Genomic DNA, 72,089 nt, shown 5'->3' on the forward strand with positions numbered 1-72,089 from the left:
TTCGTAAGTGCATTTTGTTAAAGAAATTATTGCAAAATGACTTTACAGTTTTTACGATACTCAATGGTGCTGCTACAAAATTTGAATTGGCAAAGTAAACGTGAGCATGAATATTGGATAAAATGACTTTGTGTGACCAATAAAATGGTATATTGCAATCATGATAGATGAATTTGATGCAAGGAAAAGATAGAAGGCATATTTTGTCAAAGGGTTTTATGAGATGGTTGATTTTCCAACAATTATTTCCTATTGAGAAAGGTTGTTCCTGTGGAAATAAAGGGGCACTTGGAAAGACATGGAATTAGTTGTTTGTAAAGTCAAGATGTACGAATTCTCTTGGGTAAATTTAGAAGTTTTAATCCTTATAATTGATGAAAGTGTTAAGGAAAACCATTGAGTTAGGGACTTTTAATAAAATGATGCCATTGTAGTATCTATAACAATGAGAAAAAATCTTAGTAGATCTCATCTATGATTTCTAACTAGTTTTTGGCAAAATTAAAACTCAAAGTAAAATAGATTAAAGGTTATACCACACTAGAAAGCATGAGAATCCCATCTCAAGATACCCCAATCTTGTCTAAATACTTTATAGTCGAGTTGGATAAATGTGTTTGCACTAAAGATTCTATTAATTGCAAGGAGAAAAGAAAGAAAAGAGACCACAAATTTCATAACATCTTATGCTACTATTTTTATGAGAGCCAAGCTCCTACCCATGCAAGTTGTGGTAAATTACTGATACTTTGAAATTGTCAAGTGTATTAGTCAATTTTTGTCATAGAATGAGGTCTACAAGCATATAAAAAGAGCAATGACTAGCTAGAAATACCACAAAAGGGGTAGGATGCACAAGGGAAATGGGAAAAACCTAACCCTAAATTTTGTGTATTTAAAGGATGAGAAAGAATACACCAATCTATTCATGTGTATATGCAAACTTTGTGTACTTGCTTTCTTGCTTCCACACACACACACACACACACACACACACACACACAGAGTGTGTGTGTGTGTGAGTGAGTGAGGGACAAAGTAAGTGCAACTCTTCCATCTTCTCTTCAAGCTCTCTCTTGCCATATTCATGCTCTCTCATGCATGTGGAGGCCATAGAGGGTTGATAATCAAAGTGCACTCATTTGGATTGTGGATTTTGCCATGTACTTTTATTATACTTGATGGAATGCCTACTAGGAGTGCACTAGAAGTGAACTGTTGAGTTCATAGGTGAGTGCTAGTCTAAGTACTTTGTAGGTTAAAACTCCTAAAATAATAAGAGTGTGTCTATCAATCCAAATGTTGAGCTTGTATAGTGCAACATTTTGATTCCATTGCTAGGATAATGGATTCTTCGACCACAAAGTTGTTTCACTACAAGGAATTGGGCAATTAGCAACACCGATTAGCGACGGTGGATATCGACGTCACTATAGGCGTCGCTATTGGCGTCGCAACTGGCGTCGCTATTTGCATCGCTATTTGCGTCGCAAAGCAGGGAAAAAAAGCACGGCCGAAACCAGAGCGCTGTTTTCATTTTCTTTTCTTTGCCTTTTGAGAGCGAGAGCTAGGGAGAGAGTGAGGGAGAGAGCCAAGGCTTTGTGAGAGAAGAAGAGGAAGAGACTTGCTGCCGCCGCCGCCGCCGCCACCGCCACCGCCATTGTTCGCGAAGGAGAGGAGGAGCCCTCGTTGCAAAGAGAAGCCGCCCACGCTCGCCATATCTCATTGGTGAGTCTCCCTCTCTCTTTCTTTTACTTGTTGAAGGTTTAAATCGTTCTCTTTTGTTTGTTTAGGAGAGGAAATGAAAGAGAAGGAGAGGGAGAGGGAGAGAAAGAGAGGGAGAGGGAGAGGGAGAGAAAGAGAGGGAGAGTGCATTCTCTCTCTCTCTCTCCCTTTTGCTTGTTTAATGTTTAAATTACTTTCTTTTTTGCTTGTTTAGGAGAGGAAATGAGAGAGTAAGAGAGAAAGAGAGGGAGAGGGAGAGGGAGAGGGAAAGAAAGAGAAAGAGAAAGAAAGAGAAAGAGAAATAGAGGGAGAGGGAGAGGGAGGGGGAGGAAATAGGAGAGGGAGAGAAAGAGAAAGAGAGGGAGAAGGAGGGAGAGTGCATTCTCTCTCTCCCTCCCTCTCCCTTTTGCTTGTTTAATGTTTGAATCACTTTTTTTTTTTTTGCTTGTTTAGGAGAGGAAATGAGAGAGAAAGAGAGTGAGAGGGAGAGGAAGGGGAAGGAAATGAGAGAGGGATAGAAAGAGAAAGAGAGGGAGAGTGCATTGTATCTCTCCCTCTCCCTTTTGCTTGGAGGATGTTTAAATCACTTTATTTTTTGCTTGTTTAGGAAATGAGAGAGAAAGAGAGATAGAGAGGGAGAGGGAGAAAAAGAGAAAGAGAGGGAGAGGGAGAGGGAGGAGGAGGGGAAGGAAATGAGAGAGGGAGAGAAAGAGGGAGGGGGAGGGAGAGGGAGGGAGGGAGAGGGAGAGGGAGAAAGAGGGAGGGAGAGGGAGAGGGAGGGGGAGGGAGGAAATGAGAGAGGGAGAGAAAGAGAACGAGAGGGAGAGGGAGAGGGTGAGAGAAAGAGAGGAAGAGAGGGAGAGGGAGAGAAAGAGAGGGAGAGGGAGGGGAAGGAAATTTAAGATAATATACGTATTGATAATGGTATGCAATGTGCTTTGCATACGGCCACGTACTTCATCAAAATGAACCCAAAATTATTGTTATAGAAGAAGAAACCCTTAAATTGAGTATAGGATAATTTCTCTCAGGTCTTATGACTATGAGTAGAATTGATTGAAATAAATTTTATTACTATAGTTATAAAATTTCATAGATGGTGCACATTAATTTTAAAATGGATTACTTATACTCAAAGCCGAGATATAACAAAAAATTATCTACCGGGACAAACAAATCGTTGAGCATGATACAAGGCCGAGATATAACATCGGAAAATCTCTCGACTACTATATACAATGCAAGGTTTATGGTCAACTTGCAACTTGATGTACATCTCCATAAAGCTATCCATTTAAGCCTCATTTGCTGTAATGTAGATAAGATGGCAAACGAAGAAGGTCTTATTGTTCAAGACCGTGAGTCGTATCTTAATCAGCGTGTCCCATGTCCTTGCTCTCAATGCAAGTTGGCAATTAGACGAAAACGCCGATTGTCTATAGAACACGTACGACGATTTGGCGAGTTTCAATTTGAGATCATTGATCAGGCGATTGCAGATTTTCAGCAAATGGTAATTTGAAGTTAGCATTTTTCATGCATTGTACTCTCAAGCTAATTGAAAACCATACACAATAAGATTGGGTCTTGTTGGTAAATTTTGTATCCAGGGGGGTGATGTCTCGACCCAAGGGGGAGTGCACCCTTTGCGGCCAATTAGAAGAGTTTGTGGACGTGCGATGGATGGATTGCAGGAGCCAATCGACCACTCGCAAGGCCCATCTATACCGTCAATGCTAGAGGAGACAGACAACCTTCCCGACTTGCCTACAATCTTGGAGCCTGAGATGGAGGCAATGATCGAGGCATTGATTCCCATGGATGTTGAGACATCTGACCCACTTAGAGAGGAAGCATCCATACCATTATATGATGGGTGCCGAGTATCTCGGTTGAAGACATTGCTTGCACTCTTAAGTGTGCAAGCAAAATACGGTTGGAGCAATACGAGTGTGACTGAGTTATTCACGTACCTTGCACACAGACTTCATTGTTTAAAAAAAAAAACAGTATTATTGCAAACATGGATAGATTTTTCAAGGTGTTTTATGATTTTTTCAGGTTATTAAAATATCATATATTGCCACCTGCAAACACATGCCTGAGTCTCGTGATGATGCACGACATGTTTTACGGAAGCTTGGCATGGACTACAATAACATCCATGCATGTATCAATGACTGCATATTGTTTCGAGATGAATACGAGACTATGGAGACATGTCCAAAGTGTGGTGCTCACATGTATCGACAGGACTTGCAAGGGCAGACCATCCCTCAAAAAGTCCTCAGACACTTTTCGCTCATTCCCCACATAAACTACATGTTTCGCATGTCTGCCATGGCAAGCTTGACAACGTGGCATGTGCAGAATAGGTCCACGGATGGAGTGCAATGAATGTCAGCAGATTCGCGCCCATGGAGCCACATTGACTCTACCTTCCCAGGCTTTGCGCGAGAGCCAAGGAATCTTCGGCTCAGTCTCGCCATGGATGGTGTGAACCCATTCGGTCTGCGCTCGACTTCTTACACTGTGTGGCCTATAGTGCTTGTCAACTACAACATTCCTCCATGGCTTTCTACGAAGAAAGGACATCTCATCCTTAGCTTGCTTGTCCCGGGCCACTACAAAGTAAAAAATATGGACGTGTATCTTCGTCCATTAGTCAATGAGCTTAAGATTTTGTGGGAGGAGGGGGTCATGGTGCAAGATATGAGCAGGCGCGATGGTCGGCGGTCAGCCAACATTCGAGCCATTCTCATGTGGACGATGCATGACTTTCCGGGATTGAGAGAGTGCTCAGGTGAGCAGACCTTTGTTCTCGCCGGTAATATCTATATTTTATTTCATTCAATCAAGTAATCACTAGGTCGTGGATCGCCTTGCAGGTCTCGTTACCTCAAGTTATCATGCATGTCCATTGTGTGGGCCACAGTTAGACTCCCGAAGGTCACGAACCATGAAGAAGATGGTATATCAAGGACACACCGCTTTCTTGCCGGAGGATCATGAACTCAGGGAAGGTTTTCTTGGACGACCTCCAGCACGTATGAACGCTGCAAGCTGGTACGAGCTGAAAATGGTAAATCCGGAATCACATCCAAATGGAATGCGAGGGTTCTCAGTTTTCTATGAGTTGCCATATTGGACCCACTTACAGGTCAACCACTTGTTGGATCCCATGCATATTTTCAGAAATGTGGGCAGCTTGCTATGGGACCACATCACAGGAAAGAGAGACATTATAGGGTCACGAATGGATTTAAAGGAGGTAGATAAGATGGAGGCGCTTTGGCCGTAGTCGAGTGCTGAAGGGGGAGTGCAGCTTCCCTGGGTTTTGTCTACCAAAGAAGACCGCATTGTGAAGCAAGTAATCAAGTCTATCCGCACTCCGACAGGTATGATGCATTCTCTCAGGTCCGCATTTTCTAAAGATGACCAAATGTCTGGGCTAAAATCCCATGATTGGCATAAGATATGTTAGGTTTGTGAACAGAATGGATTTTAATTAGCGTGGACATTTTGAAATTTGAAAAGTGACCATTATTCTTAATGCTTTCTCATTTGTGGCAGTTTATCCTACCGATCACGATCGCGGGATGCCTAACTCCAGAAATTCGCGGGGCCATTTACAAGTTGTTGACTTTGGTGCAATGGATCTCACAGAAAGAGATTAAGACGTCCTCTATTGAATCCGCAAGGTGGGGAGCAGTTGAGACGGTCTGTCTCTTTGAGGAATATCTGCCCACTAGCATGCTCACGATACAAGTTCACCTTCTTGTGCATCTTGTGGACGAAGTGGAGATTGCTGGACCTGTCCATACGCGATGGATGTTCTTCTTGGAGCGCTTCATGAAAACCCTGAAAGGATTTGTGCGACAACGAGCTCGTCCAGAAGGTAGCATGGCGGAAGGTTGGTTGGTGTTAGAGGCGTTAGTGCATATCTCACAATGGCAACCAATGGTGGAACCAGACAATGAAATGCTATGGACGCTGAAGGACGATGACAGGCTGACTGGAGATGTGGTGGTTGGAAATGGGGTAGAAAAAAGAATGGATGCCTCAATGGAAGAGAAGGTGAATCGCTTTTGTATGTTGCACCATGCCTCCATGGAGACGTGGCTCGCCAAGTACCAGATTGCAAGGCAAGATCGAGAGGAAGCGGGAGTTGAATTTTGACGCAGTACGCGTCACCGGCCGATTCGATATCCCGAAGGCATGGAGGAGATGCCACTGTTTATGTCAACACGATGGTTGCATGGAGCCTTGACCGCAGCATCTAGCGAAGGGACAGAGGTCTCAATGGAGGAGTGGGAGTTCTCGAGGGGATGTAGTCCAAAGGTAATGAGGGGTTTAGAATGTGTCGTATCTAAATTTGCTTGCTACATCTAATTTGAGTGTTTCAATGTGCAGTACAAAATATATAGTGCAGTGTGGTCGCGCGGACGGCATTTTCGGGTGGAGCGTATTGACCAAATGCACTCCACAATGGGCTGTGGTGTCATGGCAAGGTTTGAGCAAGAGAGCCGGCGACGAGCAACGGATCCGAACACGGTTGTGGATGAGATGGAGTATTTTGGGAACTTGCAAAGTATTATTACGGTGGATTACCGTAGCTTCTCCATGATAATATTCGATGTGCAGTGGTTCAAAGTGGTACTTGGAGGAGCTGGCGCAACAGTTCGACGAGGTCCATCTAGATTTCTCGAAATAGATTCCGAAAAAAAATGGATGGATTTGCGCGACACCTTTGTGTTGCCGACCCATTGAGAACAGGTACAACTAGTCATTTGCTTGCTAATTGTAATACGACATGGTTTATGTCACAATGGTTTGAAGCCGCTTTGTAAGTGTTTGTGAACAGGTAATCTTCTATCCAAATCCCCGACAACCTCGATGGTGGTATGTTATACCTTCAACTTCTCGAGGTGTGAGAGTATACGATCAAAGCGATGTTCCAGGCATAGATGAAGAAAATATGCAAATAGAGGGATCGAAATTACAAGGGGTGGAGGCCACCGCAAGCTTGGAGCCCGCATCGGCTAACAATGATGGAAATACAGAAGTCGTAGAATTTTTTGAGAACGAGGCAGACTCGTTCTTTTGTGGTGACATGTCTATCGACCTTCCAGTGTATGCAGAGTTGTGTCAGGAGATTAACATGGGACCATAGAATACTTCATTCTTGGAGAATTGTATTACTCAATTCGTTGTTTAGATCTTCTATAAAGGTAGATAAGATATGCATTTTAAGAGGGATTTTTCAAAAATGATTTATATTAATGTGCTTTGTATAGTTTAAATTGATTATTCTAACATCATTTTTTATCTGTGCAGGTATCGACATATTCAGGATGAGTCGAGGATGAGCGATGAGGAGTTTCAGGAGATGATGACACGCATATCTCCAGATCAGCTCGCGAGATTTAGAGAGATGGCAGATCAGGAGCTGTCTCGTTCTTTGTCAGGGCACTCTGCTAGATCAGCTTCAGCGCAATCAGATGCTTCAGCTTCGAGCAGACGATCTCGACGCTCGCGACTTGGGCCAGAGGGAGGGACTGCGACTGCAGGAGGATCAGGGGGATGCTGTTGTGGAGACACGGACGCGGTGTCTCCGTCTCATTGTTCAGCTGGAGCTCGGTCACCTCCAGGATTTGTCACACCTGTGGGGACATCCACTCCACTTACTTTGGCTTTTGCGCAGCCGTCGGCAGATGGCACGCGTTTTGGTGGCACTCCTTTTGGTGGCACCCCTTTGAGTGGCACTCCGGGAGAGGGTACCCCCGTCGGTACACCGGATGTACAGGGGTCTCCTGGATATGCCCAGGAGCGTGGACGGAGATGGGGAGAGGGCCCATACAAGGCACACTCCTAGGGATTATGGATACCTAGTGGATGGCAGGTCAGGAGCCATCATCATGAATGATGAAGGGAGGAGGGTGATGGCTCGCATGAGGGAGTTGTGCCAACAAGTTTTTCGGCACAACGTCCTGGATCATTGGAGGAACATACCGGAGGGGAGCAAGGAGTACATAGTAGCATCCTTGCACGAGGAGTTCCCGGTGCCAGCCGCAGTGGATAGATTCTCTACGGGCTGGATGATGGATTGCATGCGTGCATACATGTCACATAGACGATCCGACGCACACAAGGCAATCAAGAGTGGGGCTCCAAAACCCGAGTGGTTAGATGCAGACGACTGGCGCCGACTGAGGGAGGAGGCTACAAATTCGCCAGGACGTTGGAGTCAGCAGCGGGAGGCGGCGAGGGCACGAATCGAGGCCGGATCAGTACATCATCTTGGGAGTGGCGGCCACAGGACATATTTGGAGGACTTTGTAAGTTTCTCTTTTGTTTTGCTTATTTGTTTTTTTGAGATATTCTTTGTACTGACAATCATGTTTCTAACAGTTAGCATTTTGTTTTCTTTGCAGCACTCCATTACAAATCGCGATCCGCAAGGCCTTGAGACTCGATATGCAGAGAGGCACGGTCTCAGATCATTGATCGATCGATTGTATAGACGCGGCGGCCCCGTAAGTCACTCATCTTTCTTGTCCGTAGTTACCATGAGATATTTGAATGCATTATTGTATGGTGGATTAATATGTTGTTTCTTTTTCTGCAGAATCCGTTTGATGCTCCTTTGCAGCGGGAAGAGCTTTCGGGGGACGAGGATTTGTAGCTCGCCCTTGGATCCTTAGAGCTCACATACCTTTAGTTTTTAGTCGCCCGATCTATGTAGACATTTTCTATGTATTAGTGATATTGTTTTATGATTGTACCAATCGCATTTTATGCGATATCATGTATTTATTTCATCTATCAGTTTTATGATTTCAGTATACATTCTTTTTGTTTGCAAACGCTTTGTATGCAGCAATGCAGAAACTATTTTGTATGGATCTCATACAGCACACAGTGCTATATGTGGCAGGGCAGCTTGCTGCCTTGCCACAATTTTTTTTTCTCTGTTACCGTCGCTATTTGCTTCGCAAATTTACTGCACGCGTCGCTATTGTCGTTGCTATAAGCATTGCAAATTTACTGTAACCGTCGCTATATACGTCGCTATATGCGTCGCATTTGCGACGTATATAGCGACGCATATAGCGATGATTCTATGGCGTCGTCAATAACGACGTTTTTTGCGACGACGGGGGAAAATTTTGTTGTTTGTATTTTCGTCGCTTTAAACGTCGCTATAAGGTCTATATCTTGTAGTGTTTGTGTATCTTACATAGTAGAATAGGAGAGATGTATGAGTGCCAACTCCAAAATTCATGCAAGTTAGATAGGATTAGCAGTTAGGATTCAAAACAAGATTAAGGGGTGAATCTTTCTTGCATGAGAACAAATGTTTGACTTGTAAGTTATTTTGTAAGAAAATTATCTTCCAAAATATTGTATAAAGCAAAAACATTGTCATGCTTAGGTACACTTTTGATACTTTTTTAATCTTAATGTAAGTATAGAAGTTGATTGAAGCATAGTATGAGACATCTTCATAAGATAAGTAGAAAGAAAGTAGTAGATCCATTATACTCACACGTTTGAGTAATTTTGCATGTAATATGTGTTGTGTATGGAGGGCCATAAGAGAATATGTTTGGGGAATGAAATAGAGACTTTCGTGGGAGGGGGAACACTCTGTCCCCATGTGTGAAACCTTGCAAGGGGATAATCATGTTAGAATGAGGTAAAAAGAATAGGAAAATGAGAAAATAAAACACTACCAAAAGTAGCATGGATGCATGGTGACATGCTAAACTAGGCAACCCAACCTTAAAGAGGCAACACACATTGTCCTCTTCACCTTTATCACAATAATCATCAATGTGACCTCTATTATCATTGGCTCTTACATCTCGATCACTTGCTTCACAATTAATAGCTACTCCATCATCTCCTTCATGATCATCATCATCACTAGGATCAATGTCATCATTTGTTGTAGCAATTTTGTGATCAAAACCTCTTGCCCAAAACCATGAAGAATAAAAATGTTTGATGTGTCAACATAAAAAATGTTAGAAGATAGGCATAGGATAAGCAAGGGTGTATGAGGGCAGATAGGTGTGAATAGCCTGAAGGAAAAGGGAAACCCTAACCCTAACTAGGTAGAGGCTATATAAACAACCTATGGGTCACTATCAAAGTTGAGATAGAGTGTACCCAACTTGTACCTTGAGCAACTTAGTAAACAAGATTTTGTTCTTGTACTTTGAGCTTCTATCTCTCTCTTGTACACACTTTTTCTTGTTGCAACTCTACTCTTTCACATGGTATTAGAGCCATTTTTGATCTACTCAGCTTCCCTCAACTCTATCTCAATTAAGTTCACAAGGAGAACTCCATTTTTCATCCTATCTTCTTCACCTCCATAGCCTGTTCTTGACCCCTTGACCTTGGTGGATTTGATGCATGCATAGTAGGGATTTTCAGCTCCTGCTGTCTTTTACAAACCTTCTCTCCACCTCAGGGTGTAGCTATGTGATAGGTCAAAGCTTGACATTGGGCAGCTAGAAGCATGGCATTGAGGGTTCTCTAAAAAAGGTGCAGTTTTGGATAGGCGGGCAGTTCGTACGGCAGTGCGGTCTGTAGCAAGCACAATAATAGCGGCGACCATGGGGCTTTGATAGCCCCCCTAGTGGGCTATCTCCACCCAAGACGGTTCCCAAAAATTCTTCCTCTGCTGCTTCCACAGAGTCAAACCCTAACTATGAGTTTCATGGCAGCCATAGCCACAAGCTTGAAAGCTTGACCTTCTTGGTTCTTTCATCTTCTACTATCACTAACAATGATTTTAATTATTGAATTATCTCTTCTAGAGTCATTTACTAATCTGGAACTCCATTTCAAAGGTTCTTTCACTCAGTAGAGCATCACCAAGCTCATCAACATTGACATCTATCATCTCTAGCAGCATGAACTAGAGATGAGTGCTTGTGAGCACTAAAGCACATTGATCAATCATTTTGCTGCTAGTATTTACTCAATCTGAGTTTTTTCATTAGAAAATTAAAACCATTAAGTGCTCTACTTCATTTTGTAAGGCTATGTGTATAACTATAAACACATAGACCATCCTATCCTAAACTTGTGTTGCTTGCTGCATATCATGTGTGGTTTCTTTCAAATACTTTGGTCAATGAGATTAGAAAGATGAGTGTCATTGTACTCTCCTCGGAGTCATCAACAACAAGCATTGAAATCATAGACCATCCTTTTCCAACACAAAGTTCATCTACTAAACCATACCACAAGGAGGAGCCAGAAGTCCAGTCTAGGTTCACATCATTGAAACCTAAAAAGACCATTAAACCTTGGAAGAAGATTGCACATAAGAAAGGACCACCAAAGTCATATTTTGCAGTACTACATATGTATGATTTTCAGCCCTTCTCTTCATTGCAATTTTGAATATCAATTGTTTGTAAGAGTTTCCTTGATTTGCTTCCGCATTCATTGGCAAGTTTGTAAGGGGATAGACACTGTCCTTGTCTTAGCAAGTGGTAAGACCTTCCCAATGGCCACAACCTATGCTAATGTCCACCCTCAAATTTATAAAATTGATGGCAAAGATTTCCACCCATGACAGGTACTTATAAAGTACAAGATGATGGAGAGAGGGTATTGGCCTCTCATTCAAGGCACTAAAGCTGTAAACTCTGCAAATCTGGTTGATGTAGAGGATGACCAACCTACCCAAGCAATCATCATGTTACACTTAGATGAGTCCTTAATTCATCATGTTGATCAACTAAAATGGGATAAGTTTGAAAAGCTCTATGGAGCCATTTGAAAAAATAATAAAATCTTCCTTAAAAGCGAATTCTTTAGCTTGGAATATAAGTCATGAGAAGACTTGGGGAATTTCATTTCTCACATGAAGGGTTTCATGGCCCAGCTTGCCTCAGTACAAGCTCCAATCCATGAAGAAGATGCTATTGCTATTCTCCTAAAAGCTGTGAAAAAGGTGTTTCCTACCCTTGTAACCACTCTTACCAACATTCCAGATCCTACCTTGGCAAGTACCATCCAATCTTGTTTGGACGAGAGGAACCACAAAGAAGGTAGCATCAGTCGGGCATCTTCAACTTCTCGTGATAAAGTATTTGTACATACAGTTCTTATTAGATGTTCTTTTTGTAAGAAAAAAGGGCATATTATAAACAACTGTTGGAAGAAGTATCCCAAAAAAATGAAATATAACAAATGCAAGAAGACAGGGCATATCACTAGTAAATGCCCCAACATTTCTGAAGTAACCAAAGAGCAGGTGGCCAACAATGCCTCCAATCCAGACTTTTTTGAGTCCTTAAACCATCTACCTATAAACACTCTTGTAGTTGGATCTATAAAGGTATCTCATTTGTTTGAGGGGGGGAGGGGGGACATCTTACATGCTTTGTAATCCAATGCCACCTTGGCATTGAGGGGGCGGGTGTTAGAAGATAGGCATAAGAACCCACAGTAAGCAAGGGTGTATGAGGGCAGATAGGTGTGAATAGCCAGAAGGGAAAGGGAAACCCTAACCCTAACTAGGAAGAGGCTATATAAACAACTTGTGGGTCACTATCAAAGTTGAGATAGAGTGTACCCAAGTTGTACCTTGAGTAGCTTAGTAAACAAGATTTTGTTCTTGTACTTTGAGCTTCTATCTCCCTCTTGTGCACACTTTTTCTTACTGCAACTTTGCTCTTTCACAAACAATGTGAATAAGAATATTATCACCTATAGTAGTAGTAACATTACCTTCATCTCCTACTCCAAATATGACTTGCTAGTGTCACCTTGATCCAATGTGACCTATTATCAGTAGTTATACAACACAAAATTTGTAACCCACAACTTTTTTGCAAAACCAAGGGAAGCATCTATACCAATCATGTAGATCACCATCATCTATGCCTTTGCACAATTTAAATAGGTAGCAAGCAAGTTATCTTGTGCCATTGTAATAATTTCTTCATCTCCTCAAAGGCCCAAACATGGAAGCATGGAATCTTTCATCTTCTAAAAGTGCCTCATTGTAAACACAGTCTCCATTATACACACCACCATTTCTTCTAGACCCCATTATCTAAACTCTATTGTATCTTTACCATAACCCTTGCCATAAAATCCTCCACCTACTCACCATCATCTCCTTCATTAAATCCCTCTCTCCACCTCTATGCACCTTTTCCTTTTCCTTTTCTTCGTCACCACAAACCCTTCACCCACTCTCTTTTCACAACCCCCCCTCTCAAGCCCATCACCATCAACACACCATCAAAAGGATAAAGTCCACTGGAAGAAGAAAGAAGCGCATGGGAAGATGCAAAACATCTACTGAGGCAAAGGAGAAGAGCCACCACCACAAGGAAGAGGAGACACCATAGAAATGAAAAGGCCACTAAGAGAGAAGAGCGTCACAAATTGTGTGGTGGGGGGACTTGCTTGAGCTATTGCACCTAACACACACAATACACACAAGAGGAAGCTCACTCAAGAACACAAGAATAGAGATAGAGTGGTTTTTCTTCTTTCTTCCTCACAAAATACAATGTACACAAATGTGGTATTCAAGGAGTAGCCATATACAGTGGAGAAGGAGAATATAAGTTCTTCCACTTTATTATCCAGCAAAGAAGTAGTCCACTATGAACATGTCCCAAAAGCTGTCCCTATCCTCAAGGAAGAGGAAGCATCCTCTTCGAATGATGAAGAGCACCCTGCCACAGCACCATGAGAACCACGAACTGGCTAGGTAGAGGCTGCAAATACATTTGCTGGCCATGAAAACCTGCAAGAAAACTCTCCTTCTTCTCACCAAGAACCATGCTCTCCAAACACACAAGAGGAAGGCACACAAGAAATTGGATAATTCTTCCATCCTCACCCTCTTCCTCTTCCTCACTCTCCATTAGATCTTGCAATGAAAGCACAAGAGAGGGAAACAAGAACAAGAAAGATGAGAGTTGTGCCAAAATGAGAGAGGGAGAAATGAACCGTGAGAGAAGAAGATAAAGGAAGAGAGAGGGTGTAACCACCTCAACCTCCCACCTCCCCAAATCCCATGATTGCAACCACCCTTTTCCTTTTCTTGCATTATAAAATCAAGTTGCATACATTGGCTAACGTCTAAGGACCTTTCAATTTTTGGAATGAGACAAAAGGGTTTGACCTTTCCTTTTCCTTTGAACACTTTTTAATGTGAGCCTTTTGGACTACACATTTTACATTGCTTCATATTTGATTTTTGAAAAAGGAGTATATTTGCAATGAGTCATTTTACAAAAAGTTGTTTCCATGTTAGCACATTTTTATGCCTATATTTGCATTGATTTCCCGGTTATCATTTCCTCCCACACTTAAGTGTGAAGCGTCCCCGCGAACAAACTTGAAGAAAAACCACGATCAGCTCTTGCAAAAGTTTTTGTCTTCATTTTCAATCTTTGATCTTCATTTTCTTCTTAGATCTCTGAATTGCCATGGGACATAGAAGGAAATAGCACAGAAAAGCAAAACACACAACTAGGACGTAATTGCCTAGGTCACAAACACATAAAATAAAACCACAAGCAAAACCCAAATGATAGGGCTTTTCAACAATTTTGCTTACAAGGATAATTTCACACTTAGGATAGAAAGAAAAAACAACCACATCATAAAGCTCATAAGGAAAACCCAAAAAATATATAACTGTAATGCATACCCTCACAAAAGATATAACCATGTTGTATTCCACCCAGTTGTTTTAGAAAATAAAAGAAAAGGATGTAATATTAAGAATAAAACAAAAGCTAGAAGGAAATTTATGAAAATACTTTGTGTATACTAGAGAATAGGCTTGGTAAAAGAAGGTGTGACTTAAGGCTTAGGAAAGCATGCATATGAACCACCATCAAGAAGGTATTTGTTCAAAAGATAATTGATTAAAGCATGAATTGTGGATGGATAAGACGATGGAGTTGTAGCTGACGCACAGACGAGAAGAGAATAACATGAGGTGCAGATCTAACGCTCGCTTGTTCGTTTGATAAGGATGAAGAGGACAAGGAGGTGTCGCTAGTGAGGCATAAGGCATGGATCCGTCTGTTTGGGAACAGACCCAACACCACTGGCCTCTACCAACAAAGTTGTAGGGGCGGAAAGTCTGGCCGTAAGGCCCCCAAACACAGTCGTTGTCCATCCTCCCTGTCACTGTTGCTGTCGTGGTTGTGTTCTTGGGAAGTCCCTGCCTCTAATAAAGTCATCTTTTGCCTTTCTTCCAGCTGCAATTTCCCTGGAAAACTGATGCGTCGATCTTCGCCATGTTGCCCTCTTGGAAGTCGATGAAGCTGACGTCGCTGTCCATGGTGCCAGAGGCTCCACGTCCATTAGCACAGCGTGGGGCACAGCCCGCCGTTGGCCTCGTTGAAGTAGACTTTGATGCGCTCCATCTGCAGGTCCGAGTCACTGTGGTATGCGCCCGTGGGGTTGATCCTGTGCTCATCGCAGACCACCTCCCAGAACACAGCAAAGCACGCTGATTCACCATGTTTCTCGATCCTTCTTGAAATCTCTTCAAATTGAAACTACATTGTAGGCTCCTGAAGCAAACCTTGGTGGCCTATGAACCTCTCCGTGTTCATTTCTTCTATTTGACCATCTTTGGCTTCAGATTTGCAATGGTAGAAGCCCATTTATCCTTGCAAGCTCCATAGCCACCCCAATTCCCGGCCAGTGCACCAAATGAAGAGCACCGTGCCACGGCACCATGAGAACCACAAACAGGCTAGGTAGAGGCTGCAAATACATTTGCTGGCCATGAAAACCTGCAAGAAAAAGGCACACAAGAAATTGGATAATTCTTCCATTCTCACCCTCTTCCTCTTCCTCACTCTCCATTAGTTCTTGCAATGAAAGCACAAGAGAGGGAAACAAGAACAAGAAAGATGAGAGTTGTGCCAAAATGAGAGAGGGAGAAATGAACCGTGAGAGAAGAAGATAAAGGAAGAGAGATGGTGTAACCACCTCAACCTCCCACCTCCCCAAATCCCACGATTGCAACCACCCTTTTCCTTTTCTTGCATTATAAAATCAAGTTGCATACATTGGCTAACGTCTAAGGACCTTTCGATTTTTGGAATGAGACAAAAGGGTTTGACCTTTCCTTTTCCTTTGAACATTTTTTAATGTGAGCCTTTTGAACTACACATTTTACATTGCTTCATATTTGATTTTTGACAAAGGAGTATATTTGCAATGAGTCATTTTACAAAAAATTGTTTCCATGTTAGCACATTTTTATGCCTATATTTGCATTGATTTCCCGGTTATCACAAAAGCTGTCCCTATCCTCAAGGAAGAGGAAGCATCCTCTTCGAATGATGAGGAGAAAGAAATCCTATCCATAACTAACTTGCAATTACGCCATTGAAAAAGCCATTGCCATGATGGGTAAAGAAGCTCTATGATCATTGTAATCCTATGCTTGCCACTGTTGAGGAAAGTGCAAATGGACCAAGGAGGTCTCAAAGAATAGGGAAGCAAAGAAATGCTTATCCTCACATTGTCAATATGGCCTTGATGGCTAATATTATGAGATAAACATCTATTGCTACATCCCAATAAACACGACCAATGGTCTCAAAGCATAGACATGGCAAATATAGCAAAGGTCCAAACAAATTAGGTTGGTTTTGTCAATGTTGTAACTTTTGCAAATATGAAACATTTAGAAAATGTTTGTTGATAATTTCATTAGTTAACTAATAACCAATAAATGGTTACACATAAATGTCTCAAGTCTTCAATAAAAAGATAAATTAACCTTTAACATTCCTTTGCATGACTATGTGGGAATGCCATGGTGAAAATTGTAGTGTGTGGTATGCAGGTTAGGACAAGAGGCCATGGAAATCTCCTCTTACTATAGCTCTTCTAACATTCTTCCATACCCCATTTATTTTCTAACAAAATGTTGACCAAGTTTCATCTTTTTTCTCTTTAGGTAAGCCTAAACCCCACTCTTCCCTATGAAAAAACATTTGGAATGCACTTTTCTTTTGTAGGCCAAAAACAAAAAATAAAAAGGCATTTCCTTTGGGCCCAAAAAGGAAACTAAATCAATTTCTCATAGATAGGTATCACACATAAACCTAATGTAGCCATTAGAAATCATGTCACTATGTAGTGTATTTCATTTTGTTCACATCATCACCTTCTAACCTTGAGTTATAAGGAGAAAAAATGTGAAATTTACCTAAGATATAATAGTTCCATAATCAAACAAGTATATGTGTAGGCTGAATAATATAACAAAATGGAAGCCTAGATGTGCTCAAGAGACCCATGAGTGAAAGCATGGTTAGGTGATATCAAAAAGTGGTATCATTGACACCACTTTTCAAGTTGTTTATGGAGGTGAGTTTCAAGACTGTGGAAGAGGGAAACATTTTAGAAAAGTGGAACATTGAATATCCACATTCTTTTTCTTGTGCTAATTGCCAGTGGACTAGATCACCATCACTCCTCTCACTCCAGATAGCATAATTGAAAGCTCTCTCTCTCTCTCTCTCTCTCTCTCTCTCTCTCTCTCTCTCTCCCCTAGTGGCTTTTTTCTCACTACTTCTATATGTCTCCCTCTCGCCCTATTTGTGGCATCATTCTTTTTGTGGTATCATTGTTTGTGTGTGTGTGTGTGTGTGTGTGGAACCTTCTATGCATATGTTGCAAGTGTTTAGCCTCTAGCACAATGGATGTTCAACTACTCTCACATCTTTCACCCAGCTACATGCTACTATCCTAAAGGTGAAGCTCAGTGTGATGACACAATACATGGATAGAGTCTTGCATCAAAATGCAAAAGTAAGTGGTTCAAGTGGCAACAACAAAGAAGAATGGGAGTCACACAAAATTTTTGGCTTGCAAGGTAGCAGATAGGATGACTCAATGATGGTGTGTTTATGACATGATAGAAGAGGATATGTACAATAGTGGTGTAGTGGTGATCAACAGCCGAGACCCAGGGACCACTTATTGCTTCAAGCATTCCAAGCCGAGCACTAATGGCTACCTCTCACATAGTCCACATGCCATCCATCTCTACAGGTGTAGTGAGCTTACTTCCATGCCCAATCGAGTTACCTCCTCTCCCGAGCACTTTGGTGTCAAGATTGTGGGAGAGAAGGAAGAAGTCTCACTTGTAGCTTTCTCACTTACACAATGGGGGAATACACACAAAGGTGGAGGCTGAAAATAGTTTTCCTCTTATTAGTTGTGTAAGCCAAAAAAGAACTCTCATACAAAGAAATAGAAGAACCCTATATATGGGTCTCAAACCAAACTCAACTAACTAAGGTGGCATACTAACTGAACCACAAGCTAGAGTAGATAAGGATAGCTATCATCTAGCTATTATTCATGAGCGGTGTACCAACTGCATCTGCAACTAACAAGTTGGTGACCTAAATGCACAACGGTCACCCTGGCATATCACGAGTGAAGCTCGATATCTCAACACTCCCTCTCGAGCTCAATCCCAATTCCTGCACACCAAGCAGGTCTTTGAACTTGCGCAGCTTCTCTGTGCCCAATGCCTTCGTGAAGATGTCAGCTACCTGATCCTCTGTGTTGACATAAACTAGATTAATAAGACCTAGTAAAACCCTCTCCCACGCATAGTGATAATGCACCTCAATGTGCTTTGTTCTAGCATGATAGACTGGGTTATTTGCCAAGTGTATACTACTTATGTTGTCACAATAAATGACAACTGGCCCATCTGTAGGCTGATGCATATCATAAAGTAGCTTATGTAACCAAGCTACCTTACATGCAGCCATTGCTGCACCCCTGTACTCAGCCTCTATGCTTGACAAGGCAACTGTAGGCTGTTTCTTGTTGCTCCAAGTGACTGCAGCACTCCCAAAAGAGAACACATATCCACTGGTAGATCGTCTATCAAAAATACTACCAGCCCAATCAGCATCAGTGTATCCATGCAACTGTATCTGAACCCCATTCTCATAAAATAGTCCATACTGCAATGTAGACTTCACATACTTGAGTATGCGTCTAGCCGCATCCAAATGCGGTTTCCTTGGAGCCTGCATAAACTGACTTACCAATCCAACAACATAGCTCAAATCTAGCCTGGTAATAGTCATATAAATTAAACTTCCTACTATGCGTCTGTACATAGTAGGGTCTTCCAGAAGCCCACCTGCATCTGCGCTCAGCTTCACATTCTGCTCCAAAGGAACTGAAATAGGCTTACAGCTTGTCATTCCATATTTGGACAGCATGTCCAATCCATACTCCCTCTGCAAGAGCCATATCCCACTTGGTGATCTTATCACCTCAATGCCCAAGAAATAACGCAGCTCTCCCAAATCCTTCATCTCAAACTTCTGCTTCAATAGCATTTGCACATGAAGGATATCTTCATCACTATCACCTGTGATAATCAAATCATCAACATGAATGACAAGCAGAATAATACCTTTCTCTATTTTTCTCACATAAAGTGAGAAATCTTCCTTTGGAAATTTGAAAGCCAATAGTGACAAGATACTGTCCTATCTTGTCAGACCATGCTCTAGGTGCTTCCTTCAAGCCATACAATGCTTTCTTCAATCTGCAAACAAACTCAGGATGAATAGCATGCACATAACCTGGTGGCTGCTCCATATAGACCTCTTCTTGCAAATCACCATGCAAGAAGGCATTCTTTACATCCATATGATGTAAAGACCATCCCTTTGATGCAGCCATAGCAATGACTGCTCTTACGGTTGCCATCCTTGCAACCAGACTAAATGTTTCTTCATAATCAATGCCATATGTTAGTCCATACCCCTTGACTACTAATCTTGCCTTGTATCTATTCACAGAACCGTCTGCATTATGCTTCACCTTATAAACCCACTTACATCCAATTTCATTCTTATCTTTAGGCAAAGGTGCCAATTCCCATGTAGCATTTGCTTCCAAGGCCTCAATTTCTTCATCCATGGCTTTCTCCCATTTTTCTTTTCCCATGGCTTGCTCAAAAGAAGTGGGTTCTGGTTCATGTATCACTTTGACCATATAGGCATAGTGAATGGCTGTAAATCCATCATATTTCAGCCTATTCACAAGATACCTAGCTCTAGTAGACCTACGCAAAGTAGGTTCACTCCCAGGTGCTCTCAAAACATCCCTAGTCTTCCTTACTCTAGGTGTAACAATAGAAGGAATACCCAACTCATCATCAATGCTCTGTTCTGAGCCACTAAATTCACCATCCACATAAGAGTGACCTGTATTCACATCAAACATGGGCGGATCTACCTTCTCTTTTCCTTTTCGTGAAACTTGCATACCACTATCTGCATTGTTTTGAGGAGATTCTCTTGATCTCAATCTGCCTGTCCATGGCGAAGAATGTGAACTACTGCTAGAGAACACTCCAGGTCCACTAATATTTTGTGAGTGCTACTGTGAATTCTGTGTAGCATTACCATTTTGTGCATCTACATCATCAATCACATTTACTGGTTTATACCAGCTACTCATCTCATCAAAAACAACATCTCTGCTCACTATAAACTTATGAGTAGAAGGGTTATAGCATCTATACCCTTTTTGCTGCAGAGAGTAACCAATAAGGATGCACTTCTCAGTTTTTGGATCCAACTTGGATCTCAACTCATCTGGCACATGAACATAGGCAATGCAACCAAAAATCTTCAAATGAGAAATATCAGGTTTCCTACCAGTATACATGTCCTCTAGAGTCATCTCATGTATTACTGCAGTGGGAGTCCTGTTCATTATGTAGACTGCTGTAGCAACTGCTTCAGCCTAGTAAAAATCTGGCAAGTCTTTTTCGTTGAGCATGGCACACGATACCTCTCCAATTGCTGCTTTATGCCATGCTCCTACAAGAACCTTGCAAACTCATTTGAGAGGTACTCTCCCCCTCCATCTAACCTTAGGCATTTTATTTGCAGGTCTGTTTCTTTTTCAACCATAGCTTTAAGAGTTTTGAAGTGCCCAAACACTTCACTTTTCTTTTCTATAAAATACACCCAAACTTTTTTGCTATAGTTATCAATAAAAGTGACAAAATAATGATAGCCTGCAATAGATGCAGCTTTAGTAGTCCACACATCAGAGTGGATTAATTCCAATGGCTTGTTACTCTCTTGAACATGTCTAGGAAATGGTTTCCTTGCCTGTTTTCCAAATTGACAGGCTTCACATACCTTATGCATTTCTACAACCTTGAATTTAGGCAATCTTGCAAGAATATTTTGGGCTTGCATTGATTTAAGTCGTTGTACATTAACATGACCAATGCATTTATGCCAGATATCAATATCTGCAACTACACCGATCCCATGTGCAAACATTGCTGCACTCAATTCAGGCATGTCTGCATCCAACGTAAACATTCTGCCCTTCTTCTTTCCTTTTGCTATCAAGCGACCTTTATTTTTCATATCCTCAACAAAGCATCTATGAGAATTAAATCTGACCTGCAAGCCCTACTCAACCATTTGACCAACAGAAACCAGATTCTTGGTGATATTCGGGACATAAAATACATATGACATGTACTTCTTTTTTCCATCCTGCATAGACAAAGGAAATTTTCCAATCTGCACAATAGGATGCGCAGTATCATCACCAGTCTCCACAAATCCTAGTTTTTCCATTTTCCTTGCATCCTACATCCATTTTGCATGACCTGTCATGTGGTTTGATGCACCTGAGTCAACATACCACACATTGTTGTTTTCTTATGCACTTGTCATAGAATTGGTCATGTGCTGCACCATAAAAAAATGCTCATTTCTGTCACATCACCATGTCTACTAGAAGATGCATAATTCCCTTGTTACAATTTTTCATTCATGATGTCATTCTGCTTTTTATAGCAGTCTTTGGCCATATGACCCATTTTACCACAATAGTAGCATTCAACATTACTGTTTGCATTTTGGCCTCTTTGCCATCCACCACGACCTCTTTGGCTCCCCCTGCCTCTAGAGTTACCACGTCCTCCTCCATAGGACTGGTTTTCTTGAGTTTGCTGCATATTCTGATTTCTACCACGGCCTCCATATCGGCCTCCTCTACCTCTGCCTCTACCTCTTCCACCATTTGAGTAGAAGACAACTTCTTTTGAAGTTCCTCCTGAAGAAAATGCACCACCATTTCTTTGCTCCTCAGAAATTAGAAGAGCAATCAGCTCCTCAAAATCAGGAAATCTTTCACGAACTGAAATGGATGCCCGAAACTGTGCATAATCCTTTCCTAGACCATTCAAGGTCACAGAAACTAAATCATCATCTTCCACTGGTGACCCAATGGAAGAAAGTGTATCTGCAATCTTCTTCACCTTCATGTGGTAGTCGTTGATGCTCATATTTTCTCTTTGCACATTGTGCAACTCTTGCTTGAGCTGTATTTTCTTGGCTTGCGTATTTGTGCTATACATTTTTGATAAAGTATCCCATGCCTCCTTTGGCGTACTTGCATCCTGAATATGCACAATCATAGAGTCTGAAATGTTGATAGACAGCCAATACATAACTTTCCTGGCTCTCTCATGCCATGCTTTAAATGCCTGCATTTGCTGTTGATTGGGAACATCAGGAAGAACTGGTTCTTCTTCATTTCCTGCAACAAATTCCCAATATCCTTTTCCCATAAGGAAATTCGTCATTCTAAACTTCCATGCTTGGAAGTTGTTCTTGTCAAGCTTTTCAGTGACAATCTGTGAAAGAGAATCAGATGCCATTACAGAAGATTGCAAAAAATTCTGTCACTGCAAAAACCACAGCTTCACCCTCACAAGGGAAAATCTGCAAAACTGGCGAAAGTGGTATTTGACCACACAGTCACTTCCTAGTGACGATTTTACATCAACAGGCAACAGGGATGATTCTGTAACTCCCAATGTCTCTGCGCACAAGCATACAATGCAATTTTTACAGTAACTATTCACCGACCTGTAGAACAGTGGCTGCACAGCATAAAACTGGGCCTTTTCCCGAGTGCGTGCAGAAAACTTCCGCCTCCAAAACAGGCCCCGAAATGGCCTCAAATAAAAAAAACAAGGTCGCCAAGGGCTAAAGCCCATCCCCGCAGCATATACTGCCCTCTTGCTTCACCGCGAAGGGCGTCTCAACCTGAGACAATGCACTCCTGCACTTTCCGGTTGTGCTACCTGCAGAGATCTGCTCCCAAAATAGAAAATGAAAGTAACACTGCTCCTCTTACCAGAACACCGCGAGCTTGGCTTGCTTTCTTGAGCTCCTTACCACGAACAAGGCTCTGATACCATGTCAAGATTGTGGGAGAGAAGAAAAGAGTCTCACTTGTAGCTTTCTCACTCACACAATGGGGGAATACACACAAAGGTGGAGGCTGAAAATAGTTTTCCTCTTCTTAGTTGTGTAAGCAAAAAAGAACTCTCATACAAAGAAATAGAAGAACCCTATATATGGGTCTCAAATCAAACTCAACTAACTAGGGTGGCATCTAACTGAACCACGAACTAGAGTAGATAAGGATAGCTATCATCTAGCTATTATTCATGAGCGATATACCAACCGCATTTGCAACTAACAAGTTGGTATCTCAACATTTGGTAGCTCCACGATCCAAGTGCAAGCTTCAAGAAAGCTCCATCCTCAAGCTCCATGCTCCAAGCTCCATTTCTGCGAGTAAGAGAAGAGAAGAGAAGAGAAGAGAAGAGAAGAGAATATAAGAAGAGAGGAGAAGATGGAGAGCTTCTCCACCATGGTCCGTCACCGTTGTTGAGATATCGAGCTCCACTCGTGATACGCCAGGGTGACCGTTGTGTATTTATGTCACCGACTTGTCAGTTGCAGACGCGGTTGGTACACCGCCCATGAATAATAGCTACATGATAGCTATCCTTATCTACTCTAGTTCGTGGCTCAGTTAGTATGCCACCTTAGTTAGTTGAGTTTGGTTTGAGACCCATATATAGGGTTCTTCTATTTCTTTGTACTTGAGTTCTTTTGGCTTACACAACTAAGAAGAGGAAAACTATTTTCAGTCTCCACCCTTGTGTGTATTCCCCCATTGTGCAAGCAAGAAAGCTTCAAGTGAGACTCCTTCCTTCTCTCCCACAATCTTGACATGGTATCAGAGCCTTGTTCGTGGTAAGGAGCTCAAGAAAGCAAGCCAAGATCACGGTGTTCTGGTAAGAGGAGCAGTGTTGCTTTCATTTTCTGTTTTGGGAGCATATCTCTGCAGGTAGCACAGCCGAAAAGTGCAGGAGTGCATTGTCTCAGGTTGAGACGCCCTTCGCGGTGAAGCAAGAGGGCAATATATGCTGCGGGAATGGGCTTTAGCCCTTGGCGACCTTGTTTTTTTGATTTGAGGCCATTTCGGGGCCTGTTTTGGAGGCGGAAGTTTTCTGCACGCACTCAGGAAAAGGCCCAGTTTTATGCTGTGCAGCCACTGTTCTACAGGTCGGTGAATAGTTACTATAAAAATTGCATTGTATGCTTGTGCGCAGAGACATTGGGAGTTACAGAATCATCCCTGTTGCCTGTTGATGCAAAATCGTCACTAGGAAGTGACTGTGTGGTCAAATACCACTTTCGCCAGTTTTGCAGATTTTCCCTTGTGAGGGTGAAGCTGTGGTTTTTGCAGTGACATAATTTTTTGCAATCTTCTGTAATGGCATCTGATTCTCTTTCACAGATTGTCACTGAAAAGCTTGACAAGAACAACTTCCAAGCATGGAAGTTTAGAATGACGAATTTCCTTATGGGAAAAGGATATTGGGAATTTGTTGCAGGAAATGAAGAAGAACCAGTTCTTCCTGATGTTCCCAATCAACAGCAAATGCAGGCATTTAAAGCATGGCATGAGAGAGCCAGGAAAGTTATGTATTGGCTGTCTATCAGCATTTCAGACTCTATGATTGTGCATATTCAGGATGCAAGTACGCCAAAGGAGGCATGGGATACTTTGTCAAAAATGTATAGCACAAATACGCAAGCCAGGAAAATGCAGCTCAAGCAAGAGTTGCACAATGTGCAAAGAGAAAATATGAGCATCAACGACTACCACATGAAGGTGAAGAAGATTGCAGATACACTTGCTTCCATTGGGTCACCAGTGGAAGATGATGATTTAGTTTCTGTGACCTTGAATGGTCTAGGAAAGGATTATGCACAGTTTCAGGCATCCATTTCAGTTCGTGAAAGATTTCCTGATTTTGAGGAGCTGATTGCTCTTCTAATTTCTGAGGAGCAAAGAAATGGTGGTGCATCTTCTTCAGGAGGAACTTCAAAAGAAGTTGTCTTCTACTCAAATGGTGGAAGAGGTAGAGGCAGAGGTAGAGGAGGCCGATATGGAGGCCGTGGTAGAAATCAGAATATGCAGCAAACTCAAGAAAACCAGTCCTATGGAGGATGACGTGGTAACTCTAGAGGCAAGGGGAGCCAAAGAGGTCGTGGTGGATGGCAAAGAGGCCAAAATGCAAACAGTAATGTTGAATGCTACTATTGTGGTAAAATGGGTCATATGGCTAAAGACTGCTATAAAAAGCAGAATGACATCATGAATGGAAAACTGCAACAAGGAAATTATGCATCCTCTAGTAGACAGGGTGATGACAGAAATGAGCATCTGTTTATGGTGCAGCACATGAATAATTCTGTGACAAGTGCAGAAGAAAGCAACGATGTATGGTATGTTGACTCAGGTACATCAAACCATATGACAGGTCATGCAGAATGGATGGAGGATGCAATGAAAATGGAAAAACCAGGATTTGTGGAGACTGGTGATGATACTGCACATCCTATTCTGCAGATTGAAAAAATTCCTTTGTCTATGCAGGATGGGAAAAAGAAATACCTGTCCGATGTATTCCATGTCCCGAATATCACCAAGAATCTGGTTTTTGTTGGTCAAATGGTTGAGCAAGGCTTGCAGGTCAGATTTAATCCTCATGGATGCTTTGTTGAGGATATGAAAAATAAAGGTCGCTTGATAGCAAAAGGAAAGAAGAAGGGCAGAATGTTTACATTGGACGCAGACATGTCTGAATTGAGTACACAATGTTTGCACATGGGACCGGTGTAGTTGTAGATATTGATATCTGGCATAAACGCATTGGTCATGTTAATGTACAACGACTTAAATCAATGCAGGCCCAAAATATTGTTGCAGGTTTGCCGAAATTCAAGGTTGCAGAAATGCATAAGGTATGTGAAGCCTGTCAGTTTGGAAAATAGGCAAGAAAACCATTTCCTAGACATGTTCAAGAGAGTAAGAAGCCATTGGAATTAATCCACTCTGATATGTGGACAACTAAAGCTGTATCTCTTGGAGGCTGTCATTATTTTGTCACTTTTATTGATGACTATAGCAGAAAAGTTTGGGTGTATTTTATAAAAAAGAAAAGTGAAGTTTTTGGGCATTTCAAAACTCTTAAAGCTATGGTTGAAAAAGAAAAAGGCCTACAGATAAAATGCCTAAGGTCAGATGGAGGGGGAGAGTACCTCTCAAATGAGTTTGCAAGGTTTCTGTAGGAGCATGGCATAAAGCAGCAATATTCATGCAGTCATACCCCACAACAAAATGGAATTGCAGAAAGAAAAAACAGGCATATTGGAGAGGTATCTCGTGCCATGCTCAATGAAAAAGACTTGCCAGATTTTTATTGGGCTGAAGCAGTTGCTACAGCAATCTACATAATGAACGGGACTCCCACTGCAGCAATACATGGAATGACTCCAGAGGAGAGGTATACTGGTAGGAAACCAGATATTTCTCATTTGAAAATTTTTGGTTGCATTGCCTATGTACATGTGCCATATGAGTTGAGATCCAAGTTGGATCCAAAAGCTGAGAAGTGCATCTTTATTGGTTACTCTCTGCAGCAAAAAGGGTATAGATGCTATAACCCTTCTACTCGTAAGTTTACAGTGAGCAGAGATGTTGTTTTTGATGAGATGAGTAGCTGGTATAAACCAGTAAATGTGATTGATGATGTAGATGCACAAAATGGTAATGCTGCACAGAATTCACAGCAGCAGTCACAAAATATTAGTGGACCTGGAGCGTCCTCTAGCAGTGGTTCACATTCTTTGCCATGGACAAGCAGATTGAGATCAGGAGAATCTTCTCAAAGCAATGCAGATAGTGGTATGCAGGTATCACGAAAAGGAAAAGAGAAGGTTGATCAGCCCATGGTTGATGTGAATGCAGGTCACTCTTATGTGGATGGTGAATCCAGTGGCTCAGAACAGAGCATTGATGATGAGTTGGGTATTCCCTCTATTGTTACACCTAGAGTAAGGAAGACCAGGGATGTTTTGAGAGCACCTGGGAGTGAACCTACTTTGCACAGGTCTACGAGAGCTAGGTATCCTGTGGATAGGCTGAAATATGATGGATTTACAGCCATTCACTATGCATATATGGTCAAAGTGATACAGGAACCAGAACCCACTTCTTTTGAGCAAGCCATGGGAAAAGAAAAATGGGAGAAAGCCATGGATGAAGAAATGGATGCCTTGGAAGCAAATGCTACATGGGAATTGGTACATTTGCCTAAATGTAAAAATGCAATTGGCTGTAAGTGGATTTATAAGGTGAAGCACAATGCAGATGGTTTGGTGAACAAATACAAGGCAAGATTAGTAGTCAAGGGGTATGCACAAACATATGGCATTGACTATGAAGAAACATTCAGTCCGGTTGTAAGGATGGCAACCGTAAGAGCAGTCATTGCTATGGCTGCATCAAAGGGATGGTCTTTACATCAGATGGATGTAAAGAATGCCTTCTTGCATGGTGATTTGCAAGAAGAGGTCTATATGGAGCAGCCACCAGGTTATGTGCATGATGTTCATCCTGAGTTTGTTTGCAGGTCGAAGAAAGCCTTGTATGGCTTGAAGCAAGCACCTAGAGCATGGTCTGACAAGATAGGACAGTATCTTGTCACTATTGGCTTTCAGATTTCCAAGGCAGATTTCTCACTTTATGTGAGAAAAACAGAGAAAGGTATTATGCTACTTGTCATTTATGTTGATGATTTGATTATGACAGGTGACAGTGATGAAGATATCCTTCATGTGAAAATGCTATTGAAGCAGAAGTTTGAGATGAAGGATTTGGGAGAGCTGCGTTATTTCTTGGGCATTGAGGTGATTAGATCACCAAGTGGGATACAGCTCTTGCAGAGGCAGTATGGATTGGACATGCTGTCCAAATATGGGATGACAGGCTGTAAGCCTATTTCAGTTCCTTTGGAGCAGAATGTGAAGCTGAGCACAGATGCAGGTGGGCTTCTAGAAGACCCTACTATGTACAGACGCATAGTAGGAAGTTTGATTTATATGACTATTACCAGGCCAGATTTGAGCTATGCTGTTGGATTGGTAAGTCAGTTTATGCAGGCTCCAAGGAAACCACATTTGGATGCGGCTAGACACATACTCAGGTATGTGAAGTCCACATTGCAGTATGGACTATTTTATGAGACTGGGGTTCAGATACAGTTGCATGGATACACTGATGCTGATTGGGCTCGTAGTATTTCTGATAGACGATCTACTAGTGGATATGTGTTCTCTTTTGGGAGTACTGCAGTCACTTGGAGCAGCAAGAAACAACCTACAATTGCCTTGTCGAGCACAGAGGCTGAGTACAGGGGTGTAGCAATGGCTGCATGTGAGGTAGCTTGGTTGCATAAGCTACTTTATGATATGCATCAGTCTACAGATGGACCAGTTGTCATTTATTGTGACAACATAAGTAGTATACACTTGGCAAATAACCCAGTCTATCATGCTAGAACAAAGCACATTGAGGTGCATTATCACTATGTGCGAGAGAGGGTTTTACTAGGTCTTATTGATCTAGTTTATGTCAGCACAGAGAAAGAAGTAGCTGACATATTCACAAAGGCATTGGGCGCAGAGAAGCTGTGCAAGTTCAGAGACTTGCTTGGTGTGCAGGAATTGGGATTGAGCTCGAGGGGGAGTGTTGAGATATCGAGCTCCACTCGTGATATGCCAGGGTGACCGTTGTGTATTTATGTCACCGACTTGTCAGTTGCAGACGCGGTTGGTACACCGCCCATGAATAATAGCTACATGATAGCTATCATTATCTACTCTAGTTCGTGGCTCAGTTAGTATGCCACCTTAGTTAGTTGAGTTTGGTTTGAGACCCATATATAGGGTTCTTCTATTTCTTTGTACTTGAGTTCTTTTGGCTTACACAACTAAGAAGAGGAAAACTGTTTTCAGCCTCCACCCTTGTGTGTATTCCCCCATTGTGCAAGCAAGAAAGCTTCAAGTGAGACTCCTTCCTTCTCTCCCACAATCTTGACAACCCTCACACACTCACTCCCTCACACTCTCACACTCCCTCTCTCAAGCACAAGCTCAAGCAAGCAAGAAGAAGAAGAAGAAGAAGAGGAGAGCCACTTTTGGCCACACACAAGAATGAATTTCTCATTTACTTTTCACCTTTATATAAAAAACCCTAAATCCCTTTTTTGGGTGGTCATCACCTTTTTTACATGGCCGGCCGTAGCCTAGGCCTTTTTTCCCATTGTCCCCCTATCTTCTTAGCTTCCTTCCTATCGCCCATCTCCTTTACAAATGGCACGTGGGTGAGAGCCCGACACTCTTAAAATAAATCATGGTGTGTCTTGCACTTTTTTACAAAAGTATAGACTTGCACTTTTTCTCATGTGCCTTTTTCCTTGATTTAGGACTTTTCTGCACTTCTTTCTGTTTCCAGATTCTTCTTGGCATGCCCTCGTCTTCTGTTTCACTTTTCCCTTGGCCTTGTCTTCTACTTTAGATTTTTCAACTTTTTCACCTTGTTCGTTTGAGGGTTAACATTACCCCCCTCCTAGACGTGGGCTAGTCCCATGGCACTCACCATCGTAGGTAGCAAGCTTTATCATGCACCGAAGAAGTGGGTGGTAGGGACGTCTCTGGTTGCCTTGGAGGAGTTCTAGTGGTGGTGCAGATGAAGGTTGTTGGGGCCATGTTGCTAGCATGGGTGGCTGGTGGTAGGGTGGTTGGAGTTGGGGATAGGTCTGTTCGTTGTTGGGAATTGCGCTGGGGGCTCGCATAGGTGGTGGTTTGTGGGGATTCTGAATAGGATGGTGGGCTTGCATGATGGGAATGGTCAAGAGGTCAAAATTAACTTATGATGAAGAGTTGACGATGCATTTGATGAAGTCTTCAGTACCTGTGATTGAAAACCTTGCATGTGTGGTCTCTTCGTGGGGGTAGTGCTAGTCTACTTATCATGCACAAGATGTAGTTTGATTAGTTTGGGAGACATGTGGAACTCTAAGCAAGCTGAGAGTAATGTCCTGCACTTGAGGACCCAAATTGTGTATAGGTTGTGGTTCAGATATTATGTGTGTGCATGTGCATACTTAGATATTACATAGTTAGTAGACTACTAGTCGGGTGCCTCGCAGCAACATGTGGATGAAGCAAGGGTTCAATGGGGTGGAAAAAGTTATCAAGGTTGAGGAGAAGTACACATACATGCGTATGAGACTTAATTTGTGCTGTGACAACATAATGTAGGATGTTTGATCTCATCAATACCTTACTTTTGGTAGCAGGTAGCTACTTGTATTGCTTGACAAGTGTGGTGTACTTTCCATGGTTGTTCGTGCGTTACTTACCACAATCGATTTCAATGGTACTAAGGCGGACTGCAAAAAGGAATCGTGTAAGTGGGTCAGGTGATAGGTCTAACCATATGCAAGACAAGCTCCCTAGGTATGTCCTTCCCTTGATGTGCCCTAAACAATTGTGGGGGATGTGTAGAGGGCTAGGGAACTTGGACGGAGCCAGTCAACCAAGGTCAATGGGCGTACCTAATTTGAGGACCCCTAGGTGTTGTGCTGTGAGTATGAGTGATGTTTTCTTATTTCTTTTGTTCTTCTCTTTTCTTCTTCTTCTTTTATATATATAAAAAAAGAATAACATGAGTACAATCATTGCAATACGCTGAGGCTATCAACCTTTCAATTGGAATGGGAAATGTCGAGATTCAAAGGCTGTGAAAATGGATATTACAACGATGATTGTGTCCTAGCCTCGTTGCTAGAGAAACAGTTGTTGAGATGGGGAGATACACTGGAGATTTTGCAAAACCTCTTTGTAACGTATGATGTTGGTACAATTGAGGTAGCAATTGTCGTGAGTGCCAAGTGTAGAGTTTGACCTAGAAAGAGAGAGGGGCCACACTGATCATGCTTTGGGCCATGCAATGTGGGTGATTGGCAAGGGTGATTTTTTCTTTTGATAGTGACGCTTTTGTCATGGCTCATTGTGAAGTTGGTGGTCTTGTAGTGACTTAGGCATTGAACACTTATCGTACAAAGATCTGTGTTGTCCTGCATCCACTTGGCACTTCATGAGAGTATATGCAAGTCACATGCATCAATTATGATAAACAAATTTAACACAAAAAGATATTACTTTATCTAAATCCCATGGTGTTGACTCTGATGCATCTCATTGGTGCTTGTTAAAGACGTGACATGTATTAGTAGTAGGTAAGGGAGGTTTGTACAGTTTGGGGAGCTTGCCCCTTTAACCACTTAAGGACAAAAAATTATGGCAAGATGGCCTTTGGTAAGCAGTTTATACAACATAGGGGCTATTCTAATTGTATGAGGCGGGGTGAGTTTGGGTGGTCGGGTGACTAGGGCTGTGCCAGTGAGGGGTTTCTATCAGGCCGCGCAAGGGAGATATCGGCTAGGACCCAGATGGTGTAGTCCCTGGCCGCTATCATTTCAAGAATTATTTTAAATAATTCATCAAATTCCCTCTTGTTTCTAGCTACCCTTTCATCTTTCGAGCACCTGGTGCCCGAGCATCTAGGGAGGGCCTTGTCACTACCCCCCAGGCATTCCCTTATGCCTTCCTCCTCTTGGCTTGGGGAGTTTGTGGCATGTGTCCTAAACGGTGTCACTTTGGGCCTCATTTCAGTGTATACCTCTTTAGAGTAAGTACATAGCGCTTTGGTGGAGGAGCTTGTGCCGTATGCTCTCTTCGACGGCAGAGAGCTTCCTTGCATGCCACCTCTGTTGTGTACTCCATGACAGCTACTATGGGGGAACTAGAAAAATGTAAACCAAGGGTTAGGCCTTGAGGCCGGATATAATTATTCACATGAAAGGGATCAAATAGTGGATTATCAAACACATATGACGAGGAGGGGTGAGGTGAGGCATGTAGTGTTTGTTGTAGAGGGACGACCCTCATGATGATATTTATCCTGCTTTGATTGCAGGGCGTATTCCAACTAGTAGTAGATCTTTGCTCATGCCAAGTTGCATGAATTGGTTGTGATGAAATGGGGTAGGGGTTGTCCCCGAAAGGATAGATCAAAAACAGGGGAGAGCCTATAGAAGGGAACGATGCCTTGTGTACACCCTCAAAGGTGTTGGTCAGGGCTTCCCATTGCGGCCATGAGGACTATATGCCCTCTACATGGAGGCAGGAATGGTCACATGACTTCTAGATGTGCGGTGAGAGGAGGACCTTAAGAGCTCAGCCTGTCAAACACAACTTTTCTCCATGCGCTTGATTGCCATTACTTGTGTGTGTTGGTACTAGCTATGCACAGTCTCAAAACTCTTTGTTTATTTATGTATACGTTTATGAATCCATGTCACTTCATGAGGATAAAATCCAATTGTACTAACTCAGGATTGTACTGGAGGGTGGCATACGCATCCAGTACTTGTGGTAGCCTACTTAATAACAACAGATATTTTGCAACATCGAGTAGCATGGTACCTTGTCCACGTCTACTCGCAACATGTAGCTCCTCCTAAGTGAGAACCTTATCATCCAGAGAGTTCTCTTGGTTAGTTTTGGCTAAGTCCATACCATGAATAGCAGTCAATATTTGGAAGGAAGTTGGCACCACATAGGTTGGGTCTCTTTGAGACTGCGCCATTTGGCTAATCACTCCTCTGAGACCTAGGCTCCTAGTTCGGCCATTGTAATGCAGTTTTCAAACCAACATCCTTCAAATTGACTTCAACCCTTTGATTGTTGCTTAAGTTTCTCAATCTCTAAGAGATTTGATTGGCACATCGATTCATTGAATGTCATAGTTAAGCATAGTTTGTCAGCCTCCTCGTTAGAGATGAGTTGCATGCGCTTATGTAGGAGTGTGTCATAGTGGTCAGCCTCCTCGTTAGAGATGAGTTGCATGCGCTTATGTAGGAGTGTGTCATAGTGGTCATTAAGATATTCTTGCTCTTCCCAGGATAGGGGACATGGCAAGTATTCATCAAGTTGCTCCTTAGGGAATGTGCTCATGTTTGCAAGGACATAGACATGTGCGAATAATTTGAGTTTAGCATCCAACTTAGTCAGGAACTTTGTAACACTTCTATGCTCTATGAAGGCCTGCTTGGTTGCCATCTCATGCAAGGTTCTAGGAGTTTCTCTAGGCTTTAGCATAGTTGGGGGGTCAGGCCTAGATGAGCAAGATTGGTCAATGCTAGGATTGCCTATATCCTTGGGGTTTTCATGTTTCTCCTAAGGCCTTACTACTATTGTGTCATGGTTCTTCTTGGATGTGATTGGTACAATTTTGTCACCCTGTTGTGACATTGTTGCATCCACTCTTGATTGGTCAATGCGAGTTCTATTTTTGATGGATTGAGTGTTGTAAGCAACCGTTGATGGCAATGGTTTCTTCGACTTCGCAGAACACCTAGCTTCGTCTGAGGTTTCACTATTGTTAGGAGAGATGTCGATGGGTTCATTGGTGGATGGACTTGACGTTTTATTTCTCAGCTCTTCAGTGCTCTTGGTCTCGATCTTCTTGGCGTCTACAACCACTTGCAATTGCCATTTTTTTCATTGTTTTCTCTTCTTTTTATTGGGCAATTGAGGTGTATTATTTAAAGACTCAGGACCCTGAACTAGGTTCATCGTTGATGTGCTTGGTTGGGCTTCAACATTCTCTTTTGCTAGTGTGTCCTCATGGGATGTAGCCGCGGCCTACTGGACAGCCTCGCTAGGTTGTGAGGGCACAACTGTCTCTCTTTTTGGAGAGTCTAGTTCTTTAACTAATTTTCCTATGTTTAGCTCCTCCTCCGATTCTTGATTGGAATTGGTAGCCGCTAATTTAGTGGATTGGCTATTGTTGGTGGATTGTGGTGCCAAGTCCTTAGGCAGATCAGAAGTGGTCATGTCTTTTGTTGCCCGTTGAGAATTCACTTGTGCAAGTTGATGAGCATTAGTTGAGCTAGTCACAATGGATTGCACAGGCATATCCTTAGGGTGAGAGTTAAGAGTGGTGTCGCGTCCTACCTCTTGGACATTCGGGAGCTTAGATGGAGATAGAGATTGGAATTGAATAGCCGCACTTGATGACTGTTGTTGTACTTCCTATGTCCATTTAGGGAAAGAGGGTGTAGGGGACTTGGGACCCCTAAGTGGCTTTGACACTAGCTAGAAGATTTACTCGTGGCTGTTAGATGATTCTGCAATTTTCTCTGTTGAACAATCATCCTTACCATGAGCAATGTCATGCTTATGATGCTCATTATCTCCTTGAGAAGTCAAAGGCTCCTTGGGCACTCGTGACTTCTATGTACCCTTAGCAATTACATCTAATATTTGCTTGCTAAGCATGCTAGGCTGGGGATCTTGGGGATCTATCCATCGAACAACCCAATTTAGTTTCTTGACTTCAATCATGAGGGGCTCGGTCACTCCAATGTTTTTGACTCAAGACTTGTTCTTTCGTTCAGATTTCCTGTTGCGCCATTAGGGCCAAAAACATTTCAAAAATGGCACTTGTAAGAAAATGATTAAGTTACTAATTAGTTGAGGTTTTAAAATAATGAACCCTCCAAATTTGGCCATTCAGACGTGATTAATGAGAGAATTTATTATTCATTTAAGAGGTTAGCCATTAAATGCCTAAGGACGTTAACTCATGTCAGAGGTCACTTTTCGGCCATTATTCTTTCATTTTGAATATTTTACTATCACGTTTCCCACCAAAATCACGCTTCTTTTTTCGCCTGCATTTATTTGAATCATCGTTCTCTCCTCTTCACTTTGTTTCTTAGTTCTTAAAGTAGATTTTACTCTGTCGTAAAATTTCTCACCAAAATCACGTCCAGTTCTTACCAGCAGCGTGCATTGGTCTCCCTTCGTCTCCTTTCACAAAATCTTGAGAAGGTGATCAACAATCAAAAGAGTCTCTACACAGAGGATCAATATCACTTACTTGCCGATTGAGCTATAGAGATATGGTCCTCCATGGACCTGAGACGAGATCATCTTGTTAGTTTTCAGCAAACCCAACTAGGTTGGGACATCCAAGCCGCATCTTTACTTCAACCCCTAAGATATCCATTCTGTAAGATTTTGTTTCAACTAAATCCAAGCTTTTTCTTCAATCTCTTCAATTTGATTCATAAGAAAATGGGTAAAAGAGTCCCATGGTGTTGATGCAAATTGGTAGGGATAGATATACTAAGGATAATCCTTAAGCTAATAGAATAGAAAGTGAAAATTTTCACTTTGATCTTGACACTTGAAAATAAAATATCTTCATTATACAGTGTTGTAATATCAACTTTTTAGCAAGGACTAATTGATAAGACAAGGATAATATATTATAATTAGAAGAAAGTAAGTACTTTGATTTCTGGGAGATAAAAATATTTACTTAGTAATAGATTAAAAATATTTATTATTCAATTTTGTCTCTTAAAATATAAAAAAATTAAACAAGTAATAGATAGAAGTATTAGTGATATTGTGTATCATATCAACTTTAGGACTAAGATGATTTTATGTGTGCAGGATGCTTCGAAGAATATGAAGGATACAACTTCTTACTTAATATTAGCTCTTGGGAGTATTTTTCTCATCATACCCTCAACTATGATTAGCACTATGGGGTTTCAAGTTTCAATATCTTCAATTGTGATTCTTATTAGCACTATCAGATTTCAATACCTAAATGGTGGCTTGATGTGATGATACTACTCATGATATCATATCCTAACAAATCTCTTAAGATCTATTCCCTTGATTTGTAAGAAGAAATAGAAAGGACTTGAATCTATTTCTTTCTCTTAGAACTCTGATTCTAAAGCAGATTGATTTTATAATTGAAAGCATCACTACATTATTGATACTTTATCCTTGTATATCTTTTTTCAAATGTAATATATCTCAATTTCACAAAAAAAAGACCATCAAAATAATTAGTCTCCATTTCACAAAAAAAATATACATAACTTTATTAGGCTTTGAAAATTTTTTAGAAATTTTAAAAGCTTTTTTTTAGCTCGTTTGCTATTTTAAAAATATTTTAAAGCAAAAAAGGCCTAAAAGAGACCCAAAAAATCACAAAAAAACCACCCAAAAATAGCATGACCGATACAACGCGAATATGTGTAACCAAGCGTCTCAGTTACCCATATTCGCGTTGTATCGGCCATGCTATTTTTGGGTGGTTTTTTTGTGATTTTTTGGGTTTTTTAAGGTTATTTTTTGCTTAAAAATATTTTTAAAAATAGCAAAAGAGCTTTAAAAAATTCAAAAAAAAAATCCATGAGTTCAATAGACTTTGAAAAAATTTTAGAATTTTTTAAAGATTTTTTTGAGCTCATTTGTTGTTTTTTTTAAAAAAAATTAAGCAAAAAATAGCTTTAAGAAGACCCAAAAAATCACAAAAAAACCACCCAAAAATAGCATGGCCGATACAACGCGAATATGGGTAACCGAGATGCTCGTTACCCATATTCGGTTACCCATATTCGCGTTGTATCGGCCATGCTATTTTTGGGTGGTTTTTTTGTGATTTTTTGGGTTTTTTAAGGTTATTTTTTGCTTAAAAATATTTTTAAAAATAGCAAAAGAGCTTTAAAAATTCAAAAAAAATTCCATGAGTTCATTAGGCTTTGAAAAAAATTTAGAAAATTTTTAATATTTTTTTGAGCTCATTTGCTATTTTTAAAAATATTTTTAAGCAAAAAATAGCCTAAAAAAGACCCAAAAAATCACAAAAAAACCACCCAAAAATAGCATGGCCGATACAACGCGAATATGGGTAACCGAACGCTCGGTTACCCATATTCGCGTTCTATCGGCCATGCTATTTTTGGGTGGTTTTTTTGTGATTTTTTGGGTCTTTTTTAGGCTATTTTTTGCTTAAAAATATTTTTAAAAATAGCAAATGAGCTCAAAAAAATCTTATAAAATTTCTAAATTTTTTTCAAAGCCTAATGAACTCATGGAAATTTTTTTAAATTTTTTATAGGTTTAAGATCTCACAAAAAATAAGTCATTACAAGGGGGGTGTACTTTGCACGCGCATGTTTACTCCTTCACGATACTGAGGGAGGAGGACCCCTACGGAGATTTTGTTGTGCCACTCTTGCACCATATCAAGTCATCCATGATATGCAGCAAAAAGTATAGTACCCAACATTATGCTTTTTGCCACGCTCGCGCCGTATAAACTGCTCCACGATACGGTGCGAATATGACCTTGCGAAAATTCGGCTTTGCTGCTCTCGCGTCATATCAACTTATCCTCACATGGTTGACTTTATGAATTTATGAATTATCCTTACATTGTTGCTGCTCATGCTTATAAGATCACCTTAATGAATAAAGATTTTAATATGATTAGCAGAATAAGGTACCGAGGATGATGTTTGCAAGAGAAAAATCGATGTACTTGGACTTGTTAATTATAAGAGAATGGGTGAGGTGTATGGGCAAATGGTTATTAATGTTTCTTGCACTTCTGAGGAAGAGGACTATCTTAGCATATCTCATGAGGACAAGTCCATGCTAGTTGTAAAAAGGATATTTAATTGTTAGATACTGTAGTTTATTATTGCATAAGGTAAGGCATTTTGACTCTAAAAAATTTTAGTATATAGAATAATTGTGCTATTGATTGCAAATAACACTCCTTTATTTTTGCTATTAGCTTTAGGACATTGATTGCATCTCTTAGCCAATAAATCTCTAAAATTATGTGTATTGTTGATCCACTGTTATCAATGGATTTTTTTTAAAGATTTGGTTCAAATATAACAATGTCTTTCAAAGCTTTTGATTCCATCACAACTACCATAAATTTTTTTATTACATCGGATACACTCACCAGAGAAATTATCCTCATGAACTCTCTAAGTGGTATCCATGGCCAAGGAAGAATGTGGGTTGAATGGAATACTGCTTGCTTTTTGGTTAATTATTTATTTTATTTGATTATCTATTTTAGTTACATGTTTCCATTTGTAGTGCTGGCAGGCTCCTGACTACCTTGGACACCACATATGAGGATATTGTTGATCCTAGAAAACCATATAACTCTCTCTAACAAGAAGTACCATTGCAAAGTCACAAAGTCATACATATACTTATGGAAAAAGAGTGCTTTTCAAATGTCTGCAGGACAATAGATTCAAAGATACTCAAGATAGATGGAGTGAATGTAAGTCTCTTTCATATTGTTGGTTTTTTTAGGGATCCCTTTTTACCAACTTGTTACATTTTTTCTTGCAGTGCTAGTAGGCTCCTCTTCCGAAAAGTTTCTACTTAGCCAGGATACCTTCGTTCTTTGTAAATTTGCTGTTTTGAAGCAAGCCACGAAGATATGGAGGGGTACAAACCATGATAAACGTATTCTTCTTGAGATCCTTCCAGTTGTCATGGACTTTTTAATATCCTGAGATATTTTGAATTTGAAACTCTGCACCGTTACCTTGTCAGGAATCTCCCAGTTTAGAGATGAAAGACTTGGCAATGGCAAATCTTCGATATTCCCATACCTATCCGCTTTAGAGGGAACCACATACTGTGCATAATATATAAAAACCTTGCATTCACTAAAAAAAGACACAGTTTGATCGGCATAAATAATGTCTGCCAATACCTTATGAATGGCATGGAAAGTCCCACTTAGGCTTTCCACAGGTTTCCATTCAATACTTGTTGACGGAAAGATATCTACAATGACGAACCGTTTGTTAGAACTTGCATAAATGGAAAAGAATTATATATGTTATTCAACTAATAACTTACAATGTGTTTGTTGGGGAACACATTCGCTTGGAGGCAAGTGCATATCCTTGGCCATGTAAACATGTTGCACCTTGACAAACCAGCCTTCGGGCATAATTTTGAAGGCAATGATACGCCCCTTCTAATGATGTTTTATATCATCTCGTTTTCTTCTTTTCACCTTATGAGAGCCCTTGCAAGATGGCAGCATGGTAACCCAATCGTTTACAGCAAAGGTTTTGGGCTCAAAATTTCCATCTGCTCCCTGGCTATAGACTGTGCAAGAGTGTATTAAACGAGAAGGGCGCCTGGAGGAAGCCATGAAAAGAATGAAAGTGTAGAGAAAGAAGCTCAAAGAGGGGTGAATGAACTAAAAAGTAGCGCCAAGAATACAAACGAGTATGTATTGGGCGCCAAAAACAACATTGAAAGATCTCCCGACTTTCAAAAAACTCATTATTAATTTCATCACATCTCTGTCACGTATTTTGTCAGATTTGTAAGTAAATAACGTCTTTGGGACTTCAAAACATGTCAGAATTTAGGGGTTTTGGCTAAAAAAGAAGAGAGAATCACGAAATGGACTCCATTATCTCTAAAAAAGAGGAGACAAGAATACCATATTCTTGTACACGTGGCGAACTCTCTTTGGCCCTTTCCTTAATCCCATGATTAACAAAAGTGCATTTTTTGAAGCGTTTTTGGCCCTAATGCTTCTTCACTCTTGATCCATCCTGGCCTTCAGCTGACAGAGGTGGTTTAGTAGGGATTTTGGTACCCAAATCCATCAGTTACCTACATAATACCCTTGAGCACATAGCAATGCTTTGGATATCCATCACAACATTGTGCTGGCTCTCCATCTATACCTCCATCTATAAGGCTTGGGCCTCTTTTGTGGTATTCTATGATATTTTTAAGTCCGAAGTGTTGAGATATCGAGCTCCACTCGTGATACGCCAGGGTGACCGTTGTGTATTTATGTCACCGATTTGTCAATTGCAGACGCAGTTGGTACACCGCCCATGAATAATAGCTACATGACAGCTATCCTTATCTACTCTAGTTTGTGGCTCAGTTAGTATGCCACCTTAGTTAGTTGAGTTTGGTTTAAGACCCATATATAGGGTTCTTCTATTTCTTCGTATGTGAGTTCTTTTGGCTTATACAACTAAGAAGAAGAAAATTGTTTTCAGCCTCCACCTCTGTGTGTATTCCCCCATTGTGCAAGCAAGAAAGCTACAAGTGAGACTCCTACCTTCTCTCCCAAAATCTTGACATGGTATCAGAGCCTTGTTCGTGGTAAGGAGCTCAAGAAAGCAAGCCAAGCTTGCGGTGTTCTGGTAAAAGGAGCAGTCTTGCTTTCATTTTCTGTTTTGGGAGCAGATCTCTGCAAGTAGCACAGCCGGAAAGTGCAGGAGTGCATTGTCTCAGGTTGAGACGCCCTTCGCGGTGAAGTAAGAGGGCGACCTTGTTTTTTTGATTTGAGGCCATTTCGGGGCCTGTTTTGGAGGCGGAAGTTTTCTGCACGCACTCAGGAAAAGGCCCAGTTTTGTGCTGTGCAACCACTGTTCTACAGGTCGGTGAAAAGTTACCGTAGAAATTGCATCGTATGCTTGTGCGCAGAGACATTGGGAGTTACAGAATCATCCCTGTTGCTTGTTGATGTAAAATCGTCACTAGGAAGTGACTATGTGGTCAAATACCACTTTCGTTAGTTTTGCAAATTTGCCTTTGTGAGGGTGAAGCTGTGTTCTTTACAGTGACAGAATTTTTTGCAGTGTTGTATAATGGCGTCTGGTTCTCTCTCATAGATTGTCATTGAAAATCTTGACAAGAACAACTTCCAAGCATGGAAGTTTAGAATGATGAATTTCCTTATGGGAAAAGGATATTGGGAATTTGTTGCAGAAAATGAAGAAGAACCAGTTCTTCCTGATGTTCCCAATCAACAGCAAATGCAGGCATTTAAAGCATGGCATGAGAGAGCCAAGAAAGTTATGTATTGGCTGTCTATCAACATTTCAGACTCTATGATTGTGCATATTCAGGATGCAAGTACGCCAAAGGAGGCATGGGATACTTTGTCAAAAATGTATAGCACAAATACGCAAGCCAGGAAAATGTAGCTCAAGCAAGAGTTGCATAATGTACAAAGAGAAAATATGAGCATCAATGACTACCACATGAAGGTGAAGAAGATTGTAGATGCACTTGCTTCCATTGGGTCGCCAGTGGAAGATGATGATTTAGTCTCAGTGACCTTGAATGATCTAAGAAAGGATTATGCACAGTTCTGAATATCCATTTCCGTCCGTGAAAGATTTCCTGATTTTGAGGAGTTGATTGCTCTTCTAATTTCTGAGGAGCAGAGAAATTGTGGTGCATCTTCTTCTTCAGGAGGAACTTCAAAAGAAGCTGTCTTCTACTCAAATGCTGGAAGAGGTAGAGGCAGAGGTAGAGGATGCCGATTTGGAGGCCGTGGCAAAAATCAAAATATGCAGCAAACTCAAGAAAACCAGTCCTATGGAGGAGGACGTGGTAACTCTAGAGGCAGGGGGAGCCAAAGAGGTCGTGGTGGATGGCAAAGAGGCCAAAATGCAAACAGTAATGTTGAATGCTACTACTGTGGTAAAATGGGTCATATGGCTAAAGACTGCTATAAAAAGCAGAATGACATCATGAATGGAAAACTGCAACAAGGAAATTATGCATCTTCTAGTAGACAGGGTGATGACAAAAATGAGCATTTGTTTATGGTGCAGCACATGAACAATTTTGTGACACGTGCAGAAGAAAGCAATGATGTATGGTATGTTGACTCAGGTGCATCAGACCACATGACAGGTCATGCAGAATGGATGGAGGATGCAAGGAAAATGGAAAAACCAGGATTTGTGGAGACTGGTGATGATACTGCACATCCTATTGTGCAGATTGGAAAAATTCCTTTGTCTATGCAAGATGGGAAAAAGAAATACCTGTCCGATGTATTTCATGTCCCGAATATCACCAAGAATCTGGTTTCTGTTGGTCAAAGGGTTGAGTAGGGCTTGCAGGTCAGATTTAATCCTCATGGATGCTTTGTTGAGGATATGAAAAATAAAGGTCGCTTGATAGCAAAAGGAAAGAAGAAGGGCAGAATGTTTACATTGGATGCAGACATGTCTAAATTGAGTGCAGCAATGTTTGCACATGGGACCGGTGTAGTTGCAGATATTGATATCTAGCATAAACGCATTGGTCATGTTAATGTACAGCGACTTAAATCAATGCAGGCCCAAAATATTATTGCAGGATTGCCCAAATTCAAGGTTGCAGAAATGCATAAGGTATGTGAAGCCTATCAGTCTGGAAAACAGGCAAGGAAACCATTTCCTAGACATGTTCAAGAGAGTGAGAAGCCATTGGAATTAGTCCACTCTGATGTATGGACTACTAAAGCTGCATCTCTTGGAGGCTGTCATTATTTTGTCACTTTTATTGATGACTATAGCAGAAAAATTTGCGTGTATTTTATGAAAAAGAAAAGTGAAGTTTTTGGGCATTTCAAAACTCTTAAAGCTATGGTTGAAAAAGAAACAGGCCTGCAGATAAAATGCCTAAGGTCAGATGGAGGGGGAGAGTAAATCTCAAATGAGTTTGCAAAGTTCTTGCAGGAGTATGGCATAAAGCAGCAATATTCATGCAGTCATACCCCACAACAAAATGGAATTGTAGAAAGGAAAAACAGGCATATTGGAGAGGTATCTCGTGCCATGCTCAATGAAAAAGACTTGCCAGATTTTTATTGGGCTGAAGCAGTTGCTACAACAGTCTACATAATGAACGGGACTCCCATTGCAGCAATACATGGAATGACTCCAGAGGAGAGGTATACTGGTAGGAAACCAGATATTTCTCATTTGAAAATTTGTGGTTGCATTGCCTATGTACATGTGCCAGATGAGTTGAGATCCAAGTTGGATCCAAAAGCTGAGAAGTGCATCTTTATTGGTTACTCTCTGCAGCAAAAAGGGTATAGATGCTATAACCCTTCTACTCGTAAGTTTACAGTGAGCAGAGATGTTGTTTTTTATGAGATGAGTAGCTGGTATAAACCAGTAAATGTGATTGATGATGTAGATGCACAAAATGGTAATGCTGCACAGAATTCACAGCAGCAGTCACAAAATATTAGTGGACCTGGAGCGTCCTCTAGCAGTGGTTCACATTCTTTGCCATGGACAGGCAGATTGAGATCAGGAGAATCTTCTCAAAGCAATGCAGATAGTGGTATGCAGGTATCACGAAAAGGAAAAGAGAAGGTTGATCAGCCCATGGTTGATGTGAATGTAGGTCACTCTTATGTGGATGGTGAATCCAACGGCTCAGAACAGAGCATTGATGATGAGTTGGGTATTCCCTCTATTGTTACACCTGGAGTAAGGAAGACCAGGGATGTTTTGAGAGCACCTGGGAGTTAATCTACTTTGCACAGGTCTACGAGAGCTAGGTATCTTGTGGATAGGCTGAAATATGATGGATTTACAGCCATTCACTATGCATATATGGTCAAAGTGATACAGGAACCAGAACCCACTTCTTTTGAGCAAGCCATGGGAAAAGAAAAATGGGAGAAAGCCATGGATGAAGAAATGGATGCCTTGGAAGCAAATGCTACATGGGAATTGGTACATTTGCCTAAATGTAAAAATGCAATTGGCTGTAAGTGGATTTATAAGGTGAAGCACAATGCAGATGGTTTGGTGAACAGATACAAGGCAAGATTAGTAGTCAAGGGGTATGCACAAACATATGGCATTGACTATGAAGAAACATTCAGTCCGGTTGTAAGGATGGCAACCGTAAGAGCAGTCATTGCTATGGCTGCATCAAAGGGATGGTCTTTACATCAGATGCATGTAAAGAATGCCTTCTTGCATGGTGATTTGCAAGAAGAGGTCTATATGGAGCAGCCACCAGGTTATGTGCATGATGTTCATCTTGAGTTTGTTTGCAGGTCGAAGAAAGCCTTGTATGGCTTGAAGCAAGCACCTAGAGCATGGTCTGACAAGATAGGACAGTATCTTGTCACTATTGGCTTTCATATTTTCAAGGCAGATTTCTCACTTTATGTGAGAAAAACAGAGAAAGGTATTATGCTACTTGTCATTTATGTTGATGATTTGATTATGACAGGTGACAGTGATGAAGATATCCTTCATGTGAAAATGCTATTGAAGCAGAAGTTTGAGATGAAGGATTTGGGAGAGCTGCGTTATTTCTTGGACATTGAGGTGATTAGATCACCAAGTGGGATACAGCTCTTGCAGAGGCAGTATGGATTGGACATGCTGTCCAAATATGGGATGACAGGCTGTAAGCCTATTTCAGTTCCTTTGGAGCAGAATGTGAAGCTGAACACAGATGCAGGTGGGCTTCTAGAAGACCCTACTATGTACAGACGCATAGTAGGAAGTTTGATTTATAAGACTATTACCAGGCCAGATTTGAGCTATGCTGTTGGATTGGTAAGTCAGTTTATGCAGGCTCCAAGGAAACCACATTTGGATGCGGCTAGACGCATACTCAGGTATGTGAAGTCCACATTGCAGTATGGACTATTTTATGAGACTCGGGTTCAGATACAGTTGCATGGATACATTGATGCTGATTGGGCTCGTAGTATTTCTGATAGACGATCTACCAGTGGATATGTGTTCTCTTTTGGGAGTGCTGCAGTCACTTGGAGCAACAAGAAACAACCTACAGTTGCCTTGTCGAGCAGAGAGGCTGAGTACAGGGGTGCAGCAATGGCTACATGTGAGGTAGCTTGGTTGCATAAGCTACTTTATGATATGCATCAGTCTACAGATGGGCTAGTTGTCATTTATTGTGACAACATGAGTAGTATACACTTGGCAAATAACCCAGTCTATCATGCTAGAACAAAGCACATTGAGGTGCATTATCACTATGTGTGAGAGAGGGTTTTACTAGGTCTTATTGATCTAGTTTATGTGAGCACAGAGGATCAGGTAGCTGACATATTCATGAAGGCATTGGGCGCTGAGAAGCTGGGCAATTTTAGAGACCTGCTTGGTGTGCAGGAATTGGGATTGAGCTCGAGGGGGAGTGTTGAGATATCGAGCTCCACTCGTGATATGCCAGGGTGACCGTTGTGTATTTATGTCACTGACTTGTCAGTTGCAGACGCGGTTGATACACCGCCCATGAATAATAGCTACATGACAGCTATCCTTATCTACTCTAGTTCGTGGCTCAGTTAGTATGCCACCTTAGTTAGTTGAGTTTGGTTTAAGACCCATATATAGGGTTCTTCTATTTCTTCATATGTGAGTTCTTTTGGCTTACACAACTAAGAAGAGGAAAACTGTTTTCAGCCTCCACCTCTGTGTGTATTCCCCCATTGTGCAAGCAAGAAAGCTACAAGTGAGACTCCTTCCTTCTCTCCCAAAATCTTGACACAAAGCCCATCCTTGGCATTGTCACCTGACCTTCTTGGTTCAAGTATGGCCTCACTCACTGGTTCTCTCTATTCAACATGCACTTCTATTAACCCTTTCAACAGGTCCTTGCTCTCGTTACTAGGCTTGCCTTGCATGTTAGAGTGTTCCTTGTCTTTCCCCCGAGGTTTGATGATGCCACCCTTACTAAAGGTTGTGATTATCCTTACACCGGGTAGTGTCAAGTGTATCCTCTGTGCTACGTAATCAGCCTCACACTTTGTCACCTTTTTGAAGGGTCTTCCTAGGAGGGTTTCCTTTCCATAATTAGCACTATTTGAGGGGACATGGAATATGATAGGCAAGCTTTTAGTCTCAATAGTGATAATGATTTTTCACTTTGCTATAAGTGCTTGTGGATGCCCCCCATAAGGATTAAGAGTTGCGCCAGTTGGTGTGAGTTCTGGTTGGCCTGGTAGGGTCCATGCTTCATAGGTCAAGATATTAAAATCAGCTCCTTTATTGATGAGAGCATCGACATAGTGCTCCCTTTTTGCGGTGAGGTTGACCCTAAGATAAGCAAGTGGTATTATGTCTTCATCTTGCGAGTCTTGGCTTATAAATTTAAGCCTTCTAATCCATGCCCTTAAGTCCCCGACTGCACAATCGGATGTGGATTCTCTATTGATGTCTTGGGTTGTCCTATGTAGTGCCATTCAAGGTGCATCTATCGTTAGGGCTGTCATCTCTAATCATCCTCCCAATTGTAACTTGACATTCTTCAGTTCCGCTTTGACTAGATGCAGTCTGCATGCAACATATACATGCTTTCATGATGTGGCATTTTTTCCCTTATTGGCTAGATTGGCCCACTAAGGTTCTAGGGTCTCTGTTTATCTTTGTCTGGGTATGGGCTTTTGGTTTCTATTTTGCAAGTGAGAATATATGCTTATGTAGAGCCATTATTACACTAGGATCTAATTCGAAGGACCTGCCACAGTGTGCATTTTCACTCCAACCTACTTGGGGGAGGTGCGGAGGGGGAGTCTAAGGGGAGCACTCCCCCTTGGCCCGTAAGACCGCTACGCTAAATAGCATGCAAAATTTGAAGGACCGTTCGTAGCCAAGTTTTGAACTACTTGCTCTAGATTTCAGCTCAATGATAGATCTATGATATGCTTTCAGCTCTATGTGGTCTCTGGTTGGCGGTTTCAAATTCTACATGTTAGAATTTTGAAAAAATCCAAATTCAGCCCAGCATGTCCGAATTGCATGAGCCGAATGTTCAATTCGGCCCGTTCGAATGGCCAAGGGCCGAATGCAAGCGGTCCAAATGTCAAATTTGGCTAGTCCAAATGAGGTGGTTAGAGAGTTGAGTAGCCAAATGGTAGTGGGCTGAATCGACCGGGCCAAGGACCGAGTGGTTTGTCTGAATGGGTTTGGGCCGAACGGCCAAGGCCTGAGTCAGGTGGACTGAATGCCAAGTTGGTCTGAATGGTTGAATTGGATAGGCCGAGCGATGGGTGTTCGAGTCGAGTGGGCCGAGGGCCAAATTTTAATACATCCGAGTTGATTGGTCTAAGTCAAGTGGATTGAGTGGTTGGCATCTGAGTGCTAGTGGGCCAAGGGCCGATTCTAGGACTCGGCCTAGAGATCGCCGTCACTTGGATGAGTCAAACACAGTGCGATTTTGGCCGACGCAATAATAAATCACTCAAATCACATGATTTAGGTCAAGGCCTATAGCATGCACCTCTAGATTAAATCTATGGGTGGAGGGGAAGAGTTGTATATACTCAAAATAGCAAATAAACTCCAAATTGCAAATCAGAAAACAAATCAAACCCTCATGCCGTGTTATGATAGCAGAAACCCTATTGCTTATTTTCCTTTGTTTTTGTGTGTTTTTTCCTACCCTAATGCATCCAAATCACAAAAAAAATTACCTACACTGCTGCTCAATATAATTTTCCAAATCCAAAAAACCAAAAACCTAATTGCTAAGGAGATCGAATACCTCTTCAAACTCCCTCGCTTCCTACCTATCTATCTCAAGCATCGGTTTGCGGAAAACCCTACTTCAATGCTCGATTCGAAGCATGCAAACACTTAAGGCTTGAATTCATTGGTCCTAGCAATAGAATCAAAATGTAGTGGTGATCAACCATCGAGACCCACAGACCACTTATTGCTTCAAGCGTTCCAAGCTAAGCACTAATGGCTACCTCTCACATAGCTGACACGCCATCCATCTCTACGGGTGTAGTGAGTTTACCTCCATGTTTGATCGAGTTACCTCCTCTCCCAAGCACTCCGGTAGCTCCACAATCCAAGTGCAAGCTTCAAGAAAGCTCCATCCTCAAGCTCCATGCTCCAAGCTTCATTTTTGTGAGCAAGAGAAGAGAAGAGAAGATAATAGAAGAAGAGAGGAGAAGATGGAGAGCTTCTCCACCCCCATGATCCCTCACCCTCACACTCTCACACTTCCTCTCTCAAGCACAAGCTCAATCAAGTAATAAGAAGAAGAGAGCCACTTTTGGCCACACACAAGAATGAGCTTCTCATTCACTTTTCATCTTTATATACAAAACCCTATATCCCTTTTTGGGTGGTTATCCCCTTATCCTCTTTTTTACATGGCCAACTAGGTCCTTTTTCCCATTGTCCTCCTCTCTTCCTAGCTTTCTTCCTACCGCCCATCTCCTTTACAAATTGCACGCGGGTGAGAGCCCGGCACTCTTAAAATAAATCATGGTGTACCTTGCACTTTTTTACAAAAGTATAGACTCACACTTTTTCTCATGCACATTTTTCCTTGATTTAGGACTTTTTTGCACTTCTTTGTGTTTCCAAATTCTTCTTGGCGTGCTTTCATCTTCTATTTCACTTTTGCCTTGGGCCTTGTCCTTCTGCTTTAGATTTTTCAACTTTTTCACGTTGTTCGTTTGAGGGTTAACAAGTGGCAAATTGTTTAGTCCAACAAATATATGGCATTGATATAAAAATTTAGAAAGACATTTTCAAGGACCTCTTGGAACATCCTAAATTGAGATATTTGTAGCCTCCAATATTGCAATATGATGAAGGATCCAAGGCCAACATCAAGAGGTCATTATTACAAGTGAAAAGGCATAGATCAAAGAATTACATTTTTGAGAAGATATCAATCTATTTGTTGTTGGTTAACAGTGATAACAATGGTATAAAGGAACCAGTCAACATGGCAATGGCTACAAAATATCTTGGCATCCACAAAAGAAATGTGATTGTAACAAGCTCTCTATTACAATTTGAAGGTGATGGAGTATTCCCTTGGTAGACATGCCAAAGACAACCACTACAAATGATATCAAAGACATTGTTTTTTCTTTTTGGACAACAAAGCTAGATGTATCTCCAAACAAAAAAGAAATATGTGGTAAGAAAACTAGGAGACATGTGGCTATCATACATCCAATCCACTTGGTTGATGAGCCTCATGTAGCGATCATTTTTGTGTCTTCTTATTCTCTTTCCATGGCTTCATCTTTGTTGGGGCCTTATCTATACTTCACATTCTCTTCTTCAGAATGTTAATTTTTGGTCTATATTAGAAAGCACATAATTGAATTTCAAATATTAGATTATACCTAGTGATATTCTCCTTATTAATCTAGAAAACCCTTACCATACTCAAAGCCGTTTTTCTCTTCTTCATATTGTTTCCTATTTTTAAAAAGTACTTTTTATGTCTATTAATTTGCATTACTAGTACATCACTTTCTCTTGCATTGTCCCTATTATGGTTCAAAGCATTTTTGTAGTGTAAAAAAGCATCTTATTTTGCATAGATAGTGCTTTCTCTCATTCAAGTAGCACTTCCTAGTATTTAAACACTTCCTCTTTTTCTTAAAGCACCTTTTTTTCTTTTGAGAATAGTTTTTTCATGTCCTTTTATATCAAGCACACATAGAAAAACACTTGTTTTAATCAATAAACACTTTTTTGTGGTATCTTTAATGCAATGATCTTGTATAGGAAAGAAAGCACTTAGTATGCATAAATCACCTTTTTTTTCTTATGGAAGCATGCTTCTATTCGCACAAGCGTCACACACACACACACACACACACACACACACACACACACACACACACACACACACACACACACACACACACACACACACACACACACACACACGCACACACACACACACGCACGCACGCACGCGCACGCGCGCGCGCACACACACACACACACACACACACACACACGCACGCACGCACAAGGCACTTTTGTATTTTTTATAGTATCTTTCTATTTTCATAAGCAATCATCTATCTTAAAAAATATTTTTCTAATTTCTAAATCTCTTTTCTAGTTTTGAAATCATTTTCCTATATCCAAAAGCACATTTTAAGATCTTGTTGAGACTGGAAAAGATTGAATTTTTGACTAATTTTTGTTATTTTTAAGGATTGAATGATTGATTTTTTATGGGTTTAGAGTGATGTATGGTTGTTAATGGAAGTATTTGAGAGTGTTTTGGATGATATTGATTATATTTTGGAAGTTCATGATAATTCTCAGTGGAGATATGAAGCTCTATGATGTTTTGTTGAGGTTCTGATTGGTTCTGTATACCTTCTGTATAGCTTCTATTTTGTTCTGATTTTCTTCTGTATGAAGCATGGATTGATGATTGATGAAGATTGATATCTTTTGGAAGCTTATTGAATAGTTTTTGATAGTTTAGAATGGTTTGAGTATGAGTTATGAGGTTCTGATGACCTTCTATAACCCTCTGTAGACCTTCTGTAGAGCCTCTGTCTCTGCTCTGTCTCTATACTATAACTGTACTATAGCTGCTCTGATACTGTACTGTAACTGCTCTGTAGACCTTCTGTAAGTGTTCTGTAGAATGTATGTGTGACTTTGGAAAAGTTTTCTAACCTTTGGAAAGGATGAATCTAAGTTTAAAAGAGCTAAAACAAGTGGAAGAGGCAGCTACTGTGCTGAAGACTGAACTAAGTGACAGTGATAGTTGTGAGCTGTCAAAAGACATTGTAGTGGCTCTGGTGACTCTTCATATCAGACATACCTCTTGGGAGGTGCATCCACGACCTAATAATTATTATTGAGAGTTATTATGAGAGTATTGTAGTGAGGAGATGATGTACTATTGATATAGAGAAAGAGAGAGAGCCAAAGATAGCCAATTCTATCAAAACAGTGTAACTGTATATAAGAGATTGAGAGAGAGAACTATGAAGACATTGAAGATGAATACTATGTGATTGATTTCCATTCAAAGATGGTGTATTGTTCTATGTTCCTTGTTCTATTGAAGGATTCTATGAAGATATTAAAAATTATGGTTGATTCTATCAAATCCGTGGAAGAAATCTACTATGATGTTGCGTGAAGAATTGTTATTTTCTTTGTTTTGGTTATTAAAAGAATGAAATAAAATATTTTTGATGTTACAAGATAGATTTTCTTGCAAGATAATTCCCTTTTCCTTGGTGTTCCTCTTAGGGTTCCATGTTTTTGGTGCGCAATCGGGGAAGCTTGCCATTAACAAGCACCAAAAGAGGCTAAAAATGAAGGAAATGGCATTGTCAAGAAGAGGAGAATTCAATGGATATTTGCAAAGTTCCTTATTCCATTGAAGAGTTGAAAATTCTCATTATCAAAGTGACTTTCCACAAGAATTTCATCCCACAATGGCAGAAACATATCACCATCATGATGCATGCTCCATGTGGTGGACTGTTTCCTCTTCCTGTTGAAGCAGCAGAAACTTTCATCTTGGTGGCAAACTGTTTGGGAACAAACTGAAGAGCAAAAAAAGAGAGAATGACCATCCATGGAAGATTTGGCATTCATTGATAATTTTCCAGACATCATCAAGTGGGAGATTGTGAAGAAGCTTCAGAAGTCTTGGTCTGTGGAGGTTCATGAAGACAAGAAGGAAAAGAGTTGGAATTTGTTCGTGGATGCTCAACAACAAGATACATGGGATGCTTGGTGCACAGACAATCTTTTGTTTTTCCAATTAGCAACCCACTGGAAATTGGTAGACAGAGTGTTTTTCACAACATACACTGTTGAAAACCTCAGAATCTGGCATTATTATAATGATGCAACAACAATCCTAAGAAGAATGAGTTTTGATACTTGCAGAACGAAATATCTCCCCCTCTGTAGTGGTTTGAAAGCTGAATTCAGAGATGTTGAAAAGAAGGAAGTAGAGGAGATATTGTCCAAAGAATCCATCAGAGACTGAAGCCCTCTCTGATACTATCATGTTGAGTCCAGACCAACTGGTTGGAGCCAACTCCCTGATGAATGACGCAATAAAGAGGCAAGTGTTAGAATGAGTCCAGAGGTTCGTGAGAAGAGAAAATACAAAAATCAAAGCTGAGAACAAGCTCGCAGCAGAAGCCTCGCCCTAAAAGCACTCTTTACAGAAGTCCCCATGGTGACTCAAGGTCCCCTTCCTAGTCAGATTCATCCTGGAAATATTGATGACAGGCTAGTAAATGTAGTCCCATTGCCAGTTTTTAAGGGAGAGTACTATGAAGACCCTGATCTTCATGTAGCTGAATTCATGGTAGTATGTGTGGCTAACAATGCCAGAACCCTGAGCATTGGTTAGCAATATTCCCCGCCACTTTTAAGGGCGGCGTGGTGTTTCAGTGGTATGAGAGACAAGCAGCAGGAACTTTTGGCACATGGGATGACCTGAAGTTGGCCTTCCTTACTAAATTAAGGCATGAAGGTTTTGAAGAGTGGATGTGAGAGGAGTTCATGAACCTAAGTCAGTCCTCTAGAGAAAGAGTAGAAGCTTATGTCTCACAAATGGAATCCATCCTGAAGAGATGGACTAACCATCATTTGGATGAAGGAATCCAAAAAGGAGTGTTTCTCAAGGGCTTACAATCAAAAGTTCACAAGTTCATGGAATTGAGAAGACCAGTCAATCTACAAGCTGCAATGGAAGGCGCAAGATTTTATGACGAAGTTGAAGCAAGGTTGTCAATGACTCCAGGAAGAGGAGTCTTACCTCCTTCCATGCTTGGAATGGTATACCCACTAAATGCAGTCCTAGGGACAGTTCCCTACCCCTATCCCCATATGCAAACAGTGCCACAGTATAATGCACCTAATCCACTGTGGTCACCACAAATGACAGTGCCTCAAATGATGGTTCAACCACAGCAACACTGGCCTCAAACAGTTTCTCCAATGGCGACTCAACAACAGTGGAACCCTACCAATTGGAATCAACAACCCCTAGTCTCAATAGGAGCTCTGAATCAGAGCCAGAACAAAGGACCTTCTAGATCGACCCAACCAGTTTATGTAGTAATTACAGACACTTCCCAAAACCCTATTACAAGTACTTCAGGAGGTGAAAATCTGAAGGACTACTTATCCAACTCAGTTGCAAGTATCAAGAAAGAGCTTCTGGATGTGATTACAGAGTAGCTACACATGCTGAAGGTGAATACCGCCAATATATCCACTCCTGCGGGAGCTAGAAGAGATGTGATGCACTCTAATACATGGTGCAAAAAGTGTCATCAAGCAGGACATTTAGCCACTAAATGTACCCGAAAGCCAACCATTCCTGGAGCCTTTTGTTCCTACTATTTCCGAAAGAACCATACAAAGGATATTTGCTCTCTAAAAGAGATGCATGAACGAAGATAGAAGGATGAAAATGCAAGATTCAACTTGCTAGAATCCAAAATGACAACACAGGATATTGGACCAAAGCCTAGGGCATTCGGTCCTAATTTTGGTCTGAGGAGGTTTCCTTCTCAAAGTTACAGAGGACGAGTCTGGCGGTGGTTAGAGATCAGAAGTGGAATGTTATAGGTGTGGAGAAAAGGGACATATCTCCCCGAATTGTCCAAACCCTAGATGATTTTTGGATTACAAGCCCTTATGCAGCCGAAGCAAAGGAGAAGGCCACACTACAAAGGACTGTCCCAGTCTAGCCCCTGTAAAGGCCAATGCCACTGATAGCCAACAGAAGGTACAAGAGCCTGCTTCCAATTTGGTAGAGCTGAAAGTTTCCACTGTTACACGCACCAAGAAGAAGGAACTAGTGGTTCAGATAAAAAATGATTCTCTTGCAAAGACTATGAAGTTCAACCTACCTAGAGAGGGACAAAGCAGTACAGAACAGAATAGTGCATTACAGAGCATTGTAGCACCACAAAGAGTTATAAAGACAGTCCTAGAGATAGGACCAGAGGTCCAGGAGATAGAAGAGCCAAAAGCACTTCTAGAAACAGAAGAAGTGCCGATGTTGAAATTATTAGAAGAAAAAGGAAAAATGAAAATGGGTGTAGCCCCATTCCCTAGCAGGCTAGAGAAGCCTGTGGATCCTATCAAAGATTATGACTTGGTCAAGGACCTAGACACTTTTAAACCAAACTTAACATTTCGACAGCTGGCTGATGTTGTCTCCCAACTACCAAAAGAGATTCAAAAGCATCTTGACAAGAAGGCATGGACTAAGGATCGCTCCTTCAACAGCAACCAAGACCAATAAGGCCCCGGAGCCTGTAAAGGATGTCGATGTGGCTAATGCCTTCCTAAATCCTAGAACCCCTGAGATTAGTGTATGGATAGAAGGATGCTTCATTTCAAATGCATTGATTTTGATGGAGACTCATTAGTTAACATAATGACGGATGTGACAATGAAGGACTTAGGGTTGCAAGGAATTCAACCTACACAATGGCTTATCAGATTGGAAGACCAAAGTAGAGTCAAACTGTTAGGCATCCTCCCATACGTAAAAACAACCCTTGCAGGAAGAGACTATTGGCTGACATACCTGGTGGTTAAACCAAATTCTTATGGAACCTCATATCCCTTTCTGTTGGAAAGACCTTGGCTTTTTGAAGCAAGAGCCAGGATGGACTGGTTCAAAGGAACCTTAACCCTAGGCAGAGAACCCAACAAAGCGGTGTTAAAGCTATATGGATAACAAAAAGGCAATGGATCCATATCCATTGAAGTCATAACTGACTCCTCCAATGAGGTAACAGATGGTGCATCAGGAGATGAAGAGGCTATTAAGCAAGTGTTTCCTAAGAAAACAGAGGCACAGTCCCTAACAGTGGGCACTGTAAGCCAACTGCCAAGGGAAGCAAAAGCCTTGTCCATGGGTGAATACCTCCTACCTCAACTAGAATTAACTACTGAAATCACCTTTGATAGTGAAATAGAAGCATGGATGTATTGTTCTCCTTGTTACATGACAGTCGCAGAGATAGAGCAAAACAGAGACAGTACAAAGGCAGAGTAGATACAGAGCATATACAAAATAGAGACAGAGCGGATACAGAGACAGTCACAGAGATAGTAATAGATACAAAGCCAGAGCTAGAAGCAGAAGCAAAAGATCTGTTCTTCTCCTACAGAGCTTCTACAGAAGCAGAGACAAAGCCTTCAGAGGATAAGGATGAAAATGATGAGAAAGAAAATGAAGCAGGTTATGAAAGTGCAGATGAAGAATTTCCGCTGATAGCGGATGATTCTGTTGATGTCCCTATAGAGACCTCAGAGGCCGAATATCTCAGGGTAATGGATGGAATGACCATGGTTCCATTTGGGTTGATCAATGAACCACAAAGTATGCATAATCTATATAAGTAATGGATTAAAGGCATAAAAATTAAGTTCACCAGTGGCTCCTGTTGCCCTAGTTGTTTAGTCCAAAGAAAAGATGATGATGATGCCCCCTGTCAACAGAAGCCAAAGCCCTCAGAGTCCCAGCCTCTAGAAAGTCCGTGCTATGTGACATTCCTAGACGCATCCTCGGAAGATGAATCCTTGAGGCCTGAAGAAATCACTACTCACACAAAAGCAAATAAAGCTCTGATACCCTTCCAGCAACCTAAACAGACGAATGAGTCATCTGTAAAGAAGGAGGACACTAGTTCTAGCGGGACATCAGATGAGGATACTACTCTCTTCAAAGAGTCAGACCTCTATCCAGAAGCAATCCGTGGGACATTTATCCGTGAAGTGGAAGGTGAAAGACAAGTAATGTTCTTGGATACTGAAGGTATAGAACATCACCTGAAAGTGGGTCTCAATCTTCCAAAAGAAGAATTAGTGGTCTTGCGAGACCTACTCAAAGAGAACTTAGATGTGTTTGATTGGTTGTACAAAGACCTAAAGGGGATTGATCCCAGAGTATGCCAACATCACATTGACCTAAAGCCCGATGCCAAACCTCTAAGGCAAAGACAAAGGCGTATGAATCCTAATTATTCTGCGCTGGTGAAGGCCGAATTATTAAAGCTTCTTGAAGCAGAGTTCATTTATCCCATGGCTAACAGTGAATGGGCTTCGCCCATTGTGGTAGTACCCAAGAAGAACGGGAAACTTCGAATATGTGTCGACTTTCGAAAGCTCAATTTGAAGATGAAGAAGGATCATTTCCCTATCCCTTTTACAGACCAACTGTTGGACACAGTGAGACAGGTAATGAGTTGTATTCCCTCTTGGATGGATTCAACAGATATAACCAAGTCAAAATCGCAGAAGAGGACCAATCTAAAACAACCTTCACCATAGAATGGGGGACCTATGCCTATAGAGTGATGCCATTCAGGCTCTTTAATGCTCCTACCACCTTCCAGCGACGAGTAATGATGGCTGCCTTCCAGAATCATTTGCATGATTTCATTGAGGTGTATCTTGATGACTTTTGTGTCTATAGCTTGATCCGTGAGCACTGGGGACACCTAGAGCAATGTTTTGACAGATGCAGCGAGTATGCGATTTCTCTCAACCCTGACAAATGTGTCTTTGGTGTCTCCTCGGGAGTTCTTTTGGGCCATATTTTCTCTGCACAAGGGATTGCAACAAACCCGGTGAAGATTGAAAAGATTGCTGCCTAACAGCACCAACAAACCTCAAGCAATTGAGAGGATTTCTTGGCCATGTGGACTACTACAAAAGATTTATTGCACATTTTGCAACCAAGGCAGCCCCTTTGCACAAGCTCGTAAGGAAAGAGGCAAACTTCCTTTGAACTAATGACTGTGAAGAAGCCTTTAATACCTAAAACAGTGCCTTATCCAAGCACCTATCTTACAGCCTCGTGACTGGACAAAGGAGTTCCATGTACACACAAATGCATCAGTTGAAGGGCTAGGTGTTGTCCTATGTCAAAAGGGCCCCTCTAAATTACATCAACCAATTTATTATGCAAGCCGAAAAATCACTGATAGGGAACGGAACTACACAATGACAGAGCTTGAGTGCTTGGCAATGGTGTTTGCACTGGAGAAGTTTCGACACTATTTATTGCCAATGCATTTCAAGTTCTATGTGGATCATGAAGCCGTGTCCTTCCTAATGAACAAAGCAGATGTTAAAGGACGGCTGATGAGATGGTTGCTCCTATTCCAAGAGTTCAACTTTGAAGTGGTCACTAAGCTTGACCGTTTCCATGTCCTAGCCGATCATCTATCACGTATCCCTCAAACAGAAGAAGAGGAACAGGATGATCTAGACCTTCCTGATGCTTCTTTGTTTCTAGTTGAAACAATTACTCCCTGGTATGCAGACATAGCCAATCTCCTAGCAACTCAATAGTATCCTCCTGGCATCTCAAGTCGTGAGAAGAAGAAGCTTCTGTTAGAATTAGCCCCCTACACCTTGCTAGGCGGTGCCTTGTACAAGAAAGGCAAAGATGAAGTGCTGCGAAGATGTGTTGTAGGGGATGAAATTGGCATAATATTGAAAGCATGCCATGACGAACCATATGGTGGACACTTTGCAGGAGAAGCGACAGCTAGGAAGGCTTTGTTAGCAAGATACTAGTGGCCGACCCTCCACAAGGATGCATATTATTACTGTAAGAGATGTGATGCTTGTCAGCGAAGACAAATGGGCAAACCCACCAAAACAAGTGCCATGCCACTGCAACACATTCTTCCCCTAAAGCCGTTCGAGAAGTGGGGGATTGATTTTGTGGGTCCCATTAATCCACCCACCAGACGGAAGCAGAACAGATACATCCTAGTATGTACGGATTATGTCACAAAGTGGTGTGAAGCTAAAGCCTTGAAGCGGGACGATGGTAATAGTGTAGCCCTATTCATGTACGAGAATATTATTACCCATTTTGGCAGTCCCCTCGAGCTGGTAAGTGACGAAAATATTCATTTCCTTAACAAAATCATGGAGGAGTTGACGGAACTGTATAAGATCCGCCATCGCAAGTCCACTCCCTATTACCCCAGAGCCAATGGCCAAGTTGAAGTCACCAATCGCATCCTCTGCTCAATTCTGACAAGACCGATTGTCGCATAACGTCGCGACTAGGACGATCGACTTACAGAGGCCCTCTGGGCATACAGAACCTCCCATAAGGCAGCTACATGATAGACCCCTTTCCAGCTAGTGTATGGTACAGAAGCCGTCTTTCCTATTGAGCTGGAATTGCCCTCTTTGTGAGTGGCAGTTAAAGAACGCTTGAGAGATAGTGAGTCACTTCAACGCCATCTCCTGCACTTGGAATACTTGGACGAGATACGACGGATGGCCCTATAGTGCATGGAAACCACTCAAGCACGATGCAAGGCCTATCATGATAGTTTCATCAAGCACAAGGAGTTCAAAGAAGGTGATCTTGTTCTAGCCTACGATTCGAGATTTGGCAAGTTTCCTGGCAAGCTTCAACAGCCATGGATGGGCCCGTACAAGGTACTGGTTGTCAATCCTAACGGTTCTGTTCAGGTATAGACCGTTAACGCCTTTGATGATCCTTTCCTCATCAATGGCTATCGCCTGAAGAAGTACTTCCCTCCCTGGGGATCTTGACAATCAGAGTCGACCTACCCCTTTCCTTTTGGGCATGGCATTGTCCTTCTTGTCGTGCTTCTGATAGCCCTTATGATTCTCCTCATGAGGCGGTCTCGTTCTACTACCCCCTCGCAAAAACATCTCAACTTGACATTGTTCTCTTCTCGTCTAATCCAACAACGGTGGTGAGGTTGGTCTTGACATATGGTATTTCTACCATTCTCTTTTTCACCAAAAGAAAAAAAAAACCAAAAAAAAGAGAGAGAAAAAAAAGAAAAAAACAAACAAACAAATAAAAACAAGAAAAAGAAAAAGAAAACAAAAAAAACCGTTATGGGAGAAAAGGAAAAAATTCACTGTCATAACAGGACTCGTTCCAAGAAAAGGTGGAAACACCCTTGGGCGAGAAGCTGACTATGGAAAAGGTGGTAACACCCCGCTGTTCAGGATAGCTGACTCACCAGCAGAACCTCTTTAGCAAGTAATTTGAAGCCACCTCCCTTGGTGCACTGTCTCTACAATATCAGTCCGTCTGCCCTTCTTAACAGATGACTTTTCTTATAAATCATTGAAGTACGAGACTTGTAAGCTGCTTCCCTGGGTACGCCTCCTCCTCAAGATCCTGACGACACCAATAGCCAACATGATCTTCATCACCAACCCCTTGAGAGATGTGAGCTTTCATCCTAACAGGATGGGGACGTGAGTATGGGTTGCCCTCTGTATCTATCAGAGTGTGAGACAGAGGGTGGGGTGAGTGACCAGTCTTTCCCTTCAAAGCAAATGAGAGGTGAGATGTGTGAACGGAGTGTTGCACGCACAGGATGGGCCTCTCAATGCACAATGCACGATCTGTTCCTATGCACTGCACCATAAGGCTCCCTGGCCTTCCTTCTTGCACTGTATGTCGACATAGGGTGGGATGCACAATTGCACCATCAAAACGCACAAGGCATACAACCTCTGCACAAGTGACAGTGAGGATTACATCAATGGATTTCAGGAATGGATTTTCCTCTGTATCTATCAAGAGAACATGAGACAGAGGGTGGGCTAAGTGTGATTGGTGTTTCTTCAATCCATTATTGAGAGGTGAGGATTGAGGGACGTTACGACAATTGGAGTCAGGTACGTTCCCATTTCCCTCTGCACCCACGGGTTGGGTCTCTGCCATAAGCACAGGGCACATCACTCTATTCTGTACACTGCACTGCAAGGCTCCCTGGTCTTTTTCCTTGCACCTACGCTAGACGGGTTGGACGCACTGATGCACCATCAATTGTGCACCCTGGCATACTCTCTTTGTGCCATTTCCTTGTCGATTCCTAAACTAGGTGTCAGCTTTGGGTTTTCATTATTATTTCCTTGAGTGATATTCATAATGGGGTGAGTGATTGCTCTTTCTATCCATTTGAGTGATCATGCGTTGAGTGCAATATCCCTCATCATCAATGAATTTCCTACGATTCCTTCAACCGGCTACCTCCTTGGGTACTGGCGCTTGGTCCCTGCCACAAAGGATGTGGGATGAGTGCTGTGAAGATACCTTGTTACCTCCTCCAACTGACACAACGACACCAGACGCAACCTCAATAGTCGACATTTCTCCTCGGCAATATGGGCCAAGTTTTTCTAACCCTACACCTTTTGTTTCTCAGTACTGGTCATGTCTTAAGTGTGGGAATGTCGTGATTGGTCTGATGTGATGTACCATGTCCTTGATGTTTGGGTTACCCTTCCTACTAACGTTTTAAGTGTGGGGACGCGTCCCTACGCGTCGATGTTGCATACCCCTATGCATATACCCTATTCTGATCATGCATCTATGCCATGACTTCATTTTACCCTGATGGGATCCCTTCCTCACCCTTCCATTCTATTTCACCCTATCCTTGGAGTTGTTCCTTGATCGTTTGCCATTATTATTTGTTTTGTGAATTTCCCATAAGAACGTATCCTACGTTCACTGAAATCCCAATACAACCTTACAGTCCTGTTCGTCCCTTTGAATTGCATATTTTTCCTTTTTACCAACCCCTGTTTTGACAGATGGGTCTGAAGTTATTAAATTTTGAAGCAATTCTCGTAAATTGGACAGTTTTTCCATGTGAACGCGTCATTATTGTTTCGGAACCCTGATCTGATGTGCCAGCCCTATCTTACCCATTTCCCTGACACTTTTTCTTTTTATTCCGTGTTCTTTTGATGCATGGTTCATCCGTTATCAATTTTCATGGGTTTTCAGGCCTTTTCGTGATTATTTTTCACATTTTTCCATGTGAACCTACCCTATTTTCACCGGGATTCCTGTTTGACTTGACAGTCATGTCCTACCAGCCTTTCCCCCACTTTTTCTTTTTTTCTCCCCCCTCTTTCGATTGTCGGATTTTTAGTTATTAATTTTTCTGAGTGTTTTCGGATGCATTTTTCGTGTTTTTTCCACGTGAACCCCTCCTAATTCCTTCCCAAACTGAGTTTTAATGTGCTAGTCCTATGAATTCCTTTCTTCTGGACATTTTTCTTTTGTGTCCTCTATTCCAACGCATGGTTCTTCCCGTATCAATTTCCAAGTCCATTTTTAGGCCCATTTTTGGGGCTTTTCCCATGTGAACGTGCCCAATCTCGATCGGAACTGTGTTTTGTTGTGATAGGGTTATCGGACACATTGTTTTGCACACTTTTCCTTCTTCTTGCACTTCGTTCCGATGCGCGAATTTTCCAATATTAATTTTTTCGAGTGTTTTTGGGTTTGTTTTGTGCGTTTTTCCCATGTGAACACCTTGATTTTGCCCCAAACTTGGTGTTGCATGTTTCCAACATTTTTCCCTCACGTCCTGGAACATTTTTCCTTTTTACGAATTTTTGATCCGACAAACGGTTTGGATTTTATTAATTCATCTTCATTTTTCCCGTTAACCGTGTTTCTTGCCTCATGCATGAACGCGCTTGTTTTTGGTTTTACGCGCCTCAAGATGCCCCTATGGCATTTGTGGCTTGCGCGTCACTATCCCTGCCTGTTTGACCCCGTCATTGCAAAAAAAAATCAATCCCTGCCCGCGCATGCGGATGGGCCGGGGGTGTGTTTCTTGCTCTCCATTTTCCATTTTTTATTTTATTTTTCTAGTTTCCCTTTTTTTAAAAAATTAATTAACAACAATACCAACAAATAATAATAATAATAATACTAAATATAATAATTAAACATAAAGATCAACAAAAAAATTTAAAAACAAAATCACAACAAGGAGAGAAAGAAAAACAAAGGACAAAGAAGAAACATAAAGAAAGACATAGAATATATATATATATATATATATATATATATATATAAAGAACAAGCAATAACCAACAACTTATTTAAATTTTACCCAAAAAAAGAAAAAAAGAAAAAAAAACATACCTACCTATTATCGTCGTGATGCCTCCTCCTGCTCTTCTCCTCCTCCTCCCTTCTTTCTTCCCCTTCACCTTCTCTTCTTCCTCCCCTTCTTCCCTCCTCCTCAACCTCCTCCTCTCTCTCCCTTACTTGTCGCGCCGCCGCCCTCAGTGCCATCGGCCGCTCTCAGCGCCCTCCTCAGTGCCTTCTCCTCCGCCCCCGGTGTCGGCCCCGCCTGTGCCACCCGTCGTCCGCACTGCCTGTGCCACCCGTCCACCGCTTGCGGCACCTCCTCCTCCTCGCCGGCAGCTCCGCCTCGTCCAACCGCTTCCTCCTCCCCACCCTCCCCTCGGCCGTTGCTTCCTCCACCCTCCTCCTCCCCTTCCCCCTCCACCTCCTCCTCCCACCATCACCTGTTGAAGTTAACCCTAGTTAGTCACTCACTAACCATTAGTTAGTCCTAAATTAACCCTAGTTAATCACTTAAACTAACCCTAGTTAATAGTCTAACTAACCTTAGTTAGTATCATTAACCTAACTAGGGTTAGTACCTCCACTAACCTAACTAGGGTTAGTACCCTCACTAACCTAACTAGGGTTAGTACCCTCACTAACCTAACTAAGGTTAGTTCCTTAGTTCCTGCCTTACCTTGAGTTAGTTCATAGCCTAACTGTAGTTAGTCCTCACTAACCTACCTAGGGTTAGTTGACCCCTAACCTCACCCCAGTTAGTTACCCACACTAACCTAACCCCTAGTTAGTTTACATCCCACTCACTTACCCACAGTTAGTTGACCCACCCACTAACTAGCTTTGGTTAGTTAGTCTAACCACATCTAGTTAGGACTTGACTAACTACTCTAACTTGACTAACCAAACTAGACTAACCTAATTGACCTAACTAGACTAGACTAACTCAAACTAACCTAATCAACCTTGACTAACCTAACCAGATTAGACTTGACTTATTCTGACTTAACAACCTACTTAGACTAACCTGACTTAATTTCCCTGACTTGACCTCACTTACCCAACTAACCTGATTTACATCATTTAATTGATTTAGTTAATTCTAAAAATTCATTTAAACTTAAAAAATTTACAAAAAAATTTCTCCATAGTTTTGAAATTATTTGGAATATTTGTAAGGTGGAAATTAAAACGAATAAATTACAAAAAATTTAAAATCTAAAAATTCATTCAAAATTACATGAAAAATGGATAAAATTCATTAAAAATTAGTACAAATAGAGAAATTAATTCCAAAAAATTCCAAAAAACCCATTGTCCTTTTTCCACTAATGATACTATAAATCTTATTAAGGTTTATAACCTAATAAAATGTCACCCATTGTTAATAATTTCTTAAAATGAACCCTTCATTAAAATAATTCCCCCTCATTGTACTTTTTTCCCCTTTTTAATAAACATGCTTCGTGGGATGGGCACGTAAAAGTCTTTTAGTTGACACTACTGGTCAAGGTTATGGTCCGGTCTTGAGGTACATTTTTATGATATTATGATTTGTCTATGTGTTACGATTACAGGTGCGGTGTGAAGTTTTTTCTTTCTTACCTGATACGGGGATTTGGGTGCTTGTTTGTTGCATCACATGAAGTTTTCAGTCACATATGTGTCGAGGTCATGCCGAATTTTTCCTAGGATGTGTATTGTCTGGGGTGGTAAATGGGTTAGTTACGTCTATGTATGTGTGTCCTTCTTTTTTATTGATTACTTTTTTATAGCCCTTTGGTGGTTTTGCAGGCATTCTTTGTGACTGTCTGTGTTGTGGTGTGTGTGTTCTCCATCTGAATGGCGCCTCACGCTCCTCCTATCCAGCATGTCCTGCTGATTAGTAGGGATTACTCTTCCCTACTCACTTTTAAGCTTATAGCGAAAGCAGGCCTCGTGACTTTCGTGGCTGCTTCATTCCCCTTGATTCTAGAAGATCCATCCATGTGTGATGAGTTTCTTGTCTCATACAACAAGAATTCGGGACTGGTTCATGGTGCTTCCATAACCTTGACACCCCGAGGGTTAGGGAAGGCTTTGTCTCTTCCCTACAAAGGAGAGCCCTTTGTTACAACTAGACAACTATTCTCCAATGATGAGACTTACAAGCTGTTACAGAAGCAGACCAAGGAAATTTTGGATGTCAAGAAAGTGATCAACACTCCAGGAGTCTCTTTTTCCATGATCATTGATCCTGTGTGAAAGTTGGTCTGCCAGTTTCTTAAAGATAGGTTTATGCTTGCCAAAACACCATCCCATTACTTGTCAAAAGAACTCTTTACAGTTTCCAGGATGGTGTTAAAAGGGGTGGCTATTGATTGGAGCACTTACCTACTCACAAATATGGATCAACATTTCGTCAAAGTAATGAGGGAAAATGTCACAAATGTCACATATGGATCCTACTTGTATGCTTTCTTGACATACTCAGGCCTAAGAAGGGTGCGCTTCCACCTCCTCCATCTAATCTAGTATCTCCCCCTCCACCTTCAGAAGAGTCAGAACCTATTGATATAGAGGATCTCAATTCTCCTCCTCCATTGGTCATTCAACGAAAGCACTTGAAGCGGGTGGCAGATAAAGCTCCTTCAGTTCTTCCTTCAGTCACAATTTCTGCTACATCTAACAATGACCTCCCTGCTTATCTTACATGTAACAACCTGTTCAGAGCACATAGAGAGGGTTCCTTGGACATATCAGTCCATTCATTGAATAGTCTAGTGTGTCGGGAGATGCCATTCCATTCCTCTGTAAAGACATCCAGAGTTCGATTGAACTTTCAGTGATAGCCTGTGCTCAACAGCTATATGCTTCCTTTTATGAAGAACTGATGCAGTCCAAAGACCAGTTGCATAAGGCAACATCAGAGTTAGCCTCTGCTAAAGACACACTTGCACATCTGTTTAAGTAGATGGAACAACAAACCCAAATCATTGAGGCTCAAAGAGAATAGATATCTTCTTTGAAGATTCAATTAACAGAAGCTCAATCAGAGGTCACTAAAATCTTAGAGGAGAAGGAGAGGATGTCCAAAGAAGCTCAAGAGTTTCAAACTCTTTTAGATGTAAAACTCTCAGCCTTACAGACTGCTCATAACACAGTGGAATCACAAGCTTCCCAAATCAAGCATTTGCAAGACCAACTGGCACAGTCATAGTCTGTTCCTCCAAGCCCTAATGTTCCACTGATCCCTTCTCTCTCAAAGCAGGACTTGGTAGTTCTCCATAGACAGGCTACCTTGTGTCCATTATTCCAAGATAAAGTGGAAAGATTGCAGTCCAGGATGGATCTGCTATGGTCTAAATTTGAGCATTTCCATGAATATGTTCCTCTGGACCATTCTTTCTTTATCCACTATTAATTGCAAAAGTTGGCCTTTTACATGGATCTTTCAACGATGGATCTTCCTCTTCCAGAGGATGGTTGGAGTGGGGTTTGGTCTCCTGAGTTACTGATAGAAGTGGTCTGTATGGTATTTGAAGATTCTGTGATGAAAAATACCATGTTGTTGTCATATATGTATCTACGAGGTGATCTATTAATTCCAGATGAATTAGATATGGCCTGGTATGTGGGAGATGTGGTTTTGCAAGTTGTTTTGTATGTCAACTATTTGGAGTTGCGAATAGATGACATGTTCCAGAGTTACTCTTCAAAAGTGGCTACTTGCCCTGATAATTCTTGGCACTCAATGATTGATTCTGTGGTCTTGAATCAACGTCAGAACATGGCTTCTACCTATGTACAGAGCACTAACCAACTGAAGGCGGATCTCTTAGCTCACCTTTCCAAAAACCATCCATTTGATTTAACCTTTTTTTATGCTTACCAGAGAAGATCTATCTTAGGTCCCTCTGTTCCTAGCCTATTGTACTACCAACAAATGGCTCACTATTATGATACCTATCTTTCCCTTTATCAAACCAATTCAACAGCAATCTTACCCCTTCTTTTCCAATCTCAATCTTTTTCTCAAATTCTCATATTTACCTATTGCTCTTTTATCGAAGATAGAGTATTTTCCCCTTCTCCACCATGCCCTTCTCCATCTATCCATGTACCTTCTACTTTTCCTATTTATCAATTGACACCCTTACGAACTGATTCCCTAAAATTTTCAGCCACTCCTTTAACTTATTCCTCTTTTTATAATTTTGCTTACCCATCTCTTCATCCACTTTTACTTATTCTACTTCCATCTCCTACCACTTCTATTTCTCAACCCCCTCAGTTGGTTAGTGAATATGAATGGTTTGATTAGCAGATTCCAAGAAGAAGAGGATGGAGCTCGACTGATTCTCTTACAGGACCTCAGATTAACTAGCCAATAATTCCAAGAGATTGGACAACTTCCAGTCAAGCATACCAAAACTACCTTCCTTTTGCTCACCAATATTCACAATCTCTAGATCCTTCAGTGAGATTGACAGCTCATTTTGCTTGGTATCTAGCATACATGCATATGCATTCCCATAATGATCAAAAGGCCATTCCAAAACTTTGTATGAATGTCAATGTGAACATTGAATCCCACCAGTTGGATGTCCTGTATTTTCATACCCTATGTTTCCCTAGCAGATACCTTGTTTTGCTAGAAAGGATGTGCTGCTTGCAGTTCTTTCAAAATCCTCCAAAGACATTTGTGGACGAATCCTTCTCCATGGATCATTTTCAAAACCACTAAGCCTTCAAAATGGATCATCTTCATTGATGCCTTTGTAATATATTTTGGATTATTTTTAATTATATATCTCTCTTTTTGGAGGTATCATTCAGATGGTTGTGTTAGGGTTTGTGTGTGTGTTGTAATAATTGTATGTGATGAGTTCGTGCTAATTGAGAATAACTTGTTCGAGAGCTCTTTTCAACCGATTGATGGGGTGGATGAAAAGCTTATGGTGGAAAGCTGAAGAGAACCTCTCATATCCTTTACAAATTTGTTATGTCTTTTTAAATGATTAATCAGATGAGTTATTGAATAATGGAAATTTTCCTTTAGTAGTATTTTTCTCTCAAATACAGGTGATAAGTTGGGGTCGTGGTTTAGAAAGATTATTGAAGATCCGACGGAATATAAAATTGAGATCTTTAGTGAACTTATATTCTTCTTTTTCTTAGGTCATAAGGACGCTTCCTTTCTAAGTGTGGGGATATGTTGAGAGTGGAAAAATACTGAATTTTTAACTGATTTTTGTTGTTTTTGAGGATTGAATGATTGATTTTTGATGGATTTAGAGTGATGTATGGTTGTTAATGGAAGTATTTGAGAGTGTTTTGGATGATATTGATTATATTTTGGAATTTCATGATGATTATCAGTGGAGATATGAAGCTCTATGATGTTCTATTGAGGTTCTGATTAGTTTTGTATACCTTTTGTATAGCTTTTGTTTTGTTCTGATTTTCTTCTGTATGAAGCATGGATTAATGATTGATGAATATTGAGATATTTTGGAAGCTTATTAAATAGTTTTTGATAGTTTGGAATGGTTTGAGTATGAGTTATGAGGTTCTGATGACCTTCTATAACCCTCTGTAGACCTTCTGTAGAGCCTCTATCTCTGCTCTGTCTATGTATTGTAATTGTATTGTAGCTGCTCTGGTACTGTACTGTAACTACTCTATAGACCTTCTGTAAGTGTTCTGTAGAATGTATGTGTGAATTTGGGAAAGTTTTCTAACCTTTGGAAAGGATGAATCTAAGTTCAAAAGAGCTAAAACAAGTAGAAGAAGTAGTTGCTGAAGCCTGAGGAGAAGACTAAGTGACAGTGATAGTAGTGAGCTGTGAAAAGACAATGTAGTGGCTTTGGTGACTCTTCATATCAAACATACCTCTTGGGAGGTGCATCCACGACCTAAAAAGGATTATTGAGAGTTATTATGAGAGTATTGTAGTAAGGAGATCATGTACTATTAATAGAGAGAGAGAGAGAGAGAGAGAGAGAGAGAGAGAGAGCCATAGATAGCCAATTCTATCAAAACAGTGTAACTGTATATGAGAGATTGAGAGAGAGAACTATGAAGACATTGAAGATGAATACTATGTGATTGATTTCCATTCAAAAATGGTGTATTGTTTTATATTTCTTGTTCTATTGAAGGATTCTATGAAGATGTTGAAAATTATAGTTGATTCTATCAAATCCGTGGGAGAAATCTACTATGATGCTGCATGAAGAATTGTTGTTTTCTTTGTTTTGGTTATCAAAAGAATGAAATAAAATCTTGTTGATGTTACAAGATAGATTTTATTGCAAGATAATTCCATTTTCCTTGGTGTTCCTCTTGGGGCTCCAGATCTTATAGCACCTTTCTAGTTCCAAAAGCACTTTACCATTTGTGAAAGTACTTTTTTATTTTTGATAGTAGTTGTTAAAAATTTTGTTTCTTCTATTGGCGACCTACTTTTTAGTCCATTTTTTATAAGCTCAATCATATTGAAAGCCTTCTCTAAGAGAAACCCAATGATAACCATTTCTTATTTCCTAGAAAACATATGAACCACAATATTTTCTTGCATTGTGGCATGCATGCAGAGCTTTTCAAGAGATTTAAGGAAACCTATTCCTAGGTTCAAATCTCTTTGAGATATTTCAAGGGATTGAAGCCATACTTTGTACCCTCCCACCACTCGCCATTCGTAGACTCTATCCAAACAAAAAGGTGAAAGGGATTGCTATCACTATGGCTTTCTCCTATAATAGAAGCTTTTGTACAAGCCCACAATGAAGGACATGATCTTTCTTGTGAAGGTAATAAAATTATTTTCAAAGCTACTAAATGGAGTCCCAACAATTGAAAGATAGATATACATGTTGTTGCATTGCTTATGTCCAAGTGATGTTTTTGAAGGATGCTTTTAATTTCATGTGCCAAAGGCTTCATGACAAACAGAAGATGCACATATGCACGCCCTCTATGCATGTATGCATGCCCTCCATATGTCAAGGGTGCCAAGCATTCTACTTGCATTGCAAGGCAATTTGTTTGTAGCGAGGTCACATCTCTTTAGGAGTCTTTGCTTTGCCTTAAACCCAAAGATCTATTTCATGAAAATGCATTTTTGACATTTTTTATCAATGGGGCACTAAAAAATTGGCCTTGTGCCTAATGGAGATTAGTAATACATTGTTCTTGCCATTAGTTAAGGTGTTCTAAGACATAAAAATTGGAGTCAATGAGAGTATTGAAAAGAAGAAAAGGAAATATCTCTAAGTGCAACAAGTGGGGTATCTAGAATTCATGTCCCTTCTAAAGGAAAAGACCAAAAATTTCATTGTGCATACCTTCATCTATAGGTGGCAAAGTCAATGATTTAAAGATTTCCTAGCAAGGTTTTTTGATGATGTAGAAGGCTCAATGATTGACTTTTCAGAGAACTATTCCTTAAAAGAACAAAATGAACTCAGGGAATTTACTATATGTATGTCCTCTACATCATGTGTGTTCAAGGCCTATTTATAAATATCCTTATTTGTAAATTTTTCCTAAATAAAAGATAACCCTTTTCTAATAAATCTATAAATGACCCCTTTATATTACACCCTTCTATATGTAAAAAATGTATAAAAATGGTATTTTAAAAATACCTCATTTTGAACCCACGTGATGCTCACATATATTCATGAGTAACTTACCTGAGAAAATAAAATATAGTCTATGCACTCATACTGTGACCAAGTCACAATATTCGTATATAAAATTTATGTTCATTTACAATGAAGATGTGAAAATGACTTATCAATTCTATATCTTAGATGACAAAACACATGACACATTGTTTGTCCAACACTGTTTCCTTTTGCATGACAAGTGATTGAAGGACTAGGTATCTGAGTTGAAATTTCATTGGGTGTGGTTTGATGGTTATACAACACAATTCAAGGCAAAGCATACATTCTATTTTGTGGCAAGTTACTTCACTACAACTAGTCTAGAGATGTTGTGGAGTTATCCATACTTAGGACACGGAAAGGGAGAGCATGATGGTTCTACTGTTTTGATAAAGCAAGAGTTCACACATGAATAATTGAAACAAAATGGATTTGTGCTAAAGCATGCTTTGAATTGTGTCGATTTCTTGAGGGCAAGATTTTCTAATAATGATGTGCACAAGGTTTTTTGGGAGGTCAAGTTAGGTGTCATGGATAAAGAAAATGAGTGGGATTGCAAGCGTATATCCAAGTTTCACTCCATGCATTTAATGAATGGATATTCTTCCATCAATGCAAATTGTATAAGATGTTAAGCACTATCATTTTTTTGTGACGAGTGTGTGGAAGAGCATAGGAGAATATGGAAAAAAAAGTATATTATACAAAATTGGGAGCACACACCATTGAACCCCTTGCTAATAATGGATAGAAAGACAATAGCTCTAGTGATGAGGAGGATACTCGTCTTCTAGCATATGCAGGGCACCTAGATGCATTGAGTGATGCCTTGTCTATTGGTGATAACTTTGGTGTGAATGAGGCGAAAAATCTAAATGGGGTAGATTTTTCTATCATTAAAGGAATTTCTACTAGGGTGAAGCTAACTTGAGTATGTTTTAATAATTGGGGCAATGTCCTACTGGCATACTTGTTGGTTATTAATCGGTACTACTATGAATAGGTGCACAAAGATGTATGGTGGTTGCTTGTGGACAAGCCTCTTATTCTCATGTATTCACACTTGGTTTGGGGCCATCAAGTTCCATATGGAGCATACCCTTGGTCAAGAAAACTTGTTCAGGTTGGATAAAGAAATAGAAGAAAATATTTACAACAACATGTCTTTTAATATTGAAATTGACTATGCATATGAAAATGTTGGAACCCTTTGGTCGTGGCTTCATGACTATGTTAGTTAATGTTCTACTTCTAGACATAGTTGCATTCATACTCACATGATTAGAATTCATATGTATGAAAAATTCCTAGAATAAATATGTTTCATACTTGCTCTTTTCTAGGGCAAGAGAAAGAACACTTTGCTAATTGAATCACAAGAAATCACATGTAGCTATGAAACATGAATAGTTTAGGTAATTTTGTTTTGGGACAATTTTATTAGGTTATCTAGTAAATATAATTGGATTAAGTATTTTACACAGGTTGTTAATTAGGCTACTTTGCCTTGTATATATCAATAGATTCATTTATACAATGGTCTAGAACAAGAGAGAGAAAGATAGAAATAGAGAGAGAAAGAGAGAAAGAGAGAAAGAAGGGGAAGGAAGCCATAGATACTGTGAAGGTGAAGAGAGAGTTTTTTTAATAATGCATGGACCTAACCCTCTTACACCTTGAATATTGTCAGGGTGATTGGTATTTCCCCCTTATTTTTCTGTATATCTCGCTCATTACATTGGCATCAAGTCACTTTCTATTTTTGTATCGCTATACTCACAATTTGTCAAGTATACATCACTACATGGAGTAGGATACAAACAAACACAAGATCCATAGTATAATGTATAACTTTCTATCACTATAATGTGTACAATGCTTCATGCTGCCTTACATTGAGCATAATACACTGGCATACAAAAAAGTGAGAAGGGATAACACATGAGTGAATACATATAGCATACAAGCTTGTAAGCATATACAGATATCATAACACAAAATCAATTTTGGGACATTTCTCGACAATATATAAGTAGGATTTTTTACATGAACTAGGTCTTCATTGATCTCTAGAACAATCCATGTAGGCATCATCCTTCCTTTTCCCAATTCTTTTTTGGAAACTCCATCTACTTGACCTACCTCTCGTCTTTTCATTGCCCCCAAGTGTCAAACTCTTCACAATATCTACAAGTTTAATGGACTAGAGCCACTTGTAAAAAAAATTGCCTAGTTCCTCCATCAAGAATAATTTGAACTTTCTTCCCTCCTCCTTGTTTGCAAGTACATTGTAACAAGCGGGATACACACCGACTAGGGTTTAGACACCCTGTCACACTGTCTAGGGTATTTAAGGTGTAAGAGCCCCAGATCAGGGCAACCAATTATTATCAAGATCATACTCTTCACCTTCATCTCCAGCTTCCATGGCTTCCTCCTCCCTTCTCTCCTCCCTTCTCTCTTTCTCTCTCTTCTTCTAGTCTTCTTCCTTCTTCTTCTTGCTCTCTTTCTCTCTCCTCATCTCTTCTTCTCTCTCCTCTCAGCTTCTTTCATTACAAGTGGTATCAGAGCTTTAGTATTTGGTCCTTTTCCTCTTTCCCCTTTCTCCCTTTTCAAATCCCAAAAACCCTAGTTACTCAGCTTAAAGGTACATGTACAGCAAGAAGGACTACGGTTAACTTTAGCTTTTTGGAGCAAGCAGGAGCTATGATTGGAGACTCGGACATATTTGGAGGTAAAATGGTTAAAATAGTAGGTCGTCACTTCTTTTCATGCAAATTTTAAGGGTTCTAGGCCAAGTTTAGAGTCCCAGGAGTTGGAAGAGGGCAAAACCTCAGTCACTTTTTGCCCCAACCCTCTCTTTCTCTCTTCCCCTACAAGCTGCCATGGCTGCCAGCCCAAAGAAACCCCAAGATTTGACATGAGGGTGCTCCCCAACATCAACCAGCCCCGGAGCACCTTCCCTGACCCCCCAAGCTACTAATCAAGTAGTGGACTAGGGGGAGTTACT

The sequence above is a fragment of the Lygodium microphyllum genome, chromosome 23, assembly GCF_053477565.2.
Source record: "Lygodium microphyllum isolate KBCC chromosome 23, Lygodium_microphyllum_v1.1.10, whole genome shotgun sequence".
Taxonomy (NCBI): Eukaryota; Viridiplantae; Streptophyta; class Polypodiopsida; order Schizaeales; family Lygodiaceae; genus Lygodium; species Lygodium microphyllum.